This window comes from Rhinatrema bivittatum, chromosome 3 (assembly GCF_901001135.1).
Source record: "Rhinatrema bivittatum chromosome 3, aRhiBiv1.1, whole genome shotgun sequence".
NCBI lineage: Eukaryota > Metazoa > Chordata > Amphibia > Gymnophiona > Rhinatrematidae > Rhinatrema > Rhinatrema bivittatum.
The window spans coordinates 100,340,401-100,412,489 of NC_042617.1; the positions used below are offsets into that span (position 1 = coordinate 100,340,401).

The following is a 72,089-nucleotide window of genomic DNA, read 5'->3' on the forward strand; positions in this document are numbered from 1 at the left end:
ACTACACCTTGAATACTGTGTGTAATTCTGGTCGCCACATTTCAAAAAAAGAAAAAAAGTTATAGTTGCACTGGAGAAAATGCAGAGAAGGGCAACCAAAATAAGGGGCATGGAACGTCTGCCCTATGAGGAAAGGCTAAAGAAGTTAGGCTGTTCAGTTTGGAGAAGAGATTGAGGAGTGATATGATGTCTACAAAATCATGAAAGAACTTGAACAAGTTAATGTAAATCGGTTATTTACTCTCTCAGATAATAGGACTAGGCAGCGCTCCATGAAGTTAGCAAGTAGCTCATTTAAAACAAATCAAAGAAAATGCTCTCTCACTCAGCACATAGTTAAGCTCTGGAATTCATTGCCAGAGGATGTGGTTACAGCAGTTAGTGTAGCTAGGTTTAAAAAAGGTTTGGATAAATTCCTAGAGGAAAAATCCATAAACTGCTATTAATTAATAATAGCTTGAGATCTATTTAATGTTTGGGTATATGCCAGGTACTTGTGACTTGGATTGGCCACTGTTGGAAACAGGATAGTGGGCTTGTCTGACCCAGTATGGCAATCCTTATGTTCTGAATTCAAGATGCTTAACTTCATTATCCTTTCCTTTAAGTGGTCTTCATTAAACTTACTCATTAGTGAGGTAAGGCTAACTAGCTTCTAGTTTTCCACCGCCTTCCTTTTACCACTCTTATGAAGGACACCAGGATGTGAATGCTAGGTCCAAGGACGTCACTGATCACCACCATTCACACATGACCTAATAAAAAAAAAGCTTGCTTTATTAAAAAAAAAAAAAAAAAAAGTATCAGTATGTAGTGCTTATGCAGAGAGGAATCAGATGTCAGAAAAGGTTGCCTCAATATAGCAATGCTATTTTTGGCTTGAAAAGCACTATTGTGGTAATGCAAGACAGATCTAAATCAACACCATCATGCTAAACAGCATCCATTTCTAAAGAATACTAAAACAGCAAAATATTAAACCTAACCTCTGCTGACAATGCCAAACTGCTATTGTAATATTAAATTCCCAACACAATCCTCACGGTGAAGAGCTTATTAGCACCGATTCAGCTCAGAAAAACTCACCAACCCTCGTTTAAATAGGTTTCTCTCCTCCCCATCTTTATATTTAACTCCCTTATTTCCCCAGTTCAAACTGCACTTGTCAGTCTCTTGTTGACCATTCCTCTCTCAAGAGTCTTTTTTTCACAGATTGAAATATTGGTTTGTAATTCTCCTTTTGTTATATTTTTGCCTTTTTGTAATTTACATTTTGGCTGCAGCTCACAAGCTCCATAGTAAAACACACATAAATGGCAGGCAGCTACAAAAGCATGCTGGGGAGCCTTCTCAAAACGGCACCAAACGTTCATTAAAAGGCCAAAGTTTCAAACGGCCGCACACATAAAATAAAATCAGGACTTAAGCGCATGGCCGGGCCCTGCCCGCATTTTCAAAAAGGTACCGGTCACGCGCTAAGTCCCGATACGCGCACAAGTGCCGGGCCCAGAAAAAAGGGCAGTGCAGAATGGAGGCTGGTCAGAACAGCATCCATTAGCCTCTGTCCTGGGGAAGTGCACACAGAGGAGCAGTAAGAAGTAATAAAAAAAAAAAAAAGTTAAAAAGAGTTTAAGGTGTGGGGAGGAGAGGAGGAAGGGAGCAGGCCTGATTGCGTCACTGAATAAATTAATCGAAAATTCACCCCACCCCCAACACGGCCATCAGATTTTAACACATGTGTGGGCACTCTCCTTTTAAAATCTACCCCTCACTGAGCAAAGAAAGAAAAAAAAAAGAGATAGGACTCTGGGAGTGATGATAGACAAGCTATACCAGCAAAAGGTTGAATAGGGCACAAAGTTATGGGAGAGAAAACATTTCTAGGTATTTAATACTATAAGTCTGTAAGAACCCCCAAGGACCGTGTATAGATCTCACAAAATTCTTCACACGTTTCATGTTTTCATACAAAAAATTTAATAAATATTACTTTTCAAAATTTATTGCCAGGAATAACACATCAAGGACATTTTTCAGGGTCATAACACTACTGTCACTATACAAAAGTATCTTCATGATCTCAACACTTAACCAAGGAGATTACTATGTTCATAAGCCTGTAAGAAAAATTCCTTTTCCCCTGGTAATAGCACTTGGACCCTCGCTTAAGGCAGGCAGTGTAATTCATGGCAAATCAACACAGTGATCTCACTTTGGACAGTCTACTGTTCAAGTATTCCACAACTAGCTTATCAGAATACTCCCTAAATACAGTAGAATATAAAAAAAAATGAAATCTACAAGTGGTTCAATATTACATATCCATGGCGAAAATCTTTTTCCAGAAAAATCAGAATTTACAAGTTGTAATTGCTGGGGCTCCAGTTTCACATGCTAATTTGAAATTTGTATTACATGCAACCACTCGTGTTTCTCCTCTAAACTGCTTTGCAGCAGAATATCTGCCTGTCACTTGTTTCCTTGTCAAATCTAAAGCAGCAAAAAAAATTTGTTCTAGCCTAAGTCTATAACTTGCCTCAGTCAGTACTTACAAATAGTCTTAAAGTGATACTACAGAAGGTGTTCCAGAACATTTAACAATGTACAAAAAACAGCATCAAGGCATGAAAGCCTATCCTATTTGTTAAAAAATAAACTATTTTTTTTAAATTTTACAACACCTTGATTTTGGCATATAGGCAACATGTAACAAGAAAATAAACTCAAATAAAGAAGCCATGAGCTTACAAAGCTATCAAAAATGTCTCTAAACGTACATATAAATAAAAAAAGGAATATTTAAGGCTCTTGATTATTAAGTTAATAAATCAAATATACACAGTGATTAATAAAAAAAATATTTACATATCTATACAAAATGTCTAACAAAATTTTTCATTTTTAAATTCTTCATTTTACCAGCAACTGCTGACAGAGGTCCCCCCCCCTACACAAATACAATATAAAAAAAATAAATAATAATCTTAATTGATAGTTGCTGTGGTTCTCAGCTGCAAAGGCACTTTCAAATACAGAACTAGTTGTAGGTCACCATAAAACCAATATACAAAAAAAAAAAAAAATCAAATTCAATAAATATAAATAAAACGTATTATTCTAAGACTGTATAATTCAGGACACCTGGCAGAAGTTGAAGCAAAAAAAAAAAAAAAGAGGGAGCGCTAACGAAGCTATGCAATATTTTATGAAACATTTCCATGATGTATCAGCTGCAGCTGAATTTACACTGGGGCACTTTTGACTAGTTTTTGCATAGATGTGAAATGCAGCACTCTGTATTCCAGCCAACCACAGCAACTATCATTGCCAGTGTAAGCCAGCTTGTCAAAACTTAAATTAACACAGGGATTCTAAGTAAATAATAGCCTTAGACTCAGATATTACACAACAGTTTAAGAACTACAAACTCCAAAGCCTTTACTGATAACTAAAGGCCCTGCATGGGAGCATCGCTCATCTCTGTTATACAATATATTCCATTCGATTTAAGCTCTGTGCTGTTTCCAAGTCTCTGTTGTCTTGTTTATTTGTCCAGTTTGGGTGTTTTGTCGGCGTGCTGCTCTGGGGTGGCTTTTCATCTCGGTCTACTAGTGTGTATGCTGGCTGCTTCACAAATCTTGGCTTCTGCTGATGCTTGTCCATGTCATCTTCTTCGACTTCTGAATTGTGTGTCCTTATTTTGGCGATTTTGGAATTTTTGTTCTGGTAGTCTTTGATGGGTGCACTATTTGCACCATGTTTCTCTATAGGGTTTTTTATTTGGTTTAGCTGCTCCCTCACATTGTTGGTAGTATTGTCTTCTGCCACGCTATGAGAATGGCTGCTTTGCTTTCTCCGCTTCTGAATGCACCAGTAAAAGGCCGTTACCAGACAACAGATCCAAGCCACAGTTAATACGGAGCTCAGTAAAGGAACCAGGAAATCTGTAAGATAGATAAGCATCCAATTAAATTCTTCCTAAGTAAAACAGATTCAAGCTCTCTTTTAAAAAAAAAAAAAAGTTGAGAAGCATCATTCTATACATAGCATATCACATGGGTTTAATAAGCAATTGAAACCTTTAACATAAGTGTCTGTTAAATTAACAGTTATATGTAGTATACTTGTTAGAAATATCAGTACTGTTCTGAAGCTGAACTGGTGCCAAAGACCACCTTTGTCCAATCAGATGAATGGGTCATGACCAAAAACACCAACAGATATGGCCAAATTAAGAGCCTCATAAGGAGTTTAATCTTAAAAAAAAAACAAAAAAAACACAACCAAAAACAAAACATGATACTAATATATATGTTTAAGAAAGGATTGAAGACATAGCTTTTCAAATTAGCTTATGATACTGTTTAAGGCTTTTATACTGGCTGGTATGTGTTGGAAACTGGATTATTCTTAGAGGCATGTTTAAAATAAAATATGGTAAAACAACATTTAATTTTAAGTTTTTTATCCTAATCTGATTTATTTTATCTTTAATTTTCATAATGTTTTTTTTACCTTGATTGCTTGTTTTGATATTTATTTGTATCCCCCACGTGGTTCCCGGTGCGCACACATGGATGTGCCAATTTTATATCATATAAAATCCGTTGGCCGCACACACATGTGGGTGGTGAATTTTTGCAAATTTTGTGTGGCGACGCAATGGGGCCTTCCCCAGTTCCCTCCAATTAAGGAGCGGACTGGGAGGGAACTTCCCTAATCCCCTTCCTTCCCTACCCCCTAAACTTAACCTACCTTTCACCATTTTTTTTTTTTTAATTTTCTTACTTACTGCTCCTCAGGGAGCAGAAGTTATGTGCCGGCCAGCTGCCGGCACGTGATTCCCAGGGACAGCGGCTAATGGCCAGTGTCCCAGCCAGCCTCCGGCCCACCCCTTGTGCGCGTATTACCACTTACACTTATGGCCGGACCCTTTTGAAAATGCATGTGGCGTGTGCAGGGCCCAGTCACATGCATACGTGGCTATTTCTACGCGTGCCAGGATTTTAAAATCCAGCCTTTAATGATCAGCATTGCTGGCTTCTCAGCTCTCTCAAGATGTCCCATATACTATTCATATACAGACTAGCTAATCCACGGTTTCTCACGTGCCTTCTCACAATGGGCTGGAAACACCGCATATGTCTGTGTGTGACTAGTTTACGGGAGATCTTGAGAGAGCTGATAAGCCAGTAATGCTGAACATTAGGTGTATTTGGCGGTTTACATATGCGGCATTGTGTATGTCTAGCAGCACTCTAGACATGATTACTATTTATTTAATTTTTCTATACCGAAATTCCTGCATTAGATACAAATCATTCCGGTTTACAGAAAAACAGGAACTCGCATGGGGCTTGTCTGGCCGGGGCTTTTTACATTAAAACAGTTAAACATGGCTTATTTACAGTAAACAGATAACATGTAACAATTAAATAAATAGTTAGATAAACAGATCAAAGTAACTGGCTCCGATCAACATGAGCAGGAAACAGATAGGCCTTGAGACCCCAACTGTACAGATGATAGTTACAGTAGGGAGTCTTGAAGAGGATATGATTGTGATTGCCTTAATAGAATTAATATTATGGCTGGATATTGTCTTGAGCTGAGTAGTTAGTCAGCGGATTGGTTTAGGGCAATGAGCAATGGGTAGGGTGGGAGCGGAGGGTAAAGGAAGGAGGTCGGGAAGCCGAGTTACATTACGAGTTATTATTAGCCGTAAACCTAGTTCTTCCATGAAATCTACACAAACTCACTCAAAATATTGTTAGGTACACACACAGACAAGAAAAACAAACCTGGTTAAGGGTCCAGTATCAAGTTTAGGCAAACCTAATTTCAAGATCCCCATTCCAAGACCCCACTGACCCAAGCTTAAAGACTAAGAGGCGGATGACATGTTCAGAGTTAGTGACTAGATCAGTGGTTCCCAACCTTGTGTGTGTGTCGTGGCGCACACCTGCCATTGGCTCACTTCAGCACGGGACATCACCACCTTCCCTAGCACCCATCATTCTCTTTTCTTTCTTCTCTCTCACCCCCCAACCCTTGGCATCACTGTCCCTTTGCTCTTCCCTGGCCCCCTCCCCACATCACCTTTTCTCTTCTCTCTTCCCTCACATCACTGTCTTTTCCTCTTCTCTTTCCTCCACTGCAATCCCCTCATCTTCTCTCCACCACCCCTGGTATCACCTTCTTGTCCCATCCCCCAGCATCACAACCTTCTCTTCCCTTTTCTCACCCTTCCCCCCCCCCCCCACTCTATTACCACGTTCCCCTCCCTAATCCCCCATTGCATCACCACAAGCATCTTCCCCTCCCTGCTCTCCCCCCTCCACCCCCGACATCATCTCTCACCTTCTGTCTCCTACCCTCTCATTCCATCACCTTCCCTTTCCACTCCTTGGCATCAGCACTCTCCTTACCTCTCTTCACCCCTCTACCCCATCACCTTCCCTTCCCCCCTCCAACACCCCAGCTTCCTAGCAAATTCTGCTGCCCCTTCCAGAAGCACTTACCTGGCAATGCTTTTTTTTTTTTTTTTTTAAACTTTGCCCGTTTCCCTCTGTAAGGGGAATTGCATGGAACCAGCAGGACTAGTGAGACCACAGGGCCCAATGCAGTTTCAATTGTAGAGGAGAGCCAACAAAAGAGAAAGCAGAAGCAGCGGCAGATAAGCACTGCTCTGACATCCCCTGCTGGCAGGAGGATAACCTGCAGGCCAGCTGTGGGGAAAGAGAAACTGAAGACTGTCAGGGCACACCAGAGCTACAGCACACTGGTTGGGAAATGCTGTGCTCGACAGTGCATTTCAAAATAAAGACCCAACCATGACCACCAAGGAGCTGTCAACAGAATGCCAGGACAAAGTTGTGGAAAGGCACAGATATGAGATTGGTACAAAAAAATTTCAAAGTCCTTGAATTCTTCTCAGAGCAGTCAACATAATTAAATGAAAAGTACATTGGCACCACCAAGACCCTGCCATCCCTCCAAACTGGAGCAAGGAGCCTGATCATGGAGGCAACAGAAGCAACTCAAAGAACTACAGGCTTCCATGGCCAAGGCTGGCGTGTTTGGCAGATACGAGAAGCGGGCATTTTCAGTAGAACTCTGCCATATGAGCTGCAGCGGTTTCCTCTAAGACCTTTAAGAGCATGCTGAAACCTCCCATATTCAGGCTGGCTCTCTCATGAGATAGCAGCCCTTTGGTCATATTGAATTATATAGGCACATTTTATTGGGCTGAATAGTTTTGTTTTGTGATATTTTGTATTGAATTTTAGTGTGAGACAGCCTATAAATCTGCAAAATAAATGCACATGACAATATCCCAAGCATTCCACAGATTTGACCTGTATGGTAAAGTGGCAAGAAAGAATCCTACACCTTGAATACCATTTTAAACATTCCAAAGGAACACTTGGATGATTCTGTAGCCATGTGGCAAAATGTTTGGGGTCCTAATGAAACTAAAAACAGTACTTTTTGGCCCGAATCCAAAAGCATTATCCAGTAAATTTTAAATTGCCTACGTGCATAAATTTCAGGGTTTACAGGCATAAATCCCGCTACGTGCTGAAGTGCCGGGCCTCTCCAAAGGGGCGGCCCGGAACAGCACGCGGAGAATACTTCTGCTCCAGAGGAACAGTAAGTACAAAAATAAAAAATGTGGGGATAGTTAGATTAGGTTTAGGGGGCCGGGAAGAGAGGGGGAGGAGGAGGAAGGTTAGGTAGGGAAGTTCCCTCCCAGTCCCCTCCTTAATTGGGGTGGACTGGGAGGGAACTGGGGGAGGCCCAATTGTGTCGCCACATGTATTTTGGGAAAATCCGCCCCCCCGCAGCCATCGGATTCTACAACAGCCCTTTCTGGAACACAGAAGCTGTACATTTCACAGCCTGAGCAGGATTTAAAATTGCTAGGCATGCTAACATGGAAAAGCAAATCAAAATCTGTAGTTTCCTACCAAGGAGGCAGATGCATTTTTAAGACTCACCAGTCTTGCTTTTTGTGTGTCGTCTCTGTACCCGGACTTCTGCAACTGCAGCGATGAATGTATTGTTTCCTTCCCGCTTGCTGACGAGATCGATGATGCGATCTGCAATGTCCTTGATGGGGCTTCTGTCTTCTCTGGTGTCTTCAGTAGACTGAAGAACAAATATTAGATTCTTGAAATGTTCAGATGGGCACTAGTATACAAACTGAATCCCATATGGTTTCATGCACATGCACTGCACACAAAAATATGGCCACATGAGGTATGGCAGCGCAAACTGCACAGTGGTTTGTTTGCCCTCAATGTAGGACTGCCTTATTCAACCAGTTCTTCAGGGCCCTCAATAAGATTGCTTTGGCTTGTCCAGTGGCAAGTGCTGTTATCTGCCACAAGGAAGACTCATGGTTCAAACCAAGTCACACTTTCTTCTCTCTGGATCAGCTGGGGAAGCTGTGGAGGCAGAATTCACAGCCCCTTGGGGGCTGGGGGAGATTCATGGTCCTTGACCAAGGATGACCCCTAGTGGCCAGATTCAGATCCCACAATTGCAAGATCCTGGAAGGAGTCCTGGTGTGTGTGTGGCCAAGGGAGGATATATAATCTATCTATATATAAACAGTGGAAAAAAGTCAACAGGCATTTGCAAATAAAAAGGCTTAAAGCACCAGATGCCAGCTCTGGTTCTGACTGAGCTGAAGTATAAAGCAGAAGGAAACTGAAGGGTTAAAAAAAAAAAAAAAAAAAAGTGTCACATTTTGATAATTAGCCAAAAATAAAATTTTAATAGTAATTTTAGCTTGATGCTCTTTAAAAGACTACTTACTAAAGTTACTGTACATTCCATAGGATTATAGCATCGTTCTATAGTTTTATATTTAACACTTAGAAAACTGCAAGCAAAGCAGCTAAAATCTATCATTAAGCCACCTAGAATGCACTTACAATGGCGACATGGATTTCATTGTTTGCTAAGGGTGAAGGCTCACAGGTAACGTAGATAGAAAACTCTGCTGAAACATTCTTCAAAATGTTAAGATTCCTCAGCTCACTGCAAATCTGCTCCGTGGTAAGACCCTGAAAATGCAAGCAAACGTAGGCCATCGGCATTAGGAAGGAAGGAGGCATTAGTGACCACCCAAAATAAAAAGTACTTCCTCTTATACTTCTCTTACAGATTCTCACAGGCTTGTTTAGGTATGCATTAGGATTTTTTTTTTTTTGGGGGGGGGGGGGGGAGAGGGAGGGGGTCCAGAAGAGTTGCTGCAGAGTTATCTTCCATTTACTGCTTTTCACACTTGCATATCACATAATCCACCACTTCAAAAAAAAAAAAAAAATTCTCACGACTGGCGTACATCATGAACTACTGTGCAGAGTGTTCAATTCAAAAAAACATTCATGCTGCATTTCCCAAATGACTTACTGGTGACATCATCTCTTTGTTGAAGGTGAAAGTGATGTTAGCACAGCTACTGTCCTGGTAATCCGAGTTGGAGTTGCACTTTGTCTTGACGGGCGGAGGTTGACTTGAAGGCCAGCATTCACCCACTCCGGTACAGGGAGGCACAAAGCAGTGGCTGTCCTTAATGGGCACACAGGTTTGGCCAGTTGGGCACTCATGAGGTTTGCCATGGATTAAACAAGGTCGAGGGCCACACCATACCTAACAGGAGTCAAATCACGGTCAGTCAACAGGGGAGGGCGGGGAAAATATGCACCACCTCCTTCCTAATTTATGGACTGTTCTAAACTGGCACATTATGAGCTGTCAAAGAATAGCCAAGCACTTGTATTGCTTTTCTAGTTACCTTTTCATCTGCACTAGGTCTGCCCCAAGTATAGATTTTAGCTTTTGGCAATCTTTTCCCATTCATCGCTCTTACTTGCCTAAGCTTCCTCACCTTGGCTCTGTCCCTGTAATTCCTAGCCCTGCCCCAAACCAGGGATTCAAAGAAACACACTTGTAAACAGATTTCCACTAATCACTCTAGAGGGGAAAGGACAGAAAACAGAGCAGAGCTGAAAGATGGAATCACAACAGGATCCAATCAAGGGCATAGCAGAATTACAGATCAAAAGCCCATACAGTAAACTGCGCAGGAGAGCCAGCGCTCCAAGGTGAGCACCCGCTCTCCCATCACACGCCCAAGGCACCTCTTCCAGACGCGCGATTCACTATTTAAATTAGGGCCCGCGCTAATACGGAGGCGCTAGGGACACTAGCGCGTCCCTAGCGCCTCCTTATTGGCGGAAGCGGTGGCTGTCAGTGGGTCTGACAGCTGACGCTTAATTTTACCGGCGTCTGTTGTTGAACCCGCTGACAGCCATGGGTTCGGGAAAATGTACGCTGGCAAAATTGAGCGTCTGTTTTCCAACCCGCAGGCAGATTTATTATTATTTATTTTTTTAAACATTTTTTTTATTTTTGGGGCCTCTGACTTAATATTTAAATTCTTTTCTATACAGTCGCTAAGTTATATACCATCGCAACGGTTTACATGTAGGCACATAAATTAATGTAGGTGGATGCGTACTATAGTACATTCTAACAGGTGCCACAAAAGGTCCAGTTACAATAAGAAGTTTCAGTGAAGTAGGTCATGACCAAGTGTACCTGTAAGGTACGGTTCACGGGAAAAAATCATATTTATAGTGTATACAATTACGTTTATTGTGAGGTAGAGTTCATAGATTATTAAAATGCACATTCTTAGAATAGTGCTGTGTGTTGGTGTTCTTCTGCCTATTCCTGTATATTTTCATTCTCCAGTCTCTTTATAAAATGCTTGTTTAAAAAGCCATGTTTTTAAACTTTTCTTAAGGTTTTCAGATCTCTTTGCAATCTGATCACTATGATATTAAGTCAGTGGGTGAACAGAAAAGCAGTTTTTTCTGCTTTTCTGAACACTTGCCCAGTGCCAGCAGGAGTTAATTTCTGAAAGTAAAATGTGTGACTTGGCTGTTCACTTTGCTTTCTGTATTGCGGGTGAATACCTAATAGGCTCATCAACATGTATTTGCATGTGATGAGCGCTATTAGTTTCGGGGGTGGGGGGGGGTGGCCACGTGTTTTCCACGTGCTATTACCCCTTATATTACCCCTGTATAAAGGGGTAATAATAGCGCGGCAAAAACGCGCGTCCAAATGGGGGCTAACTGTGCGCTCGGCCGAGCGCACCCTTCTGTATTGGCCTGAAAGACAGCTAATTAGTAAGCTTGGGCTTGGCCCAAATACTGAACAGTTTTTCACAAGGCAAATCTGAGCAGCGAATCTCACAGGTTAAAAAAAAAAAGCACACAAAGCATTTGCTTTTACCGCCAGAGAGAAAAGCCAATACCTTTGAACATGCAGCTTTCCCATTCAGACACTGGCAGCTATTGCAGTCTTCCTCCCATTTAGCTCCATCTGGCATCACACGTCCATTTGTAATACAAGGCCTTCCTGTAACTATAAACAACGCAAGTGACTGGATTTTCCCCATCTTTTTTTTTTTTTTTTAATAAATAGAACAAGAATAGATTGAATCTGCGTTTCAAACTACATTGCCTGCAGTACCTTCCTGACATCTTGGACCGCTGCGACCCGGTGGGCAGATACAACGGTAGCCATTAATTTCATCCACGCACGTAGCTCCAAAAGCACAGGGGGAAGACTGACACTCATTGATATCTGTGGAGGGGAAAAAAAAAATAAAAAATCAATGTTCAGGATGTCAAGTTCCTTGAACCCTCTGATCACCAATCGCTAGTTTACTCGAATCATTGAAGCTGCTACTTCAATAAAACGCTTACTTGACTTCCTTTAAAAATAAACAAAACACCTTTTGCTTGCTTTTAATGGAATAAAAGATTAGACTCGTCTCAAAACAGTAATAACACTCTAATTTAAGGGTCAGTGACCAAACAAAGCCAACCTTTTTTTCCCCCCAAGTTTTCATAGTCACATTACAAAAAAAAAAGTTACTGCATCCCCTTGCCTACAGAGCACCTCATGGTCTCTGGGTGGATTATTGACATATACTTTAGCTGACATTCTTCCTCTTGAACAAAGAGAATACTGTGCTACCCATGGAGTGCATACTCTGGGACCATCATGCTGAAGAGTGATGCAGGATCACTGCTGAATTCAGACATCCTCTTGCCAGCATTAGCTCACTGTGTATAAGTCACTCTCGAAAAAGTTATGGGCAATTATATTCATATTTGTAAATTACTCTTTGATCATAAGCGATACAGAGTGCTGTGAAATCTCAAATAAGCGGAGCTCTTCCAGCACAATTTCTATTTGCAATTAGATATGAAAAATTATTGGCTTTTGGTTGACACCCAAACATAGGACTACTGCATCAACACCCAGCTCAGAGTATCTCTTAATTTGCCCATGGAGTTACATTAATGATCTGGAAAAGGGAGCAAGATGCAATGTCATCAAATCTACAGAGGACGCAAAAACATTCAAAATAGTCAAAACACGTTGAGGACCTGCAGAGGGATCTTGCCAGACTGGAGTTGGACATTTGAATGACAGCTAAATTTTAATATGGACAAGTGCAAAGTGATGCCATAGGGAAATATAAATTTAAGTACACGCACACGAAGCTGCATTCTGTATTAGGAATCGCTGCCCAGGAAAAGGATCTTGCTGTCTATGTGGACAATACATTGAAATCCTCAGCTCAGTTAAGCTGTGGCAGTTAACAGCAAATGGAATGTTAGGAATTATTCAGAAAGGAAAGGAGAACTGAGAATATCAGTGCCTCTGTGTATATGGTGCAACCGCATGTTTAGCACTGCATTCAGCTCCGGTCATCCCATCGCAAAAAACAGTACAGTGGCACTAGAAAGGGTACAGAGAAAGGGGAAAAAAATAAAATAAGATAAATGGTATGGAATGGCTTCCTTATGAAGAAAGGCACATCAGCTTGGAGAAGAGAACTTAGAGGGGATACTTTTTCACTTAACGCACAATAAACTTATGGAACTTGTTGGAGGATGTGGTCAAAGCAAATAACAGATGGGTTTAAAAGAAGTTTGGACAAGTTCCTAAAAGAAGAGTTCATAAACAAATTAGCCGGGTAGACTAAAGGAAAGCTGGCACTTATCCCTAGGAGTGGGTAAAAAGACTGGATCTACTCTTTCGGATCTGCCAGGTACTTCCCAGAAATCCAGATTGGACAAAACACAATGCCAGGCTTGACGGACCCTTGGTACAATCCAACATGGCACTTAATCAGGCTTAAGGATTCTGCTGCTGCTCCTTTTTCTGAGCTACAGTCAGACTATGTGACCTTCTGGAGTGGCTTAGTGCTTAAGCAATGAACTGGGAGCCAGGTAAATAAGATTCAAATCCAGCTTCTTCTATTTACATTACTCGTGACCTTGGACAAGCCACGTTATCTCCCACTGATTCAGGTACTTAAGATGGTAAGCCCCTTGGAGCAGGGAATTATTACTTTTTATATGTAGCATGATGCAAGTAGTGTTCTTCTGTAAATAGACTTACTGATCCTGCAGTCGGGCCCTGCAAAGCCTGCAGCACATTCACATCGGTACCAGTTGTCCCCATCGACGCAGGTTCCACTGTTATAACTAAGAGAAAGAAGAAAATAAGCCATCCTTTAGCTTATTAAAATTCCTTTTGCCAAATTTTTAAAAAGTGTATCAGAAGATTTTTAAATAGCTAGCACATAAAAAAAAAAAAAAAAAAAAAACCAAAAAACTGGGAAGAAAATTTGACCTCTTCTATGCTGCTGTTCCCCAAACTGATTTGTACGGAGCTATAAATATTTGCACGCAAGCCAGATCTTAATCAGAAGCTACTGCCTCTGTGCACCTAAGTCAGCTAGAGCCCTAATGTGGCCAAGAGGCAGAATGAAAAGTCAAACTCCCAAATTTGAACATTAGGAAAAACAGTCAGCTCTCCAAAATCCCAACATGATAAACTAAGATGTACAAAAAAGAAAGCACATCCCTGGTCACACTTACCAAGGATGAGGACTGCAGTCATTCGTATCTAATAGGGTGGGGGGGAAAAAAAAGCAGATGTTATGCAGATCTCCAAAAAAGCACAGCACTTCATCGCATTAAGTATGAAAAGTTATGGATTTCCAATGCCTAATATACAAGCAAATGCATGTAAAGGCTGCAAGACATCCTAGGCTTACACAACAACAAAAATTAAGCAAATTCTGAACACATGAATGCAGGAAGAGACGCTTATAAAGAGTCTGAACAGGAAGAAAGTGAGCGAAAGCAGACGGGCAGCTGGTACAACAAAGAATGCAGGGGAAAGCAAGACAACATCTGTATCCACTTATCTCATTTGCTACTTTCTCATGCCCAGGTCAGGACTGCATGGTATAATATATCATTACAACAAGAGGTTCAGGTGATAGCAGAGCCTACATCAAACACTCTCCCCTTCTGCTTTCAATTTCAAATCTCAGAAGGCGACAGGATGAGCCACCGCAGGCAACACTTGAAAGTTTAGAGGGGGGGGGGAGGGGAAGAGGGGATACTTACTCTGAGTGCAAGTAGGGCCTTCCCAGCCTTCTTTGCAGACGCAAGTAAACGAATCTCCACTCACTACACAGGTGCCACCATTGTGGCAGGGGTTGGGCAAACAGCTGCTGTTTCGGGCTGTGACAAAAGAATATCGCAAATGTATTACGCTACAAAACCTCAAAAGGAAGAGAAGAGAATGCAAGCAGCACAAGAGAATCTAAAATTGAAAAAAAAAAAACCACACAACTATTACAAGCATTACCTATATTACACGTGGCGCCTTCCCATCCTCCTGGACACATACATTTGAAGGTATCTCCCTCGTCGTAGCACGTCCCTCCATTGTTACACGTTGCTTCGTCACACTGGCTATCGCCTGAGAACAAGGCCCCCCCCCCACACAATTAATTCAATTGCTCCTCTGGCACAAAGTCTGAGCAGTTTACAGCAGATGCTGGGCATGGAGATTCTTTTTAAACTTACGGGAGTGGCAGGTTTTTCCTTTCCAGCCATTCTTGCAGTCACAGTAGAAATCATTGACCAGGTCTCGACATGTGCCTCCATTGTGGCAAGGACTTTTACCACAATCGTTAATGTCTAGAATTAGAAAGCAGGAAGGAGGTTAAGCAAGCATTTTGGCACTAGATCCCCATCCCATCTGCGTGCCCACTACCCCCCCCCCCTCCCCAATTATCTTGCCCTTACCCCACAAAATTTTCAACATGGCAGAACTGTAACGTGTCTAAAGGAGCTCCGTAAGTAAAAAAAAAATTAAACAATGGCAAAAAGATTTATCATCATCTGGATTTTATATAGTTAACGGTCACATGTTCTTGAATTTAAACTTCCCACTTTTACGAGCATGCACAGGAACAAGACAAAATTACCAAGCCTGTGCCATGGAAAAGCCTCGTTGCTAGCATGGAATTGTATCAACAGGAGCAAACACTCTCTTCAGTCAGCACATTACCGATCTATGGGGGTCACTTTCAAAGGGATTTCCACAGGTGCTCCCCTGTGGGGACAATCCCCCTCCCCCACAGTATATAAAGACAGAGGTAAGACACTGGGATGGGGGGGGGGGGGGGGTGTCTGTGGAAGTTTTAAATCCCCACATCTGCTTTACCCACTTACTTTGTGACTACAAAGCACATGGGGTAAAGACACCCCACAGAACCAACCAGCTGAGGCACTGTCAAAGGGAAACCCAATGGGGATTGTCCCTTGGAAAACCAGCTTGCACTGCTGTGAGTTATCATGGGGAGTTTAAAAACTGCCCTCAAAGAACTAGAAAAGCATGCTTTGAAGTGGTTTACTTTTAAGTGAAGGAAGTTACTCACCTATTTCACAGTAATTTCCTTCCCATCCATCACTACAAATACATTTGTAGGCATTCACACCGTCGATGCATGTGCCACCATTCCTACATGGGTTGCTTTCACAGTCATTGATATCTGCAATATGTGGAAAAAATACTATTGTAGTAGCCTGCATCATCTAAACTGGTTTGCGAAGCAATTAAAAGACTTAATATTGTCAAAGGCACTAAGTAGCCTGGTGTTCAGAGTCTGTTCTGTTATTTTTATGTTGTATGATTGATTTACAGTTTTATTTTTTACACTGTTTTTGTATGTTATGTTGATTCATCTAGACCAGGTGACTTTAAATTTAAGATATAATGGAGAAATTACTTACCTACTATTTTCTTTAACCTAGACAGATGGACTCAGGACCAGTGAGTTTATGCTCCCCTGGCCAGCAGATGGAGACAGAGCAAGCTGATATCACAGTATATATACTCCTGCAGTGACCCCAGCCTGCCAGTATTCTCTTCAAAAGCAATTGTGGACAGACTGGCAAAAAATGTGATTAAAAACTTGGTGAAAAACAGTCAACCATAACTGTACTCAACCAAAACCGAACTCATGTAAGAGACTGGATGAACACTTAACAGTAATCCCTTGGGACTCATAGCCTCACAGGAGGACCGTTGACACAAGCATTCAGCATCCGAGGGCGGTAAGCTGAGTCCATCTGTCTACACTAAGGAAAACAAAATTATCAGATAAGTAATTTCTTCATTTCCTAGCATGTAGACGGATGGACTCAGGACCAACGGGATATACCAAAGCTACTCCTGAACAGGGTGGGAGGCTGCCCGTGGTCCAGTCAACACCACACGTGCAAATGCTGCGTCCTCCCAGGCCTGCACATCCAGACGATAAAACCTGGAAAAGCTATGCAAGGAGAACCATGTCACAGCTTGGCAGATGGAGACAACAATCTAACCTCTGCCCATGATAATGCCTGAGCCCTAGTGGAATGATCTCTAACCCTGAGTAGGCACCAGCTTTTCAGCATCCACCTCCTTAATCCAGTGGGCTATCATAGCTCGCAAATCCAGAGCACCTTGATCACTCCCGCAATGGAGGACAGACATGCGATCCATCTTCCGGAAAGGTTCAGAGACCTCCAGATACTGCACAAGCAGCCTCTTAACATACAAGGAGCGCAAGAGGCGATACTTCTCTGCATCCCTGACTTTATTTAGGGATGGCAAGGAGATGGACTGATTTACATGAAAGTCCGAGACAACTCTGGGCAAAAAAGATGGAATAATATGTAGCTGTAATGCCCCTGGAGTCACCCGAAGGAATAGCTCCCAGCAAGATAAAGCTTGCAGCTCAGAAATCAGACACGCAGAACAGACAGCTACTAGGAACACTGTCTTCAAGGTCAACAACCACAAGGAAAGACCACCCAGCGGTCGGAACGTAGGACCCGCTAAGAAATCCAGCACCAAGTTAAGAATCCACAAGGGAACTGGTAACCTCAAGGGAGGCCTAAGATGTTTCACTCCCTTCAAAAAACAGACCACATCAGGATGAGAAGGAATCACCATTCACTGGGCCCCAGAAACAGGCAAGAGCCACTACCTGCAACTTCAAGGGATTAAGGGCCAAGCCTTTATTCAACCCATCCTGCAAAAAATCCAAAATAAGCAGGATCTTAACTGAGCGAGGAAGAACATGGCGCTTCTCGCACCACGCCTCAAACATTCTCCAACCCACAAATAGGCCAAGGAAGTGGAGAACTGTCAAGCGCGGAGTAAGATTGGCAGTCACCGCAGAAGAATATCCACATTTCAACCAGCGAGCCCTCTCAACGGCCAAACCGTAAGACAGAACAGAGTCGGATCCTCGTGAAGAGCTGGTCCCTGCTTCAATAGATCCACATGCAGTGGAAGATGAAGCGGAATCTCCACCAGGAGTCTTTGCAGATCTGCAGACCACGGACACCTGGGCAAATCCGGAGCCACCAGGAGTATTAGCCCCATGTAGCCTTGTGAATTGTCTTGATCAACAGCCACAAAGGAAAGGCATAAAGCAACTAGTCTTCTGGCCAGACCTGAATGAGAGCATCTATGCCTAGGGACCACGAATCTCTCCTGCGACTGAAGAATCAAGGAACCTTTGCACTGCAAGAAGTCATTATCAGGTCTAGGAACGGAAGGCCCCAGCAACCCATTTTCAGCTGAAACACCTTGGATGACAACACCCATTCTCCTGGGTCCAGATTCTCCCTGCTGAGAAAGTCTGCTCTTACTTTGAATTTTTCCTGCAATGTGAGAGGTCAAGATCTGTAGATGACCTTCCACCCAATTCAATAAGCTGGTCTATTTCCTGCGACACTTGCGGACTCTTTGTTCCTCCCTGGCGATTGATGTAGGCCACGATTGTCATGTTTTCCAACATCATGTGGACTGCCTGACCCTGCAGCCTGTGGCTGAACTGCAAGTATGCCAGCCACACTGCCCAGATTTCCAGGCGATTGATGTTCCAGCGGGACTCTTCAGCCTTCCAAATGCCCTTGGACTGTCAGCTCCTGACAGTGAGCCCCCCAACCTTTGAGACTATTATCTGTTATGAGTACCTCCCAGGTCGCGGAGGACAAGGAAACTCCCTTGCTCAGATGAACCTCCTCACCTCCAGTGATGGTTGTAGAACAGACATCCATCGGCAAGTGGTGCTGAACCAAGCTGTCCTGAGCCTGCGAGTTCCATTGAGAAAGTAGAGAACGCTGAAGAGGACACATTTGCGCCCTTGCCCATGGCACCACTTTCAGGTTAGTCACTATCAAGTCGAGCACCTGTAGATAGGACGACACTGTCGGGCGTATAGTGTGCACCAATTGACGCACTTGAGACCTCAATTTCTGAATCCATACTTCAAGAAGGAAAATTTTGTACAGTCTTGAGTCGAACCGAACCTCCAGATACCCCGACTGGGACAGCTGAAAACTGCTCTTGACCAGGCTCACCACCCAACTGTGCTCCTGCAATAAGGAGATCACCTTGTGTCACCAGGTGGCTCTCTTCCTGAGGCTTGACTCAAATCAACCAATTGTCCAAGTATGGGTGCACCAGGATCCCTTCTCAAGGCTGCCGCTACGACCACAACCTTGGAAAACGTTCTGTGGCAGTGACCAGACCAAGGGGCAGTGTCTGAAACTGATAATGGTGCCCCAACACTGCAAAATATAGAAAATGTTAGTGTTCCAAACGGATGGGAATATGCAGGTAGGTCTTGGACAGATCTAGGGAGATCAGAAATTCCCGACTGCCCTGCCATTAGCACAGAGCATAAGGTTTCCATGTAAAAATGAGTCACAGTCAAATGACAGCTAAACCTTTTGAGATTCAGGATGGGACGAAAGGAGTCCTTCTTTGGCACAACCAAATAAATGGAATATCGTCCCATACTTTGAGACGATGGCACCGGAACCACAGCCCTTAGCCTGAAAGGGGTGCTGTAATTGCTTCTTATCCTCCGGCAAGCAAAGAACCAGAGATTCACCCCACTTCCTAGCCATTTTCTCCAACTCGCTCCCAAATAAGAGTGAGCCCTTAAAGGGCACCTTTTTAAGATTAGCTTTGCAAGCTGCATCAGCATACTAATGCTGCAACCAGAGCTGATGCCTGGCCGTTATCACCGAAGCCACTCCTCTGGCCAAGGTCCAGACCAAATCGCAGCTGTCTGCCAAAAAGGTGGCAGCGGCCTTTAGTACCACACTGGAATTCCTTTCAGAATCAACCACCTGAGAGAGAAGCAGACAAGATTGTGCCATTAGGGCACAACAGGAAGTGATCTGTACAGTCATACCCACTGCCTCAAAGGCTTGCTTAAGAATAGCTTCAATCCTATCATGCACATCCTTTCAAGGACACTTCTCCCTCCACGGAAATAGTCATCCACTTAAGAAACTGCACATACCAGTGCATCCACCTTGGAAAAAATGCAAATGCTTGCGCATACCTGGATCCAGGGGGCAAAGGCCTTCCAATGTTCAACCCCCTTTAAAATTGGGCATTCAAGGTCAATCAATTCCTGAATGGCGTCCATTACAGGGGGGGGAAAAAAAAAAAAAAAAAAAGAGGCTGTGCGCAAGGAAGTCAAAATGAGATTCTATGGCTCAGAAAGAGAATCTGAACCAGGAACACCCAGCATCTTCATGGTCTGGGAAATCTGGGTCAGCAGTTCATCTCTAGAACCGCAACTCAGTTTGACACAATTCAAGGCCGAGAGGAATGTCCATCTTCCAGGGACTCAGGGTCCACCTCATCATCAGTGCCATCCCAATGCTCACTGGGAGCACCTGCAGAGAGCAGAGGAGAGCTCCGGTGCGTTAGCATAGGACTGGAAGAGGGAGGAGCCACCGGCTGAGGTTCCAACCTGACAGGAATGGGTAAAGCGGAGGACTGCGCTCAAAGAAAAGCTTATAAGCCATGAAAGAATTCCACCAAGGAAAGGCACTGAGCACAGAGACCAGAGGAAGTCCTGAAACCCCTCTGTGTCTGATTCAAGATAAAACATTTTTTTTTTTTTTTTTACCTTACTTGAGCTCAGCACTTATTGGCTGAGTACAGAAACAGTCTCTGGCTGCAGGGGTAGAGGGCATCTGCTGTCATTGCCGCACTCGATCTGCTGCACCCGCTGTCTTTCAGCTAAACTAGCAGCTAAGTTCATGCCAGGAAACCTAGCTATCGGACCAAGGTACACTAAGGGATCATGAAAATCACCTCAGGAATTCTCAGCTGGGATAGGGACCTTTTGGTATCACCATGGGAGAGTGTGACTTTCTTCTCCTTAATTTAGATTTCAAATTTCTCATTCCAAAAAAAAAATTAAAGCAATCATCATAGGGAGATGCATGTCCACCATCTGCTGGAGATGGAGAATACTGGCAGGCTGAAGTCACTGCAGGAGTATATATACTGTGATGTCAGCTTGCTCAGTCTCCATCTGCTGGCAGGGGAGCATAAACCCACTGGTCCCGAGTCCATCTGTCTACATGTTAGGAAAATATAAGTGAAAGCTTGTGCTCATAAATACCAGATGCCAACAATTCTGAAAAGCTTGACAAATCGGGGCCAGACTGCAGTGGCATGCATCTATAGGCAATTTGGGGGAGGGTGAAAGGACATCCCCTCTTTTTCCAAATTCTCTCCTTCTCCAACTTGCAGCACTAGCTCCATAGCAGCAGTAACTGAAAATTTTTAAAGTACAGCATGGGTCCTCCCCTACAGCCCTCAAGCACAGACATTAGCCCTGTGGCACATGAGTTTCCAAGGTTAACAATTCTTGTGGGGGGAGGAGGTGCTGGGACACTGCAGGGCCTATCAGCACGTGAAGGCTGCAGGAGGTCCTGGGCTGGGTTTTTTGTTTTTTTTTTTTTTTTGGGGGGGGGGGGGGGTTGTTTCCAATTGTTGTTCCTGCCACCGCTGATCTGATGTCACTAGAGGAGACAAAGCAGCACCATGACTGGCCTAAATAAAGGCACGGCAACGATGGTGACAATCCGGCATCTGTGAAAATTTGGCAGAGTTATCTACATTGCCTATGCCTCAATCTGGGCCTGCGTCAAGTGGCTATTTTCTTAAGTCTTGGTTTATCCATCCATAGCTAAGTGATACTACAGACTGCCAAAACTATAGAAGCTGCTACGTAAATCCCAGATTGCTATTACATTAACAAAATATGAGCAATGCTACTCTAAGCATACATGCCTTAAAAGTTGAAGGAATCTGTTGTAGAATACATGAAACCTCCACCATCTGCTGGAGACAGAGTAAGACTGAGTGACTGTGGGTGGCACCTTGGTATATATGCCAGGGTTGTTTAAAAAAAAAAAAACTTCTGTCGCCATCTGCTGGAGGGGAGGCAAAACCCAGGTGTCTGGACTGATCCAGGTACATATAGGGAATGTAGTTTTACTCTGCCTCTCTATAGGACAACTCCACATGCTGCGTTTGTTACTAAAAGCCTAATCACATATGCAAGAAATATGAGAACACCCCTTCCCAACAAATACAAATAGAAATCTGTACTGTAGCCTGACCCTCCCCTCATCCTTACTAGGGGGCTGGTACAGGCTAAAAGCCACGAGCATCCAAAAAAAAAAAAAAAAAAGTTATACACTACTTGTCAAACCTCCACACAGAAGAAAATGCCCCCTGCCCAGCCTCCCCACTCAGCTGAGGGTCTAAATACAGGCAGCCACAAATAGCATTAACAAGAGGGGAGAAAGATCAAGGCCCGTTAAAGGGACAACAGATAAGACAGCTGATCTACAACCATGTAGGGTACACACATGTGGCAGGGTTCAATGGCAAGTAAAGGCAGCCGAGCCGCAAATCTGGATACAGATGCTGGTGAACAGTGCCCGAGATGGTAGTGCACGTGCCGCTCTCCTCCAGAGCTTTGAAATAAAGCCATACCAAGGAAAGCCGAATTTGTAAGGGCCTAATAAACCAGCAGTCAAGCATCAAGAACTTAAAAAAAAAAAAAAAAGCGGCAGGAGCAACAATCAGCACTACACGTCAGCCATGCTTTAAGGCTTCCAGTACAATACAAATAAAGTTTTCAGGAAGCCATGGAGCCACAAAAGTCATACAGCACATTTCCCATCAGTGATAAGGGGGGGGGGGGGGGGGGGAGGGGAATAAGAAATAGCCAGCCACGTTTAAGATGCTAGGTAAATACTTTTCAGCAGGCTGCACGATTCATCTCTTTACTGGTCACCAAGGAAAATTTTGTTCAACATAGGGGTGGGGGAAAAAAAAAAAAAAAAATCTGTCTTCTTTTCCTCTTACTTTCATGACAGTAGGTCCCCGTGAAGCCCTTGTTGCATTCACAGGTGAACCTTCCTCCCGACTGGCTCTTGCATTTTCCATGTGGCCCACAAACATTGGAAGAAATGTAGCGAACCCCTTCCGGTGTGCTGTTCGAAGCCACTGCGACAGTACAGCTGTCAATGACTGGAGATGACAACACACAGTGAATGTACCACATCCCTCACTACACAGCAACTTTTTTTTTTTTTTTATATATAAAGTGTATCCTTCATATGCACAAACTTTATGGGTAAGAAACAAAGTTAAAATGTGACTTTATGGCTTCTGCACATGCTGTATGGCGGATTCATAAGGCAACTGTGATATTTTATTTTCCACCTTTCAGGGCACTTCCAAGTGGACTACATTCAGGTCCTGTAGGTATCCTCAGAGGCAACGGAGGGTGAAGTGACTTGCCCAAGGTCACAAGGAGCAGCAGGACTCTAACCCTGGCTTCCCTGGTTCACAGCCTGCTGTGCTCTTTACTACAGAACAAAACAGCGCAAGACAACTTCTCAGAAAATGCACCACTTCAGATTACATTGGCCTTTCCGAACCTTACACATCTGGGGCAGTCTGTATCTAGGGGAAAAGATTCTTAGTACCAGGACTGACGTCTGGAGACTGAAAGGCTCAGGAATACTGATGTGACTGGGCCCAGCTCAAAAGCTGACAGGAAATCATAGTTTTGGCAGGATGGGTCTACCATGGGGTTTGCAGGGAGCATTCACCCTCACCCCCCCCCCAAATTAAACCCCCCCTCCAAGGACAGCCCTGCTTAATACACAGGATCCTCGGCCACTATTCAGCACTGTGGTCGGTCTGACCTAGCGACAACTGCTCAAAAACACACTCCACAGAACTTCTTGAGCATAGATACGCACACAATGACTGTTTTTACAAAAAGAGAGAACATACTGGAACGCGTGTGGCGTACTTGAGAGCTTGCATTTGGAAGTGGTGGCTTCAACCTAAACAGGCCCACGTTTTCCCCTAAACTCCTGAATCCTCACCTTCACAGGGAGTAGTGCGGCAATGATCTTTCAAATGGGAGCAGTTCTTCCCCTCATAATCTTCAGGACAGTTGCAGAAGTAATCCATAGCAAGATTAAAGCACTGTGCGCCATTCTGGCAAGGGTTGGGTTCACAATAGTCTATGTCCAACTGAAAAAAAAAAAAAAGGAGGGGATGGGGAGGAAACACCCCCAAAGTGAGACAACGGTTTAGTGGCAGACGCATCTGATCTTTTTTTTAAATCAAACTGCCATTAACTGTACACAATGCACGATGCGCAACGTATCTGTAATGATTTCAGCTAAGATATTAAAGAGCCTTGGAAGATCAACAGTGAGCGTGCCACAAAGCTCACCATGTGCACATTTGAAATCCATTAAAACTAAAAAAGACCTTGCTCGCTGTGACTCCCGGCAAGGAGCTGAGAGGAGCAGGACTTTAGAGTATGCCTCACTGGGTGTAAGGTATTTGGTGTACAAATCATTACAGGGGAGGGGGAGGGGAACACCCCCCCACACACACAAATCCTCAGCTGCTAGGAAGCCAGTTATCTCGGGTTTGTATTTCACCAGTGCTCACCTGACAGAGGTTTCCTGAGAAACCAGCAGGACACAGACATTGGAATCCATTGACTTCGTCCTGGCAGTGACCTCCATTCAAGCAAGGGTTGCTCGCACATTCATTGATGTCTTTCTCACAGTGATCTCCTGCATAGCCGGATGCACAGATACAGCGATAACCATTAACCAAATCCTGGGGGAGGGAAAGAAGTGGAGAACGTTTTTTTTTTTTTTTATTTTCCCATAACTGTTTAACTACCAATACAAGTAAATTGGTCTTTCCCTATTTCGTTTGCATTATTAAATGCTTCTCTATAGCACAGTGCAAGGTGAAGATCAATTATTAAAAAGATTGCATGCATGAAGGTTTTCTTTCACAGTCAACTCTCAAAGCTGCCCAAGCCTGAAGGTATCAAGGGTTCAAGTGGTCCACTCCCCCGAAATGACAGTGTGTTCCAAGACCACACTCCGGCTTTATTACAGGGGAGGGGAGTCCCTTCCCCATTTTTACCCTGCTGGGGATTAAGGGAGGGGGCGTCTGGAGGTAGAAGATTCTACTATCCACTAAACCTTGACAAAGCCATTTCAGATGTATTCCTCAATGAAAAAAAACACACTTCTCCAAAGCCCAAGTACTATACAAATAAACACCACTGAATACCAAGCTCATTTAACCATTTAATTGATACTAAGTGATTAAAAATCCTACATACCCTACAAGTTCCTCCATTCTGACACTGGTCAACGCAGTCATTCACGTCTGTATAAAAAAAAAAAAGTGATAATTAGCAGACCTAAATATTAAAGGAGGAAGCGTACATTTCAAATATAACCCAAGGAATTGAGATGTCCCCATAGCCCTGGCTTGATAAAGCTTTTGTCAAGTTTCCTGCATGCTTTCCTTTAGATAAGGTTATTATAATGGGTGGGAACCCGAGGCAATTCTTTTAGCAGAGTCCACAAAACTTCACAGCATTGTTTCGGTTATGTTATCAGAATATGGCCAAGCTAAGGGTTAATGAGTTTGATAAAGTTGTATATTTTCATTCCAGACAGACTACTCCCTTTCTAAAAACATCAGCTGCTGAGATTTTTCCCTTCTTCACTCAACATGGGAGCCGAACTCAAAACGAGACAATGCTGCCGTGTTCCCGCTTGGTGCACAAGACCGCGAGCGACACACAAAAAATGCTTACTTTTATCACAGTTTTGACCAGACCAGCCGGGAATGCAATCACAATAGTAGCTGCCAATCAGGTTCCTGCAGGAGTTGGCGTTTATACAGGGTTTACCCTCGCATTCATTAGCATCTAAAGAAAAGAAAAGAAAAAAAAAAAAGGATTGAAAATATCCAAGATTTTAAGTGAACATCTAAAGTAAAATCAGTATCCTGTTTTTACCAAGTGAGGAGCTCTAGACCCTTTCATTATGTTCTAACACAGATACTGGATATTCTTTTTTTTTTTTCCTTTCTGCTTGAGAAGCTGGTCTGCATGCTAGTTTATTAACTACTGCCTAACCACTTGCTGAAACCTTGAAATACACGGAATGGCCGGGATCAGTCAAGCGTTTTTGAGAGCACTGCTCCGCTGGAGAAGCAGATTAATCGGTAGCATAAAGAATGCAGACAGCTCATTCTTCCCGAGATCATCCACATTTTGGAGCCCAGCTGTAAACTTCTTGGTCTGGAGGAGTTGACACGGCTGAATAGATATCACAGCTTTCCCACAGAGCCAAGCATGAGCTCGTGAAACCACTCTTACATCATCAGTTTAGATACAGGTTGAATTATTTTTGCTGTAAAACAGCTGCACTCCCCTCATACTGCTGGCTTTAAACAGTTTAGCCTGCTAAACTAGAAATAAAGGACAGTGCAAGAGCTCAGGAGTTTTCAAATGTGACCAGCACAAGGAAAAAAGTTAACATTAAGTAGAACCAAAAAAACATTACCTAGTTGACATGTTTTGCCAGTCCACTGACTAGGACAAATGCATTTAAAGCCATCAACTAAATCTTGACATGTTCCACCGTGGCCACAGGGATTTGGAGAACAATCATCAATATCTAGTTTTGAAAGAAAAAAAGTGTGAGAAAATGGATAAAATGCATTAATGAAGCCACTGTTGCAACACCACAGAGAAGTGAAAGTTAGCAGGCAGAACCACTTAGAAATGGTGACATCCATAACCCGGTCTAGCACATATCGCAGCCATTAACGCACAATGATGCAGAGGTTAACCTCGCCACTGTTCAAAAGCACACGTACCAAAAGTGCACGTTGGACCTGACCAGCCTCGGGCACACTGACAGTCAAACCCCAGAGAGGTTTCCAAGCAGCTCCCTCCGTTGTGACAGGGGTCGGAAAGGCATGCATGTTCCGCTAAGCGAAAACAAAAAAAAAACAAAAAAAAATTTTAGGAAGTTTGCGCCCAAATTTAAGATCTGTCAACTTTTCCTCCTAACAAGAAGTGTAGGTATGTCCCTCTACCTGTCTGAGATTTCCCCATTCTTTGCACCATCCACCTTGCCTTAAACACAGGGCCTTGTTTTCACATGATGTCAAATACGGGAAATCTTTCACGCTAACCTAACAATCACCATACTATATCTGCTCAAGGCCCTGCCAAGAGATCTTACATAGATTTTAGCCCTCTAAGGGTACCAATTACTAGAAAAATAGCTACTAAAAGGTGAATAAATAGTTTGATTCATGAGGGTCCCTCCACCCATGCACACAGTCTTTAAGAGCTGCAGCTACACTTCCCAGAATGCTCTGGCATGCTCCACTTTAGAGATCCAATCGACAAAAAAATAACCCCACGCTTGGGCAGCCTGTTTCCAGTGTTCCAAGATAACACAACAGCAAAAATAATAAATATTCAATGTCTTTGCTAACTGAGCCACAGCATTATGAAGACCAATTACAATGCATATTCTTGGAGAAAGGCAGCAATTAGCACGGATATCCGATCACTTACCAATTTCACAGTTCTGTCCGGAGTAGCCCTCAGGGCACGAGCACTGATACTTGTCGGGCCCAGTGTTGCTGCAGGTTCCGCCATTCAAACAGGGCTGACGTGTTCCACAGTAGTTAAGATCTGTTAAAATCGAGCATCCGTATCCAATGAAGCACGCTCCTTTTGTTTAAATACCCATCACTACGTCAAGAGCCAGGCATCAAGCATGTACAGGCAAGCAAACATCCACAAGACACAACAAGATGCATGCTTCAGACTAGGAGACAGCTCCAGCAAAATGGCCAATCACAATTTAAAACAAAACAAAAAAAAAACCCCTAGATAATTACATTACACACACAAATATATATGGATTTGAATACCTTTGTCACAGAGCTGACCGCCCCAGTTGGTTTCACAGAGGCACTGCCATGGTTCAACGCAAGTACCATGCACACATCCAGGGTGTGGAATGCACTTGTCACAGTACTGGCCCTGCCAACCATATTGGCACCTTTCAACAAAAAGCAACAATTACTTTACAAAATACATATATATATATATATATATATATATATATACATACATATACACACACACACGCATGCGCAACTGAGAAGCATCTGAATTTCTTAAAATTAAAATTATTACATCCAAGGGGGTTGACAGCTTTTTGTAAACAAACATCATAGAAGTTTTGCCAGGGTCTCCAAGCCAGCCCATCTCACAAAAGAATAACTGTTCTGGGAGACCCAGCGTGGTGCCACGGAGCACAATACTGCTCTATTCTCAGCCTTGCACAAAAGAGAGACAGGGAGGGTGGGTGTGCACTACAAATCAATCTCTACACTCTGTCAGAGTGAATGAGGAATTGGGAAGAGGTTGGGGGGGAAAAAAAAAAAGTCATTTTACACAATGGCTCCATGAAAAACCTCAGTGGAGTCAAAGATTTTTAACTCCTTTTAACCACTCTTTCCACAAAACAAATAAAATATTGGACACAGACCCGTAGTAAAGTGCTGACTGACTACATTATGACACCTACAGTAAAAAGGTCTTCTCGGCAGCCCAGCTGTTAAACAGTTCTGCATCTCAGTCTAGATTCCTATTGCCTGTACACTTAGGAACATTTAAATTACTATATTTGAAACCCTTTGAACATTTTAGTAGATTTTTTTTTTAAACTCCATACAAGAAATTCTGATCTAAGGGCAAGGGAAGCAACGCGATCCATTGGCAGCTTCTGGGTTTCTAGAGCCACATGCAGGTTGCTCCCTTCTTCTGCTATACAGAAGGACAGGGAGATTTTCTACAAAAAGGAAACAAAAATCCACGGGCATGGTGACTATCCATTCCACTCATGCTGGGAAAAACACACACAAATCTGCCCCCTCTCACAACAAAACCTCTGGTTACTGTCAAACTGAAATCACACCACAGAGTCAGTCATGGACAAATCTGTTACAGAAAGGCCAATTCTCCTATAACAAGCCCTCTTCTCTGTAAGATACACTGCCTGTTAAACCTTGTGTTATTGGGGGGAGGGGGGGGGGGGGGGAGACCTGTGTACACCAGGGACCTGCTGCATTTAAGGTCCATCAACAGTAATAATTACCCCCCCCCCAAGCAATCTGTGTGAATTGTAAGAACAAACCTTAACACATAAGGTGGCCCTTCCACATTCTCACAAAGCTGCTTCCTGCCCAGCAAATTCATGCCAGGGAGAGAAAGAAAAAAAAAAAAAAAGTCAAAAACCTAGCAGGCTCATGGATAAGCACCTGGAGCCAAGTTTAACCCTTTCAGCTGCAATCCCTCTGCTGCCAAAATATTGTGTATTAAACAAGGCGGGAAAGGAGGCAAGTTTCCATTCGCTTTATTTTTGTCTTCTGTATTCCTCAAAAAGGGCAAAGTTCAAGTCAGAGTTAAAAATAACATTTTTAAAGCCTGTTTTTTTTTGTTTTGTTTTTTTTTTTTAAAGTGCACCTTTTCAAATAATCTAGGCATCTTGCAGCCCTGTTACTACTCAAGTACAGTAAGTTCCTGCCCCAAAGAGCTTACAATCTAAGTGGGTACCCAAGGTATCAGGAGATAAAGCGGTTTGCCCAAGATCACAAGGAGCATGTGTGTGTGGGAAGAGATAGAAAGGGAAATCAAACCCAGGGGTTTCCATGATTCTCGGCAGATTGCTCTAGACCAGTAGGCCACTCTTCCTGCTTCGCCCAAACTGTAAAATCAGGCACTTCACACAGCTGCCAGCAAGGCCCCCCTTCCTCCCACTGACCCCTATCACCCAGCCAGAAGGGATGCACCTAGATGAGCAACAGTAACCTCTTCTCCCCTACAGCCAACTCCTACCGTCACCAGACCCAGCTAAAAGGCCTCATATCCATGTGCAATACAATGAGCGCAAACCCTAGAAATCCAACCATTTCTTTAACTGGGACATACCGAAGCAGGGTACGGGGTGACCTCAAAAGAAAACTGCAAATAAAAAATATTCACCCAATGGAGTGATGTCCTGGTTCAGTAACAATACACACGATCAAGTTTCTCATGAGAAATTAAAAAAGTCCTTTTGCTTAGGTAATGAATCATAAGTAAATTTGGTATTTTTGGCAGATGACAGTTGACAATGATAATCACTGGCACCAAGGGGAAAAAGGATATTTTAAGTATGCTTGTGACCAAGAACATCTGGGTCTTGTGATTCTTTTTTTTTTTTTTAATACAGAAATATAATCCAAACATTATTTAGACACAGGATACAAGACATAACTCTAATGAAGTGAACTAGGCCTGAAATGGTCGGTTTGCTTTTCTATCCCTGCCCCCCCCCCCTCACTTTTTCCAATTCCTATACTCGCGCTACAGGCATTTTTTGCTGTAGCTAAGTTTGACATCAGGACGATTCTGTTTAAAGACTTATGCAAATGAAGCGTGGGAAAGTTGCACCTTAAGTAAATAGGAGCCCCAGTGCATGTCTGGGCAACGAGTGGGAGGTAAGACTTAGACAGAGAAAGGCCTAGGAAAGAACCAAGCAGCTAAACAGAGCCTCTTGTTCTGGCTGGGACACAGCAAACCCCTACAAGGCACGTCTGTTTTGATGACAGAAGCACAAAATCATTATTGCTAGCCTCTGCTGAAGATCTAGCATCTGGACCACTTCAGCGCTGCTAATTATACTCCCAAATCTGACTGAATCCAGAAAGTGTTAGATTACAACAAAAAAAAAAAAAAAAGTGTAAGCAAGCAACTATAGCAGAGACCCGTGCAGTTAAAAAAACAAAAACAAAAAAAAAAAAACACATAACTAGCAAATCAGATTTTGGATGCCACGTTAACAGTGACAAGATAAAGCTCGATATTGCTTATATTTGGAAGTACTTTAGAAAATTCTTCCTTTTACACATGTGCATATAAAATAAAAAAAAAAAAAAAAGATGTACTAAAGCCTGCTATTTGTAGGGTACCACACCCCCTTCCCTGTTCAATTCCATGGCAGAGGGGGGAAGGAAGTCAAATTATTTTGCTTCCTTTAAAACAAGGGACTTCCTTGTACATGATCTTATAAAGAATGCAGCTTCGTGCACAGTTCCTTTAGATTTCACTGTAACTACAAGTGTAGTACATCCAGGCCCACTTTCCATAGAAGGGGGGGGGGGGCGGCCTTCCATATGAACCCCTGCAGGAGGCAGGGAGGAGCCCGGTCAAAATAGCCAGCTATGAACTCCTACTGCTCATTTCCCAGGAGAAATCTGGAAGCATGTCCATATCAAAACTTGTACATGTTAACTTATCCTTTCTATTAAAAATCCATGAACACAGCACCCCGTTTCTAAACGAGGCCCATTATAAAATTGCCAACTAAAATCATAAGAATCCAAAGAGCTCCGATAATTTAATTGTAAAATTGTTCGGGTATATCTGAGCTCCAGTTTTCATTGTTGCTTAGCCAGAATGGAACTGGCTTCAAAGCACAGCAGTGGAACTCTGCATTCAGCGGCATCTACTGACAAGATTCCAGCCCAGCTATTAACCTCTCAGCACTCAGGCCCTGGCTCCCAACAGCAAAGGAACCAAGAGATTTCACTAATCCCATTCTAAAGAAAGCTTGACTTTTGCCTATTGATAGAATAAGAAGGGGGGGGGAAGAAAAGTAATACTATATTGTGAATTGCCGGTGAAAGGTCTGTAATCAGCCCTGCATTTTAACCAAAATTAGCATGCACACAATCAATACTTTGAGAAAAAGTTAAGATTAAAAACATCTCTTGCTCAGTTTTATTTCTTCGGCTTCATGAGAAAGTGAGATGCACTTCAAACGCCCAAGATGACAAAATCAAGGGAAATTTTTTTTTTTTTTTTTTTTTACACTTAAGGATTTTAGGTGATTTTGAACAAAAAAAAAAAAGAGAACATAGTTGCTGGTTTTACCTGCACTCCCCTGGAAATTTACAAGTGCCATGTTTGGGGCTGCATCCCTGACGACATATAGCTGCAAAACCAGAGGGTGGAGGAAGGAAAAAAAAAAGTCAGCATGCTGCGTTTCCTATGGCCACACGCTCGTGGGAACGTTTTAATCTCCAACCACTATTGTAATCCTACCAAATCCAAGACTTAACAGGTCTCTTTTGTGCACTCTTCTGGAAAGAGACGAAGGTAGGTGGTGCCTTATGGCACTACATCTGCCCCCCCCCCCCCCCCCCCTGTAATTTTACCAACAGATCCTCTCCTAACTAAGCAAGTGGGGCCAAAAACCTACTATGTTAATGCAAAGTAAAGCTAGTCAACTCAAATCCTGTACACACTGCTCCCGTATCCTTCAGGAAGTAAACAGGAGCTGTCCTGCACGTGTTAAAAACTTACAATGAAAAAAAAAAAAAGAAGAAGAAAAGCAGCCATCTAAACTCAACCAACATTCGGAAAATTTTTTTGTATGCTGTATTTCTCAACAGGGGTCCAAAGTTTGTATCTATTGCATGCAACATGCTTGAAGCGACAAAAATTGAGTAGGGTGTGCATACCTTTGTTGCATTCCAGCCCCATCCAGCCTTCCAAGCAGGTTTTGTTGCCATTCTGATCACAAGTGTAGTGGCCAAAAAAGTCATCTCTTGGTCGGCAGAACTTGTTGCAGCCAAATCCATAGTAGTACTCGTCGCAAGTGACCCGAATCTGGTACTCAAAATGGGACATGCCTGCGTTTTGCTTCAGAGTTTGCCACTGACGGCTCGGGTTAATCATGCCAGAATGGGATGCCTTCTCTATGATATCATGAGCTATAATAAAGACAAGATTGATTTTTTTTTTTTTTTAAATGGTGAAGGGCGTACCAGCCTATGAAGCCTGCAACCTGGGCTTTGTGAAGTCACGCAGGTGCACACATCCCCGAAGATCTGAAATTTTACCTAGCACATGTTAAAATAAGCAAGCTAAGTGCAGACAGACTAAAAAAAAAAAAAAAAACCACAAAACAAAAACCCATAGATGCTGGACAATAGGTTAATTAAAAGCTGCTGCTTTTTTTTTCCCCCTTCACAACACAAATAGCTGCCATAAAATATATAGAAACCTAGGTATAAACACCATTTCAAATCTTCTGTGGATGGCAAAGCAGTGATGAAATCAAGCTAGCAAAACAAAAAAAAAAAAAAAAAAAAGCTTTTTGTTCAGTTTTGCTCAGGAAGTTGGGTTTAGGACTAGCGATCACTTGACAGGTCAGGCTTCAATCCTTAATGGATCTTTTGGGATGGTGAGCTAGGGGACTTATGTAAGCCACAGCATTAAGGATTTTCTCTCTCTCCATGAAAGTGTTTCACAAGTCATTTAGAAAGTGTACTTAACATTAGCTCCAGTCGACAACTGGAGAGGTAAAAAAATTCTCCAGCATGTAAAGCCCCGTGACTGTTTAAATTATGACCCAAAATAATATTTCACATTGGCCCGGAACGTTGTAGGTATCTGTGGTATTTCACTCTGTCGTCCAGGCCTCGTGACTTAAATGATCTGACACTGCCTTACGACCTGCTGCTGGGAATACTTTTAACTGTAGAGTGAAGATTTATCATAAAACAGCCAAAAAGGTCCTTGCACAAAATTTGAAAGGCCAAGGACAGCCTGTTCCAGATGTTAGACACAGCCTTGGAAACACAGCAATTATTATAACTAGGATAAATAAATTCCATCAGGTGTTTTGTTTTTTTTTTTTTTTTAATAAACCTTTCCTTAGAGAAAGAATCTAAAACTGAAGCCATTTACAACATGAATCAATTACAAAGACTAGCGCGATCTCAGATCATTAAAACTTGGGTGTGTTTAGAAGTCTGAGTCCTACTTAGCAATTCCTACCATTATGAATCTAAATAAAATCTGGGGGCTGTGCCGATGATCCCTTGACATAAAGTAGAATACAGCAAACTCGCTGAAAATGTACTCCGATGAGATTTTTATTTAAAAAAAAAAGTTGGGGGAGGGAGGGAAGGAAGGCACACAAGAACTATTAAAGATTTGGATGCTATTCCAACTGAATGGAGAAATTACAAAATAAGGTTCAAATCCAAAGAAACTACAAGCAAAAGTAGAAAATGGGGCACGTAGCTAGTACTGCTGACTTAAGGTGATCAGGCAATTGCTTGTTTTTTTCCAGGGCACCCACATACTATATTGGTGCCTTAAATACAATGGCAGGACCAGATTCTACGGCACCAAATATCAAGGCCAGAGAGGATCCTGCTTCTGCATGCTTTACGGCTATGTGCTGAAACTGCCACTAAGGTACTCTGCTCATGAGCACCAAAAACCTTAAATTTGACCCTGCACAGTGGCACTTTCTAGTCTATGCTCAAAACACACACAAATACATTAAAATTGAAAACTCCATTCCTAATATTACTTACAAAATATATTCTGCTTTGAGACTTTTTGTAAAGATTCAAAATAATTTTCTGCATGTGCTGCATTAAAAAAAAAAAAAGAAAGAAGTATATAAACTCTTGTAGATTTTTAAACCTGTGGGACAGAAGGCACAATGGGACCAAGAAAGGTAAGGCCAGGCAGCCTCTAATTAATATTTCTAGACCATTAGTGTAGTGAGTGCTGTCAAAACTCAGGATGCTAAATTTGCAAAGGCTTTTGTCCCATCAGCGACCAGGAGACAAACTGTGCTACTGCACTGTGCCATGAACTCTGCTGAGGAGCTGCAAGACACAGAAACGTATCCTAAAGCAACGGTACTAGCCAGAGTCTACAAAACATCAACTGGTGGATTTTATGGCTTTCTTCCTGCTCTTGATCTAATCCCATATTGCTTCCTTTGTTCTAATATATTTCTTATTTTTGTGTCTTTAGAAAATAAAAGAAACCCCAAAACAGAGGTATACACCTTTTAATAAGGCCATTCACTCTTCAGCTGAAGGGTGTTCTATTCCTAGTGTACAGGCATCCATGTAATGCTGTGAGTGGGGGTGGTGGTGGTGCTGGGGGGAGGAATTGGGCTCCCTGATTTAGTTAGATTCATAACCAATGACTAAATAGGAGGAGTTTACAAAAATGAACACTCTGCCTTTGAAATTAAGTGTAAAAAAAAAAAAAAAAGATTCAGAAAAAAAAAAAAGAAGAGGGTTCTAAACTTTTTTTTACTTCAAGTTTGATTTGGTTTAAACATTTCCTGGTTGAGTAACAAGTCTGCAACCTTGTCACTGTAGAACTTTAGGTGGCAGCATCCAATGCTCTAGAAAGAATATCCTCTCCAATGAGAGAAAACAATAGAAAGACAAAGCCTCAATCCTTACAGAAGTAACAAAAACCTATCATCTTTACAAACATAGCACAATCTGTCACCCAGCTACTCTAGCCTGTCTTTAAAAGACAACAGAGAAAGGCTCATTATTCTGCAAAATGTTTTTCTACAATATAAGGCCTATTGCCAATAATGATTTTGCCCAAAAATAAAACTGAGCAGGATCTTCAACTCAAGACATTACCCAGTTTCAGGATTGTGTTAGGCATCCTTTGGTCAAAAATCAGACAGCCTTTATTAGACAGATGGGTCATGATCTACCATCTTTATTGGTAAATGGGTCCATTACGTTGTGCACAGTTCTGCCACATCTGATCGTCCCATGTAGACGATTAGTATCTGCTTTTATCTACACTGAAGAGGGCAAGCACTGGTGACCAGAGTCCCCTCTAAGCTGAGTGCGTAAGCGACTGCGCCTACATTTTGGAGCAATGCTCACAGGTTTTACATGGTCACTCAAATTCTTCTTTGTGCTATATTCAGAAATGCAATGCTAATACTGGCGCTCAAAATTTCTTTGTTTAAAAAAAAAAAAAAATTGTTGCTCACACGGAAAAAAAAAAATTTGCACACCTAATCACTCCTTGGAGGGATCATGGCTGGTGACCAAGGTTTCAGTGGAGTCATTGCCGTTCCCTGTACAGGATTTAGTGTTGCTATTATGGTGAATTGTGCATAAAATACTATTTATATTGCCAAATAAGGGGAGTAGAGGGAAGGTCATCTTAACTTTGTTTTTAAGCGAGTCCTTTATTGAAATACAGGTTGCAGTAGTACAGCTGCACTCCTGGTAGAGGCCATGCAGACGTGCATGGAGTGCAGCTGTCTACCTGCCCATTAACCTTACACAAATGTTTTTATTACCAAGGCAGACAGTTCGCCTTACAAGTTATTTGCTAACCAGCCTACCCCAGTCCCACCTGTCAGCACCATCTCTAGCAAGGGGAAAAACAGTCCAGCTTTCAGAAAAGGAAAGCAAATAACCCTCCCCTGATGGCCTATGCAGGGCCCTCTGCAAGCTGGGAGGGTGTTAAAATGAAGAGAAAATCCACCCAAATTTACAGAAACAATCTTCATAATTCCCTTCATAGCCAAGACCTGAAACCTTTAGGAGGAAAAAAAAAAAAAGTTACAGGAAACAGTAACCGTGCAGAAGCAATGAAGACAATTAACTCCCAGAGCTGTAAACAGTTCTAGACTTTGGCAGGTTACCTACATAGTGTTCACATAAGAGACTGCTTTACCAACACAGTGACCACTCTGATCTATTACCACGATGACCACAATGTGGTAAAAGCCAAACCATATGCAGATGCAGTCTTCCACACGAAAAAAAAGAAAAAGTTGTAAAACCAGGCAACATGCTTTTGAGTGTATTATGCTCCAGTTAAATGACATTTCTAGATACTTACTGTTGGTGTCATTATTGTAATCCCAAGCCTCCACAAGCAAGGTGTAAGATCTCTGCAAAATACAAGAAAGAGTACAGCTCAGTGAAACTAAAACAAGCCACTCTTACAGGTGAGAAAGCTTGCCTCTAGCACGTATCTGGTCAGAGGAGGGCCTGCTAGGCTCACAAAATTCCTCCTCGCTCACTTAAGATTTTAAATTAGCAACAGATTACACCCCTTTTAAGCTACCTTATTCCAGTCCGATGGAAGAGACCTTTCACCTTCAGCCGGTCATTGTCACCACTAATGCATCTCACGTACTTAACCAGGATTACAATACTTACAATTATATTTAAGCTTTGTGGTATATTGGCCAGTTAAAAAAAAAAAAACAAAAAACCCCCCATTGTATCCCTCCCCCAAATTTGGACACATGCAGAATACTCCATGTTTTATTTGCTGCACTGCAGGTTGACATGAGAAAATGATGGTTTTGTTTCTGCGAGGAGGAAGAAGCAGCAGCACTGGCTAGGCTTTCCCCCTGCCGAGCGGCAGCAGTGCAGTCCCTGGAGACGCTCCTCCTTTCAGCACCTCTTTGAAAGCCTTTGTCTGCACTAGACCATCACTGCTCCCACCAGTATCGGGTAACGAAGGAAAAGAACTCCTGAATCTTAGTGCGCTCAGGGAGGGTGGGCACAGGCACTTTCTATATATATTATATACACACACACAAAAAAAAAAAAAAAAAAAAATCAAAAGGCTGTGCACCCACGATGCTGGAAGACCAAAATGCACATCGACGTGTCACAATTACAGACGTGCTAATCTGCCAATGAGATCTCTTAACATTCCAGTAATAACCAGAAGCATCCACTGCATGGCTCCTTCACGCTGGAAAGCTGCCAGCCATTCTGTCTCGCCACCTTTCATCTCCAGTGCCAGCCTAAGAACAAAAAAAAAAAAAAGGCACTACGGGGCTCCCACCTTCATCTTGGTCCCATTTACCCTCGCTTGCATCGTCTCGGCCTCTTTTGGCTAACTGGCCATCTTGCCGTACAGTAGTCTAAATATTAAAAAAAACCCCCACTTAAAACCCGCACCAAGGTGGCTTGGATTCACACCAACAAAGGGAGGATCCCTCCCCCTAAGGGCAGATAAGTTCTAGTCCTGTGATAATGTAACACGGAATCAGGAGATTTGCTTTCTCACACACACACACACACACACACTTGCACTGCCAAATCTAGATAGCACGCCATTTGTATGAAATGCATGCAAGTGATCAAACATTGTGCTACCAGAAACAAAACAGCTGAAGAGTAAACACCTGCAAGGTGTAGGCAGAAAGCCCATTTCAAGAAGCTAAAGCAAACTGGCTTCTCACGACTTGACACAGCATGCAGCCTTTGAATGAAAACCGAGCCCGTGACAGACGCTGTCTTGGAATATAGCCTAAATATGTTTCATAGTCAAAGAGCAGGATTCCATTTTGTTCACTGATAACTGTGGGAAAATACTTAGAAGAGCAAGCAAGGCTGGACAAGCTCAGACCTGTACCTAACCCTTCTTATACCGAGGCCAGCAGCCAAGACCCATTTACTGCTTTATTTTTCATTCAGACAGCCTCACTGGGCTGTAAGCAGGATAAAACGCCCTACATAGCCACGGAGGGGGCTTGTCCCCTAGCGGTGGTGAAGGCCGCATTCCTGCCATGAGGGCTTCCCCCAAACCAGCCAGGAAGTGGCAGGATCCTCCGACACAGCCTCCTTCCCCCCCCCCCCCCCCCCCATTCCTCCCCCGCATACGCGCTCCCATCCCAGCGCCACTAGGCTCACGATCAGCTCCAGAGAGGGAAAAAAAAAAAAAAAGCTATGACAAGCCACATCAGGTCTGAAGAAAGTGTTGTGACCGGCGTAACAAGCAGCAAGTTTCGGTTCTAATAAAAGCTGCACAGGGATGTTTTGCTTTTGGCAGGATTTTTTTTTTTTTTTTATTATTTTGTTCAGACCACAAGGGAGGAACAGCTACTGATAAACAATCCAATCCTCTTCGAATAGAAACGGAAGAATTTCAGACTCTCACTCACCTGTCTTTAGCGTAGGTTTTATTAAAACCTACTCCAGTTGAGAATTTTTAACAAAATATTTGTACAGAACCCTCATCCCCCATATCTGATTTTATGGACCACACTCCATCACAGCATGCCCAGGGGAACACAATATTCAGCTGGCCAAGGCCAAGGCAAAAGCCTCTCTCCCCACCCCCCGGACTTCAGTGTATTATATACATGAGCTTTACCCGTCTTGGATGAGATTCAAACCCAAGTCCATTGCAGTTCTGCACTATGATCTAGTCAGGGGTGTCCGCCTTTACAGAACTCAACGCACCTTTTCATGTCAAATTTCCCTGGAGAATTAGTCATCTAAAAAACATGTCTTCCCAAACCATGGGTCGGGACCCCAAATGGGGTCCCTCTCCCCTCCCCGTCAATGGCCTTGCACGAGTTTCTGTGCCAACAGGAAGCTCTGCATGAGGAATTGGGGCCGTTGCAGGGCCCATGAGCTTGCACTAGCCCACAGGCCCCATACTGACTTTCAGTAGTGATGCTGCTGCTTGCAAAAAAAAAAAAAAAACACAGCCAGGTTTGGGATCAGTCAGGAGGCAAAGGGCTGCTGGGCTGAGCAAGGGTTAGTGGAGAATGCCACTGCATCTTCTTCCTCACACCCACCACTGAACCTACCCAAGAAGAAGAAAAAAAAAAAATGTTGCCCCCGTCAGCAGCCTTTGGCTCAGGGCTCAAAGGAAATGTTCACCTTGGCCAGGAGGATTACTGAAGAGGAGAATATCTGAAGGGAGGGGTGAGATGCAGGAGGTGTTTGAGGGTTAGATAAGGTGGAGGGACATTGGCTTTAGAAGGTGAAAGGAAGGAACAGAAGATCCACCAGGGGGATGTAAGAAGGGAGGATCAACTGGAAGTTATAAGAAGGGCTTAGGGTGAGAGATCAGAGGTTGAGAGTGAGGTCTTCTGGAAGGGAGGAGGTTAATTGAGGAAGGCATCAGCTGGAGTACGGTGAGAGTGAGTGGAGTGATTGTTGGAGGGGGACCCACATCCTCTGGATTTTCAAGTGCTAAAATGGGGTCAACATTGGCAAAGAGTTTAGGAAGCACCGATATAGAGCATACAGACAAGTTTAATGCTGAAGGTGTTAACAATACTCTAGACCCTGTTCTGTAAGCTTCCCCATGCATCTGTGTCAGCAGCACATCCGAACGTCCCTGTGGATGTGGAAGATCGGGTACAATGCGCAGGTAAGGCTCAAATAACTCATGACCTGCAAAGAATCCGCTATTAGCAGCATACAAACCTTTCAAGGAATGGAAACTGTGCTGCTCTCCTGTCATCCCCCCAGCCGCTTTTACAGATCTATGACAAAGATCTTTTATCTAAAGAATGAAGACTTGCACTGCAGGTTTAATTTTTCCCATGCCCAGAACTGACCTCTGAACATCTTTAAATTCATCAGCAGCCACAAAAAAAAAAAAAAAAAAAAAAAAAATCCAGACCATGCACCTTATTCCATCAAAGCAAGGTCCAATGCCACAGATCAGTAATGAGCTATGATGAAGTCATACCCAATTAACCACTGTAAATCTGATCTGAAGCAGAAAGTTAAGATCCTAAGACGAAACGGTCTGGCTAGGAATGAGTTTTAAATATGTGACAAACCAAGATGGCTAGAAGTCTCTGCTCTTGGCAGACACTCACTTGGCATGTGTAGTTTTTGGTTAAGAGGGCTTATTGGTACTCGGCTTTACTAGAGTTGGGTGTGAAGGTGGTACCATCAAGCCTGGTACCAACCCAAGGAGGAAAGCTTTACAGAGCCACTTCACTTTGCAAACTCTTGTTTCCTCCCACACAGCAGTATTCACTGCCATATCCAAATTGAAGTTTCCCTAAAAGCTATGCCTATAGGATTCAATTGTAAAAAAGTGAGAATGCACTGAAAGAATCCAACATGCTCAAGAATTAGCACCGCGAGATGTGCTGAACTGCATAAAAGGGAAGATTATCTAGGGCTACTTCTGCCCCTAGCAAATCCCCTGACGTCCCCCCCCACCCCCCATGTTGTAAAATATTTGGGCCAGCACCATAAATATTAGTCTCTGCAGACAACTAGTTCATGAATTTGTTTTGTTGTTTGTTTATTTGTTTTTGTTTTTTAATTACACCTCTGGATTTTGCAGATTTTTGCCATGCACATGTCAACTCGCTACAAACACAAATTCATTGTGACCACCATACCATAGTAGGGCGACCATTGATGCAACCCCAGAATACCTGGGAAAAGGTCATACCTTTTATGTTTAAAAGGCCAGCCTCCCCCCCCCCCCTCCCTCATGGCAGGCAGGATTAGGTAAGCAACAGCAGCATAGGGACACACTCCCAAGTCTGTGCCCACTCACTCAACACCACCCCCCAAATGTTTCTGGATGACAAAGGGAAGCAGAGTTTTTGAGGAAGGCAGCCAAGAGCACAGGGAGCACCATTTCCCCACCCTGCTATGACTCTGCCCATATTATGCCTCAACAGAAATCTGAAGGAGAGGGGGATATGGAGAGAAACTGGGAGGGGAGGGGGACAGAAGAAACGAGAGAAGAAAGAGCATGCACTACTACTGATTTATATAGTCCTACTAGATATAGCACTAGAGTTAGTACTAGATGAGAGGAACCTGGTAAGATTGGGGCAGGGAGGGGGATAATAACAGTTCTTATAGTGCTACTGGGCATACGCAGTGCTGTTCAGATCAACATAACAGTCCCTGCTTCATGGAGCTTACAACCTAATTGAGACTCAAACAAGACAAATATCTAGTAATCTGAGTATTAAAAGTAAAACATAAGAGGGTCAAGATCAAGACGAGTCAGGATTTTTAGAAAGGAGGGGGGGGAAATGAAAAAACCACACATAGGTCAATGATGAAGAGGAATCTGAGGGAGAAACATGGAAAGAGCAGCCAAAAAAAAAGGGGGGGGGGAGCAATGGGATGAAGCATCACCCCATCTCCACCCCACTTTCCAAAACCCTATATCTACCCCACAGCTCGTGGATGAAATGCAGTCTTATTTTTCCCCACATATGGCCAGACTGAAAGACAGGATGACCATGTCCTGTTCTTGCTTAAAGCAGGACCCAGGACAAACTGCTTAAAAACAGAAATGCCTTGTATAGTAACGCCCTAATCCACAAACTGACCAGCTTTCCAGGTAAAAACCTGCCTGCCCCCCCCCCCCCCATCTTTGAATGCTTTCTGCATAAACAGGGTAGAGAGAGGTCAGAAAAATGTTGGTTACATGAAAAGCAACCAAGCAGTTGGCTAGAGATAATGCCTTTGTAAGGCAAATGAATGTTTACAGAGGGAAGCTTTCAGACTGTCAGTGCGCACTGCTTTAGATCTTAACCCTCCCAATAGTTTGCATCTTTAAACATTCATTAGCTGAATTAAAAATGTACATTTCAAACGTTTAACAATAGATAGGGTGGGGGTATAGGAGACAGTTAGTTGATTATAACTGTGATAACTTCTCTTACATATGGTGCGTATCAGAGATACATATGTGCCATATGTATTCTTCTTGATTCCTTTAAAATAAAAATATATTTAAACATTAAAAAAAAGGTACATTTCTAACTTTTTCTTTTGAGAAAGTCACAGCAAACCTAAAATGATGAATTAGCTTTTCACGCCAAGCAGCACAGTAGCTTGAGTTCTCTATCTCCCCCTCCCCCCCAAAACGAATGAAGTCCAGTAATCTCAACATTTTACGAACCAATTGGCAATTTCCTTAAACATGCCGCACACGTGACAGCGCGGCATCCGACATTCCTTTGCTTTTGACCAGCGCAAGTAAATTAGCTTTTTTGGCACAGAGGCAAGTGATCAACATTCCAACACATTAAAGGATGGGGATGGAAGAACAAAATGTAATTATATCAGCAGCTGCCAGGAACCTTTTCCTCTTCACGGCAGAAGCCAAACCAGTAAATGAAGTCAAAAACTGCTCTACAATACAGAACCTCTCTCCCTCCTGCTTCCCCTCTCTTGCCAAAAACACACAGAACGACTGCTATCCAAACTATGTGGCTACCACATCCAATACACAGGGCTGATTTCTGCTGGAAGAGGGAGCATCTCGTGAAGCACAGAATGTGCTGAAGTGGCCATTGTGTGCAGCCAGTCCAGAGCTGGCCTGGGAGCCAGGCTACGCAGAGTCTACCGCCGCTTCCTGTTCCTTGTCCTGCCTTTGCATTATTTTTGGACGGACCCCATTATGTTCCGTAATCCACACTGCTGCCAGAAAGGCCACACTATTGTTCTTGGTTAATATTAGCAGTCTCTGCCTCTGTATGGGTGGCCAGACTACAATGTACTCTCTAACCACATATTAAACAATGCATTTAGAAACTTTTTTTTTTTAAGCCTATGGGGCCATCCCCATAGCTCGGTGGCAGTACCACGTGCTGGCCTCTGGGTTCTACTGCCAGGCCTGAACCGTTTCTCAGCGCGCTCAGATGGATAGGATTCAGTGTCCTCCCCTCCCCCCAAAACTGCAATAAATGGCCTACATGAAATGGAGGGAGGAGGTTAGATTATGGAGGAAGATACCTGCCGGTAATTCACGATGCCACAGCAAAGGCAGATTCCGACCGAGTCAGAAGCTGCCACTGTTTCCCCATGGCATCTCAGTTTTTAAAGAGTTCCCAACAGCATTTGACTGAAATAAGTTCTAATCCCGTTAGCAGTGTTTAAGGTCCTCACAAAACCTCACTTAGCCGAAGAAGCGGAACCAAAACGTCAATGTTCAACCAAAAAAATTCTCAAGACTCTCTCTCCATTTATTACCTTACCTGTTTAAAGCATCTCGCTGATCATTAAATGCACCAGTTACAAGAGGGTGGCAAGGTTAATAGAGAATACCGAGCAGCCAGCCAAGCACAACAGTCAGGTTCACCCAGAGCAAGCCTGAACAAGAGGCCTTTCTACTTATTTACCTAAAGTGCACAAAAACTGGGGCAATCTGGTTGGACTATTCACAAAGGCACGAACCCTGTTTGCACTTCACTATTTTGTCCTCTCTACACCACTAAAATCTGTGCAGCTGACAAGTGCACAGCCTTTGCACCATAAAGCTCAAAATTCATCATAAGAGCGGTTTGGTAAATGGATGGCCAGCAGCATCTCTGCTCTGATAACTTACAGCAAAAAATCCATAAACTGCTATTAATAAGCAATAGTAGCTTGAGATGTATGATGTTGGAGTACTTGCCAGATACTTGTGACTTGGATTGGCCACTGTTGGAAACAGGATCCTGAGCTAGATGGACCCTTGGTTGACCCAATATGGCATGTCTTATATAAAGTATTTTTAAGCTATATACTTTATATAAAGTCTCTCTGATCGCCATACAAATCCATGAACCAATACCAGTTACGAATGTACTTTCCTCAACTAGTTACTTCGCAATCTTGACTGGCTTGGAAAGCCAGACATGTTACAGATCTACTTTCTAAACAGATTAGGGCACTTACAGCAATGGGGTAGGTGCTGCTTCCAAACAGCTCTAACACCACAGACTCTAAGAAACGAGCCGTGTATATATATTTACCTAGGGCTTGAAATGGCAGACCCACCCGCGCTAGCCAAAAATCATAAAACCACAATCAAACCTACTGCTGCTCCTCACACCAGATTCTTTAATTTGGGCCACAACAGGCAGCAGGCACAGTAGGCCAGCGGGGAGGAAGACGTAGCAGCAGCTGTTCTCCCCTCCCGTGTGCTTCCTTCTTTAAAGAAAAAAAAAAAATGAAGCCTGCCAGGGAAGAGAAAGGAGCAGAGACAGGAACAGGGGGGGGGGGGGGCATGTACTCGCTGGGGGCCGGCACTGCCTAATCTGTTGCCACTACTCTTACTGTGATGATCATAGAGGGCACTTTTTTCCTCAGCAGGTGGCACCTGCTTCTCTCCCCCGCAGGCAAGGAAAAGTGCCAGGTCCGATGTACTGGCATGTGCAGTGCCTGCTTCCAGCCTTGCCACAAACCCCCCAGGCGCCACAGTGTCAGAACCTGTCTAGAGCACAGTATTGTGGCTGCCGAGCTGGTCTACGTGAGCGTGTAGAGAGAGGGCAACACCTTTGAACTCGTCTAAAGGTCAGCGTCTAGGTTTTGAACGCTAAGCTCCCTTCGTCGGGTCAGTGAAGGCCCAGCACAGCAGCACAGGGCTTGAGTAGCAGAGAGCTAAAGCTGTCCTCCCACAATGTGGTGGAGCTACCCGGCCTCACAGCCACAGTCCTACGCAGGTCATCTGAGCCAGAGTCCCTCCACTCCCACCACCACTGCCCTGGCTCAGACAGGGAATTCATGCCGTTACTAACTGGAGGGTTTGGAGGCAGGGGGATCGAATTGGTTGTTTTAGTTTGTTGATGTGATCAGATTCCCTCCTTAGGGAAAGTAAGGGGTGGGAGAAGTCTGTATTTGGGCTTAACTGATCTTTAGCGTATCACTGTGTTATATTTTAACTGATGTCAGACTGCTTTGCATCTCTTTTTGTGGAAAAGGGCAGCTCAGAAACATGAAAGAGGGGGGGGCTGCTTGCGTATGCCCACATCTGGGAACTCTCCAGTTCAGATCCAGACACACACTGGGAAAGCTGCAGGGAGCTGCTGCTGAAGTGGCCCCATGACCAATCTCCGGTGCTGGGTCTGCTCGCATGGCCAGGAGGAGCCATCGGCCCCGGGTCTGCCAGCATGACCCAAATAGGAACAGTAGCAAAGTTGGCCCATGCAGCCGGAAGGAGTCGCCCTCATCCCATCAGCCGTGCAGGGCTCAAAAGGAGGCAGCTGCCACTGGTGAGCTGAGCCGTGGGGGTGGGAGACACACACAGGAGAGAGTACATTAACCGTGCGACTATGGGACAGCATGCAAGAGGATAGGGAGAAGTGTGCACGCGCACCCCCAAGCTAATCCACAACAATCTCAAGGTGACCAGAAAAAAAAAAAAAAAGGTTTCCAGGTATGCTTACATTATTAAAGCTCTAGAAGGGGATTAGGGGAGGGAGGATTGATAGATAATATCTGGATATATAGAAGGAATAACAGTTCTAAGGAGATATACAGCAGGACTTCCCAAACTCAGCCAATGTTGACTCCATTTTAGCACCTGAAAATCCACATGACCCCAGAGACAACCAATACAAATTGGCATGGGTGTGGTTTCCCCCCTCCAACAATCATTCCACTCTCACCTTCATCACACTCCAGCAGACCCCCCCCCCCCCCCACCCTCTGATCCTCACACCTCCCCAGACCATCCCAGCCGATTCATTCTCTCCAGGCCCTTCTTGTAACTGCCGATTGATCCTGTCACCTTCCCCCCCAATCTACTCTTCTCTCATATTCCCCCCAGCTAATCCTCTTTCCTCTTACATCCCCTAGTTGATCTTCTGTTGTTTCTCCCTCTCTCACCCTCTGAAGCCAATGTCTCTCCACCTTATCCAATTCTCAAACACCTCCTACATCTCATCCTCCCTACAAATAGTCCCTTCTCCAAGCATCCTCCTGGCCAAAGGTGGTAAGAGGACAGGCTGACGACGGGGTAACTTTTTTCTTGGGTAGGTTCAGTAATGGGCGAGGAAGAGGAGTGGTGGCATTCTCCACCAACCCATGCTCAGCCCAAGCCTCCCCTTGCCTCCTGACTGGTCCCAAGCCTGGCTGCGCTCTGCAAGCAGCATCACTAATGAAAGTCAACATGGGGCCTCTGGGCTAGGGCAAGCTCATGGGACCTACAGCAGCCCCCCAATCCCTCCTCATGCCAAGATTCCCTGTTAGCACATAAACTCATGCAAGGGCATAGACACTGCAGGGCCTGTGAGCATGAGCTGATTCACAGGCTCCATTGCTGACTTCCACTACTAAGCTGCTGGCACCTGAAGATCACTGCCATTTGAGGCACTTGTGACCCCCAGCTGAAGGTTGTGTTACCCCATTTGTGGTCCCAACCCATAGTTTGGGAAGCCACAATATAAAGTATAGATTAGCAATTCAGTGATAAACATCTCATTATGGTTTACTTTTATCAGTGTAATTTTTGTGTACGTTTTTCCTAGGACCTTTCCATAGCATAAGCTTGAATAGTTAGAGCAGAAAACTTGAATGCATTTATACCTTAAGGCATTTGGGCTTTTACTGGCTAATATTTCCAATTTAAGGCAATTTTCTCATATAAAAAAAATATATTTCATGTACTGTTCAACTTCACATATCTGAACCCACAACAAAATTATACAGAAGGGCCATTAGGCGAATCAGACCCCAATCTGCAAATCATAAAATACAAATCTGCTGTATATAGTTAGCAGCTCTCATCTACTGCTTTTTTTTTCCTGACATAACTTTCAAAGAAAGCAAACTTTTGTGGGAAGGGTCATTTAAATTAAATTCCTTCAAATCTAAGAGATGGCAGCATGGTTCTGTGGAACTGAGGACCTAGGCTCTTCCAATCCCCAGGTCAGCCTGAGAAAGAGGCAGACCCCGGAAAGGTCAACAACCCAATTATCATCAACTGCAAAGCCTAGGGCCTGGATTTAAGGCCCATGGTTGCAGGATTCCAGGAGGAGCCTTGGTGTATGGCCTCTGGCCAAAGACTGAACTGGGAGGAGATATTTTAAAGCAGAAAGAAAATCCCCAAGTAACTGCAAACAAAAGCTCAAGGTGTTAGATGCCAGCCATGGTTGCAACTGAGTTCGTAGGCCAAAGAAGCCGAGGGGACACAGTCAGGACCCAATCCCACCACAAAAAAAGAATGGGAAATGCTTAACTTGCAAACTGAAGACTGGGAAGAGAATTGCCAAAACTGGAAGACAAGTTACTCAATGCTCCGAATTTGTAAAAACAAAGAGTCTACTTCTATATACTCAAGACTGTTCTAAGCAGTCATGAAACAATAGTTTTTATTACATAAGTTTTCAACTAAAGTACAAAACCGAACAGGTGAGCTCCAATGTGGATCTGTCTGGGCTGAGATCAAACCATTTCCTCTCCATTCCATGGCATGCCCAAGATTTGAATGCAACTTGACTTTTCTGGGAACTTGGCCAGCAGAGTGGGTTTGAAATAGTAAAAAAAAAAAAAAAAAAAAAATTTAAATGCAAACTGCAAGGGAGGAAACCGCTGATAGCTCTGGTGATAACGTCTGGTGAATAAGTATGATGTTGACTGAATGCGTGTATTGAATTTTTCCCCCATGGGGGTAAAAGGCCATGTACACAAGGTTTCAAAACATTTTTGAGAGCATGTTCTATTTAAAAGACCACTAAGAGAAATCCTTGCACTGTACATGTAAAGATGCTGCAAGGGAGCCATGAGAAATAAAAACCTATAAAATGCCCTTTACCATAGTACTCTATCCACATCTACTGCTTTGTTATCCTGAGTGCAATGAACACAAGAAAAGTTTTGTTTGTTTTTTTTAAAAAGCTTGATTGCTGCAAAACCGAGAATTTCATCATAATCATCAATTGCTCAGGCACATTGATAAAGTACTTAAAAAATGTTACCCCACCCCCCTCCCCTTTCATTTTCCAGGATAAACTACCTGAAACTTGAGCTGGCCAGAACAGAAAGTCTGACCTTGTGCCAGGATTATAGGCCCTAGGACCCCCCCACTGGCCCAAACCTCAGAGAAACACTCAGGAGCAGTCAATAAAAGGTGAACAATCTGTGCAGCAAATGGATGCAACATGCCTGCAGTCACAATTAATTGCACAAAACTAGGGGCCTGGGTTCAATCAGCATCCCCCATAAAGGCAGAATGGGAGTGAATCAGGTCCTAAACATCTTATAAACTGCCACATTTTACAATTTTCCACCAATGGAAGAACCTTAGGGTTGTTGGGATTTAAAAAAAAGTTTTAGACAAGTTCCTGGAGGAAGAGTCCATAAACCATTATAAAAGGTGGACTTGGGGAAACCCACTGCTTATCCCTAGGATAAGCAGCATTGAATCTTATCGACCTGTCTTGGATCCTGCCAGGCACTTGTGACTTGGACTGGCCACTGTTGGAAGTAGGATATTGGGCTTGACGGATCTTTGGTCTTACCCAGTATGGAAAAAGCCGTATGTTCATAAAGGTCTTCTGCAAAAATCTAAGTAGATCAATATAAGAACATATGTAAAAAAAATAAAAAAATAAAGTTGGATGTCCTGTTAACTTATCACTGGCTTACCAACATTTTGACTGACATTAAAAATCCAGTCAAGAATGAAAATAACTTGTTTAAAAAAAAACCCACTACCACACTAAGTTTACATTAGACATGGAGATAGGGGGAAGCATAGGTAAACCAAAAGGTGCTATGTTTGATATGAACTGTATAGTTTTCTGTATTTTTTCACTATGGCAGGAGCATCTTTCTGGTAAATGCCCCTCCGTCCCCATGTTGGCAATGCACCCAAACCTTCAATTGTATTTACAGCCCACCAGCTCCACCAAAGCCTACACAGCACTAAATTGTGCACATTACTCATAATAAAAGTTTGAAGTATATCCAACAGACTAACTTCCAGATTTAAAATAAAAAAAAATTGCCAACTTCTAAACGAAATCCTGGATACAAAATAAGTGTTATTTAAACTCATTTTCTTTGAATGGAAAGCACATGGAAGCAGTTTGGCATGGAAAGAGATGTCAAAGGTAGCCAAGGCAACAAAGTTTATTAAAGCCACTGCATCTGAAAAGGAAGACTGTCCCAGAAAGGCTCTCAGACAGGATGAGAGAAGTGATGCATATTCATCCATCATGAATGGTCAAGTTGTGCTGCACATTGGCATTTGCTTCAAACTTCAATGAAATTCCTAGGGTTTTTTTTTTTTTGGGGGGGGGGGGAGGGGGGAGGAGTGGAAGTGTTTTATATATATTAAAAAAAAAAACAAACCCAAGCCAAAAAGTGTTACTTATTCTGTAGGACAAACTTTGAAGGCAATGGTCTTCTCAGAAAATATTAGCTACTCCGCAAAAACAAGTACTTCCACCCTTCACTTTGATTCTTTAAGGTTCATGCTTGGGTACTAGTCTGTCACCAGTCACTGCTCAAAAATCAGTAAAGTTTGCTATCACTGGCTTGCAGTCACTAAAACCCCCCTATTTTACCCTCAGCATCTTCCTGAGCCTGTCTCCTGGCAAACAGAGCAGGAAATGTTTCCATTAGTGGATTTTTTTTTTTTTTGTTTTGTAAGTTTGCTGTGAAGAATGCTGGATAACTTTACTTCCCCATGCATTTAAGACTCAAAAATAAAAGTACTCAAAAGGCATATCAGGAACCTTTTCTGAGTCTGGTACCAGGAAGCAGCCATCCCAAGTTTCTTCAGTGAAATGGGTCGGCAGAGGAACACAACCTTTTCTGCTATGGCATCCTGCCACTTTTGCACTTTTACATTTCAAGATGTAAATAGATATTTATACATGTTTGCAGGCCTCCCTCTACTGAGCTGCACAACAAGGTAAAATCTCTAACAATCCTGCATGCAATTTTCCAGACAGACTGAATACAAACCTTTTAAGAAAGGTCTTAAAACAAGCCAAATTACTTGTTAGTGAAAAAAAAAGGGAGCAGAATATTTCAAAATCTAAACATTTACTTTAATGGAGGGAAAGAACATCCTGGACGAGCCTACCCTTGATAAAAGTCAAATGCCACAACAGAGGCACTAAAGGCCTTGGCAGCACTTCAGATTCCACAGAATTAAATAAAAAAAATAAAGGCCCTTCTTTCCTTTGATGGCATATTTGATAACCGTTTTATCTATTTTCAAACAAAACGCAGACTCTTATGCTTCCAGCACAGAATACTTTTGTGAAATGCACTACTGTACTCCGTACTGTCTTCCTAAAATGAAACTACTCATCTGCAAGTCAGGAAATCAGCCTGACGCACAAGAGATGCTCTAGCTCCTCAGCACACTGCTTTCTCTAGTCTTAAGGGATCTCATCCGAGCGGATCACTTAAACCGCAAACTTATGGATGAGCACTGCGTTCACCTGTTCCGACTAGCCCATAGCCACCTGCGATGACTTACTACCAAGGGAGGGTGGGGGGAAATGACTGGCAACTTTAATTTAGCAATAATCAACTTAAAGTATGAAACTATTAGTTAATAATGCACAGCCCCCCCTTACCAAAGTTTTGCTACAGACTCAAAATGAGAGCAAGCCACAATCAGTAGATCCTCGTGATACACGAATTCCCTCTTTCCCCAGCTGATAGCCGTTTCTATGTATTAGTCTAATTTATCACTTATGTGGCGATCATCAAGAGGAGAAAAAAAAAAAAACCAAACCCAAGGTTTAACCTTCTGACCTTAGTTCTTCCAAAGGGTCATCAAGGCCCCGCTAACGATCAATAAAATCCCAACTGTTGGCGGAAGCTCCAAGCCCCTCCCTGCCTGGCACTCACACCACGAGATGGGAGGGGGGCGAATAGGGCCTCTGGCTTTCCTCCCAGCCCTTTGCAAGCACATGGCCGGTGCGAGCCGGGCCCGGAGCTTGGTCGCACGCAATGGCCGGGGCTGGGAAATCAATGGGGGGGGGGCGGCAAACAACTCGGAGGAAAACATCATCCCAGCTGCCTCCTCTCTCTTGGCCAGAAACGCCTCCGAGGAGCGCATCGATTGGCGGCCGGTAGCCTCCCCACCCTCCCGAGCGGCCCCAGCTACTCCCCCCTCCCCCGCCAACCAGCAGCATCATCCCACTCAGGAAGCGGGAAGAGAGCCCGCCGGGCACCAATGCACTACGTGCATCTTCCCTCCGCACAAGTTGTAGAAAAAGAACCGAATCCTTTGGGTAAAGTGCACGATTTCATACTTTGATCTTCCTCTAAATCAGTCCTAGAACACATGCTAGGAAACAAGGGAATTGGAACCCGTGTGAATTAATTGCAGATGTGCACGAAAAAAAAAAAAATCGCCTCCGGCATTCCCTTTTCTTAGGTTGCAGGATTAAGTTAACGTTTACGGCTCTGCCCCCCACAGTAAGGCGCTGCAGAGCTAGCCCAAGCCCTGCCCACATTTAACAAACACCAACTCAGCCTAGAAACGCTAGGAAGTCTGCGGCGGCTCCGTAACTCACCGGCCAGGCGAAGTTGAAATGGAGTACAATCCGGTTCTTTTCGCTATTCCGGTTGTGCTTTAAAGTGAAGGTATTTCCTCCGATGACGGGGGTCGAGCCCGCGCCGAAACTGCAGGGCCCGCCCGCAGACACCCGGGACTGATACTCCTTCAGACAGACTTTGAAATAAGTGTCACACTCGTCTCTGGTGCATCGTCGATCCACTGGATTTCGGGGGCCATCGCAGCAATTCCCATTCTGCAATTCACCGTTCGGGTTTTGCATCGATAAGATCTCTAACTCGAACTGTCCCGATGCTAAGGACACCTGTCGTAAAGCCAAAAAAAAAAAAACACACCACCAAAAGTTACTAAACGCTTGCAAAATCAGGGTGACAATATAAAGAGAACGTAAGCAGCTAGGCTTATCATAAGGTACAAGAGCGATACGAAACAGTTAACATTATAGGGCTAAAGCCACCATAAACATTTCTTCCAATACTGTGCAGAATGCAAAAGGCTGCACAGCAAGTTAAGAGACTACTTTAGAAGCTAGAAATTTACAGGGCGAACTAAGCCTAGATCCTAGGCAGTTTAGCGCATCTACAACACAGGGCTGGAAATCAAAAGATTCGCACAAGGCAGCATGAAAAGAGGCACCACCGCGCGCGCAATAGCCAGGCAATGCGGTGAGAAAGCAAATCACGCTGCTCGCACTTGTCTTTGAAAGCAAGAGTAAAAAAAACAAACAAACAAAAAAAAAGCTTTAAAAAGCTTAAACGCTGTTTCTTCCAAAGTACAAAAAAAAGTCTTTTTTTTTTTTTTTTTTTTTGCAGACGCGATCTGCTACAGCAACAAATGGCAACGTACCTTCGCCCGCAAACATAGCAAAACTGCGATAAGTCTTAAAGAAAACCCAGTACAGAGTGGTCCCCTTCGTAAACGCATGCCTTCTTCCTGCAGTCGCCGCTCAGACACAAACTAAAAGCTGCGGCCGCTCCACGGCTCTAATATACTCCGCCGATTTGAGCATGCACGAGTGGAAAACAACACACTTTTCAAAGCTTTTCTATAGCGCGCCGATCCTGAATGCAGAACAGCCGGCCTCCTTTTATTGTTTAGTATTCTTCTGGGTTTTTTATTATTATGATTATTATTCCGATCCTTTTATTTTTTGCAAATCGGCCGCAACCGCTCGATCAAACACACAATCAAGACAGTGGACCTGAAAGCCCGTCTGCGAGACCTAAGGAGTGACTACTTCATCTATGCTCGCCAACAGTAGGAGCGGCGGCTGGCGCATGCGCCTTTTTAATATTCATGAGATAGGGCGGGCGGAGGGCGCTAGCCGCGCCCCTCTCCTTGAGCGAGGGGAGGGGCTGCGGCTGTGCGCGTGTGGTTTGGAAGGGTGACAGGGAACAGGCTGGGTGGAGGTAAGCGGCGCAGGTAGCAAAGGATTAGTAGGCAGAAAGGCAAAATCCTCTCCTTAGTCATAACAAGACAGAGCGCAGCTTTGGCTCTATGGATCGCATGCTTAAAGAGGAAGCCCTGGGAAAAAAAAAGAGCCTCAGGCAGAAATACTTGGCACTCAGATCAGGAGCGGATCGGAACTGAGTTTTTGGGTGGACGTTAACCCTTTCGAGACCATGTCAAAAGATTCAGAATGATGTTTTTCGATTTCCGGACTTGTGTTTTTATTTTGGTACTTTACCAAATAAAATCGGAATGCATGAATTGCATCAAAAATGTCATCGACGATTTTGTCAAAAGACCATTATTTCCATAGCAGACTTGATTAAACCAGGGTTGTTGTTTTTAATAGCATCGGTGGGGGGTTGGACCAGTGTATAAGGATCTAAAAAGTCAATATTCGCCATGAAATGAATGCGAAGAATTCATTAGAAAATACTTTTAAGCTTCGTAAAGCTTAGGGCAGTCTTTTTCTTTCTTTCTTTTTTTTGGAACATCTTCACATTTTGTATTAATTGTTAAAAGTTATGTAGAAAATCCACGCTTATAAAAATAAGGCACTTGTGTGCTAGACGCTCGTATTTTAAAATCCAGCCTAAGTAAACTCCCCTGCAACATGAAAACAGAAAATACAAAGCAACCGAACACAGCTTTTTCTCATGGTATTTTCAAAGAGCATTATGTGTGCAAATAAGATACTTAGAAAAATACCAGCCCTTCTGAAAGGCGAAATGAAGTATGTGGAATTTGCTCTATGACACCCAATAAAGTAATCTTGAAGGAAAACCGATTAAGTGCGGTGTATGTTTAACTTCAGCTGTTACATTTACATTCCAGCAAAGTTATCCTTTTTTCTTTAAACCTGAAATACTCTGGGCACCTCGTGGGAACCTAAAAAAAAAAAAAAGTAGGATTTAAACTCGACAATTGCTCATCAAAAGGGCACACACATCCCTCCTCCGGCCAGATGTTTTAAGAGTTAAGAGCCTGAAAACCATAGCAAGGTCTAATCGGATGAATTAACTTTCAGAGAATCAGATAAGAGTGTGGCTGGGCTATGTAACCGCGACAGTCGCATACTACCAACAGCCCTGAGCTGAAGCCCCTCGGACAGCAGCCTGCCCGCAGGGGAGCTCAGTGGGGAAGTGCACCCCTAGGTGTCACCTTCAGCCAGCTGGGTGGCATATCCAAGATCAAAGCCTGCGCTAGGTTCCTTGCCGGCAAGGCCATATGAAAAGCATTCACACCAAATTGTAATTCTGTTAACTCTGCTCACCTAATGCTAATAGGGTGTCTGCGGCTTTAATTGACTGCTCTTGCTCTTTTTTTTTTTTATACGAGAAGGGATATGTCATGCTTCTTGAGAAATACTTTTTTTTCCCAAGGTAAAATGGCAAATGAAAAATTAAATATTTGACTGAAAATAATGTTCACCTGGGGAGAAGGAAGATATGTCAGTCTTGTATTTGTAAATATTTTTAGACACGTATCTTTTTTTAAGTTGTGTCCATTTTCTTGGCAAGATAGGTCTTTTGTTGCTTTCTTTCTGTTTGTTTGCCTCAGTCCCATGCAATGTTGTGTTATTCTACAGTTTCTTCATCAAAAACATTTTCTTACTTTGATGTATTTCAGTAGCAAGTTAAGGCACATCTCCCTGGCCACTTCCCAACCTTCTTTAAAAGTCTTCAAGTGCTGGCAGCTATGGCCACATTGGAAATACAAAGTGAATTAAATGATGGCATCCAATGCATGATATTTTGTCATGTTAAAAAGTATAGGTAGATCTGGGGAGGGGGGTGTTCCACCTGCTTATTAATACAGTACTAGGCCATTATTCATTATTCTGGGACTTACTCTGATAACACAATGTTATGTCCACTCACAATCAGAGAAATAAAAAAGGGGAACGTTTTGTGTATGCTTATAAAGACAACTGTTCAAAAGATACTGAAATGTTGTTTGCCTCTGTTCTTCAAGACTTCTCTACCACTGTCTTCCTATGAAAATGCATCTTTACCATCTAGGTACAATAATGATGTGGTGGAGAAATGATAATGTTTAATTATCTTTGTTCACTGGATGAGCAGTGTCACATACATCCAAGAGAGCAGTTGGATAGAGATGATGATACCTATATAAATTCTAAGGTTTAAAGATGCAACTTTTCCTTACTAATAACTAGAGGACAATGCTGAAAGATAAGATCCACAGAACCCAGAGAACTTGTCCTTTTTTTTTTTTTTTTACATTCATTAGACTTACAAAAGTATCTTCTCTACCCAACTTTGTTTTGTTGGCTTCATTTTACAAACAGTTATTCATAATTAAACTAGGTCCAGTATTAGGAAAATGGGGCTTTAAAACTGGGAAGAAATGATGCACCCAGTGTACACTTAACACATTTTTTCCCCTTGTTACCTGCAAGGTCTGTTTAAAGGTCTTATCTACTCTGCAGCTGGGCACACAAGGTCTATATAAGAGTTTCCACTTTCCAGTACCTTGTAGTCAGAGACATAAGGAGTTTGGAATGGAAGTGTTTATCCAGCAGTCCACTAAGTGCAGCCCTCTATATTACTCCAAAGCTGAAGGAGTGAAGCCCCTCTCAGTTCAGTTCAATACCCAGCAGCTGGGCAAATAATCACCTTTGGTGTACCTTGGTATCTGGTATTTGGTGAATGAAATTCTTCAACCTATTATTGCATACTCAGCTGCCAGGCAAAGAAGAGTCGAGGAAATATTGTACATCTACCTAGCTAATGGGTGAATAGGAATTTAAAAAGCCCTTTGTTTCGTAATTAAGAAATAGAGATCATGGCATGATGAAGATGGTGCTTGCCATCTTATCATTCATCTCTGTTATTGTGAACTGCCTGTATAGTTGGAGCATCATTTCTCTCTTGCTTGCTTAGTAAGATCGGGATGAACATAGTGGCTGTGACAAGTTGACTGTACCGGAAGTTTGGAAGCCCAGTAGAGTAGTGAGCAGATAGTCCGTTCACCCCTGAGATCTTCAGGGGTGAACTGAACTTTTGAGGCTAGCATCTTGAGAGGGATTGATTCATTTTACCATGTGTCTGCTTTATACACTTCTGAATCCAGTCCCAGATGCACACTTCAGTGAAGATGAGCTTTCAGTGCTTTGAAAAGATCATCATGCCTAGACTATTTTGGGGCTACTAAATATATACTTTGAAGCAGGGCATGCATTCTATCCATTGGCCTTATTTGTCCAGCTTAGGAGTGATCTAAATGCAGAATGCTAGATTTTAGCCACAAAAGCAGAATGGAACTCTTGAAAGACCTTTTATCACCTAAGTGCAAATTACCCTTCTAACCTCATTTACCATTTTGGATAGCAAGACAAAAATGTCTAAGCAAGGAAACTCTAAATTAACTTGTAGGTTGAAAGTTCCATAGAAAAAAAATCTCTGTGAAAAGCCACTGTGTGGAGGACTGATTCTTTTCCCATCAAGATAGTCTTCCACTTTCAGAACACTGGTGTTAAAATTTATATCAAAAAAGAAAGTTATTTGCAGATAATTGTGCTCCCCTGTAACCTGTTGTGCTAAAAAGCTCAAGTTATTACTACAAACTGGCATTTTCTTTATTACCTTGCAATCAAAAGTATTTAGCCAGGCTGTGGAGGATTTGCATATAGAATGTCCCTTTATCAGAGTACAGGGAGAATGTCATTGTGCAATTTGCTGATAACAGGAAGCTCTCCCTGAAAAGGACTTGCTTCTAGGTGGCCAGAATCTAAATTCCTGCTTCTGCCATTTGAAAATCTGAGCCTGAAAACAGGTTTTCAAACAGTAGAAAAAGAAAAAGTAAACTTTGCAATAAAATGAGGCAAAATATCTTAGTGGAAAACTATTCCATAGCCAAAGCAAAGATCAGGCAGAATTAAAGTTCATGACTTATGATCAATGACAAGCCTCGTATGGACTTACAATGTTTCCCCACTGTGGGATAGTATTCTCCCAATGCTTAATATGAAGAAATTAAGTGATGTGAATTTTATGTTCTAGAACTAGCACTTTTATCCCAAAGAGCATGAAGCTTTAAACAAAGTTGGGGGTGCTGCTGACATTTTCAGTATAAATAAATGTTTTATTGGACCTCCCCTCTCTTCCTCCACTGAGGCTGTGTTGCATTTTGAGTGTGGCAATGTTAATGGGGCTTTTTTTTTTGCTTCTGAGCATTTTCTTGCCCTGCATCACTATACTGCAGTCTCCTTGTGGAGACCTTTTTCATTTGTTTAGTGTAAGGCTGGGCAGGAGATGGTCTCTGTTCCTCCCCATGTTACATTTTCTAAAGTATCTTCAGTGCATCCTGGCACAGTGCATCATCTCCTCTGGGATAAAGACACATGTGAAAAATAATTGTAAGCCCAGGCTCTTTGACCTTCTAGCAGTGAGTGCCAGATTCAGCTGGAGAACGCTTAACCCGCTGAAACCATCCTAGTGGTCTAACACATTGGTTCTCAACCACCGGGCCCTAGCAGCATTTCTGATGATCTGCACCCTGCATCACAGCCAGCAGAGACTTTCCCAGAGCGCCCGCCCTGGGAACCTTTTTGAGACCCCTATGTCTGTGAGAGGAGCAGCTGAAGCTGAATGTTAATGAGCTGCATGAGACTGAGTCAGTGTCTGGCCCCACTTCACACACAGAAGCCAGGAGGGGGCAGGGCTACCCCGGGACCTGAGAGTGGAGCAGACGCTGACTCAAGTCTCATGCTGGCTCATTGATATTCAGCTGCAGTCACTTTCCTCCTAGGGATCAGGCCTTGGGACCAGCCCCAACTGGAAAAAATAGTGGGGCAGGAGGAAATAGAGAAGGAGGATTTCTTTCACTTAGGTTTGTGTTTTGTTTTTTTTTAAGATGAGCTGGTGGCTGACTGAAGGAGGAGGGAAAGAGAGAGAAAGGGATTTTTTTTCTTTTTAAGAAAACCATTTTCTTAAACTGGCTAGTTATCTTCTTAAAATGACACATACCAGCCGCAGGGTTGACCCATGAGATTAAACACCAGGGAGTATATCACTCCCCCTTTAATTTTCTGGGGGACCCCTTCTCACCCCCCCCCCCCTTCCATTCATCAGTGCTGCAACAGGTCTATGTAATTTAAGGAAGGTAGCTAGCCAGTCCCTTCCCTACAAAAGGTGGAGAGGCATCTTTAAAAGAAGCAAAGCAAGTAAAGCATGAAGCAGTGGTACTAGCAAAATAGGTTTATTATTGAAATGACATTTTAAATCATTAAATCCCCTATTTTCTTTACAATTTCTATTTAACTCTGCAGAAGTATTAGCGCTGGGTTGATTCTTTCCAGCACCTCAGGCAAAAATCACAGTGAGATATGGAAAGTATGAATGTGGTGGGAACGGCCATAGAGCAGGCTTAACGAAGATATTTAAGAACAGGGAACATGGATATAAGCAAACAAGACACTCCTTTAATCTTTAAAAAGTGTGAAACTCTAAGAAATAAAATGTATTAGATAAGAAAAAAGCAACTTGGAATAAGACCAAAAGAGGAAGCGACAGAGTGAAGGAGCAAGCAATCTGCAAAGTCTGTAGAATTTGTTTAGTACTATTGCTTTATGATACAACAATTTGCTATTCCAGATGTTGTTTTAGGTGGCGGAATTATGGATTTTCTGCTTTCTATGCCCCTCCCCCTCCCCCCACACCTTTGACACGAGGCTCACAATGCCATGAAGAAATTAGGACACAGCTCTCCAGTCCCAAGAACTGTCAGCTTGTTCCAAACTTTCGGGCCGATACAGTAAAGTCTGGGGGAGAGCGGACGAACGCCCGCTCTCCCGGCGTGCGCACTGGCCCTTCGCCGGTGCGTGCGATTCTCTATTTAAATTAGGTGACGTGGTAGATCCGGGTAAAAGGAGGTGCTAGGGACACTAGCGCGTCCCTAGCACCTCCTTTTTGACAGGAGCGGCGGCTGTCAGCGGGTTTGACAGCCGACGCTCAATTTTGCCGGCTTCAGTTCTCGAGCCCGCTGACAGCCACGGGCTCGGAAACTGGACGCCGGCAAAATTGAGTGTCCGGTTTTTGGCCCGACAGCCGTGGGCCGAATTCAAATTTTTTTTTTTTTTTTACTTTTTTTTACTTTTCGGGACCTCTGACTTAATATCGCTATGATATTAAGTCGGAGGGTGCACAGAAAAGCAGTTTTTACTGCTTTTCTGTGCACTTTCCCGGCGCCGGAAGAAATTAGCGCCGACCTTTGGGTCGGCGCTAATTTCTGAAAGTAAAATGTGCGGCTTGGCTGCACATTTTACTTTCTGTATCCCGCGCGCATACCTAATAGGGCCATCAACATGCATTTGCATGTGGAGGGCGCTATTAGGTGCCGCGGGTTGGACGCGCGGTTTCCTGCCCTTACTGAATAAGGGGTAAGGGAAACGCACGTCCAAGAGCAGGCTGACAGTGCGCTCCGTCGGAGCGCACTGTACTGTATCGGCCTGTTTGGAAGGAAGGCATTCCTGCTGCCTGACTGGCAGGCGTCAGCCCCAGTGACAGGATCCCACCATGCTCTCAGATCGAGGGAATTCTTGTTGTTTGCCTCCTGGTCAGCAGGTGGCACAGCACTAGCAGCATAGATGAGGAATTTGCCCCTCTCTCCCCCCCACACACACACACACTTTGGACTTCCATTGAGCTGTCAAACTTGAAAATTCTCTGAAATAAACTCTATTTTGAAAAATAAAAATAACTTAAGTAAACATAATGATACGATACCATGCTCAAAGTTCACATATGCTGGTTCAGTACATGCATGAGGTCATAGTAGATAGGTAGGAGCAATTCACAAGAATATTCTGGAAATGCTAAGATCATTATTATTAGATGTGCATAAAAAGTGGCATTTGCAAAGTAGATGTGGAAACCTGTGCTTGTTTTCACCCAGTTCATTTAAAAGTGTCCAACATGCGTAGAACCCGGAACCATCTGATCACCCTACTTCAGTAGAGAATTTTATGTCTCTGGTCGGTCATTAGCTAAATGTCAGCTTTGTCTGCATATCAAGTAACCATCTTAATGGTTTTTAAATATTATGATGACTATAGATCCTTAGCAAGAACCTGCACAAAAATCCTTTTCTCAGCTAGGAGTTCTCCTTCCCTTTCTTGAGGCTGGATCTTCCTTTACCCAGTGTCCATTCCTCCATTCCTCAGGCTCTACCTTTTCATTTCTTCCAGGGCCTTACTACCTCTCTCTTGCTCAGTCTCTGTCCTCCCTTTCTTGCCCATTCTTCCATTTTCCAGGCTCTCTCTCAGGGCCTTGCCCCCTCTCTCTCTTACTCAGACTCTATCCTTCCCTTTGTTCCCTCTCTCAGGAGATGCCCGTGTTGCTAGGGCAGGCTGCATCTGGCATGGGTCTGTTCTGATACTTTGTCCTCCCAGCAACTTTATTACCTGTAAGTAGGAGCCACTTTCAAGCCTAAGGTATTGACAGAAACATTTTATACATGCTAGACATAGACAATGAATAAGTGCATTCGTGTTCTTGAGGCATGGATCCATTGTCTTTCTAAACTTTCTTGGGGCCATTTATGACATCATTATACCGCTTCTTTGTGAATGTTCCCCTAACCCATTACACACCCTTTCAAAACACGTGTTGTGGAATCCCTGAGCCCTTGGTATTCCAATGTGCATGAGCCTGTGGGTATCACAAAAGCCAGAGGAGGCACAGCAAGACATCAGCAGACCTGGTGATGGTCATGAGACCCATCTGTTGGGCCTCAGGCCTACAATGGCTTTCCCTGCAACAGGTAGCAGGAGAAAGGGCTTGAGGCAGCGGTCCTGAAGGAGCGCAGTCCTCCTCCATACAGCTTGTGGAAGGCCAGCCTGTGCAGCTAATGTGGCTCTGAAAAGAACCAAAGGCGGATTGAAAGTGGTTCAGATCAATAGCAGATAGAGACCCCGTAACAAAGGCCGCATTCTTTTATTCTCAAATTAGAGCAGCTGCAGTGTCGTCGCTCATTGCAGACCTATTAGCCTTTGAAAGAATTAATCCAGTTGAAAATTCTAGTGTTCTAAATCCTTCACGCCCCATGTAAAGGGGAGGATGGTAACGCTAAGATGGGTAAAGGGTCGATTATACACGAGGTCGGTTTATTCTTTCCAGAAGTCAGGCTTCCTCAAGGCAGAGCAGCCGGTGGTGGAAAATTGCTTTTATAAGCAACTCTGTTTTGGCCATCCTGATTAAAAATAGGTACTCCAGGCAAGCAGAGTTTCAAAATAAGCAAAATGTCAAACAAAACAGTTTTCCTTTTGGTGGCTGAAAAGGAAACCACACATCCAGGAGGAATGCAGATCAAAGCAAATGCTGCAAATGATGCAGAAACACATAAAATAACAAACAAGTCCGGTGGGAAGAGAGGGCTTTTGTAAATGGATAGGTTTCTTCATATTTCACAGAGGGAGAATGCAAGAGTGCCTGAAAACGCACATAGAACCTGAGTAGTCAAGTCCACAACTTTGTTTTGCAAACATACTTTAGAGCTTCTTGTCATAATTATGGGAAACAAACTGCATATATCCTGTTCATTTTATTTATGTTGTCCTTTATCCCCTTCGGTTTTCAGAAATAACTTTAATTTTTTTTTATACGGCACTGCATCAGCATTTTATATTTTCTCTTGCTAATTTGGCCTGAAACGTATGACTTCAAAATAAGTTCAGACAAAATGTGTGAATAAGGAAATCCTAAACAAACACTGCATGTTTTCTTTTGTTTTGCTTTTAGCACTTGTGTGACATTAAGCCCCATCTCTGTGATGGTATTAAATCTCTTCTAAATGGAGCTGAGCTTATGGTGCTCTTATGGGGCATAGGGAATAAGGCCAAGATTCTCTGTCAAATTCTGAAAACACATAGGTGGACGAATACCAGGAAACTTTAGAGTCCATACGGTCTTTCCTATTTTTATTTATTTATTTATTTATTTATTTGTGGTTTTTATATACCGGACTTCGTAGGATAACATCAGTTCAGTTTACATTATAACTTCAAAGTCAGCAAAACAGAGGCTTTACATAGAACTTATAGGAAAACAGTGAATAAAATAAAATTAAATAAACTATATATTTTGCAGGATTTCCCCAATATTCGCTCCAGAGATGCTTTCTATAAACCCCATGTCTGCTTCAACTGAGAATTTCAGAGTTGCCTGCTAAATTCTCAGCAGATGTAACTGCCTCTCTGGTGAATATATCTACTTGTGCCTGGGGCTGCTAGCGGCAGCTATACCGATCCATGCAGTTTTACAGGAGCTGCTTTTCCTTCTTTAAAATCAAAATTCTTTCTTCTATATTAACTCCTGGAATTGGATTGCCTCTTGAATCTGATTTGCCATCTCTATAATTGTTGGATCTCTGTAACTGTTGATCTGTGTGGCTGCACTCATAATATACATGTGCGCAAACTATCCACGGCCATTGACCACCTCTGCAACCATGCCCACATCTGTCACATCCATGATCCTTCTATTGCTGAAATATGTAGACATGCTTTTGTGCCCCTTTGTCTGTTTGCTGCAACTCTTTATAATATTCCAAAATTCCACATGTGCTTTCTGCTGGGAAAAATTGTGGAAACTATTCTAAAGAATAAATCACACAAGATATAGAAAGACATGGTTTAATGGGACACAGCTAGCATGGATTTAACCAAGGGAAATCTTGCCTCACCAATCTGCTACAGTTTTTTGAAGGGGTTAATAAACATATGGATAATGGTGAGCTAGTGGATGTAGTGTATTTGAATTTTCAGAAGGTGTTTGATGAACTGCCCCATGAGAGACTCCTGAGAAAATTAGAAAAGTCACGGGATAGGACGCAATGGCCTATTGTCAATTGCAAACTTGTTAAGAGATAGGAAACAAAGAGTAGGACTAAATGATCAGTTTTCTCAGTGGAGAAGGGTAAACAGTGGAGTGCCTCAAGGATCTGTACTTAGACTGATTGGTTTTAATACATTTATAAATGATCTGGAAAGGGGAAGGAATGTGATCAAATTTGCAAATTACACAAAATTATTCCGAGTTGTTAAATCTCAATTGGATTGTGAAAAATTGCAGGAGGATCTTGTGAGACTAGAAGACTAGGCATTCAGTTGGCAAATGAAATTTAATGTGGAAAAGTGCAAAGTGATGCATATGAGGAAAAGTAACCCACACTTCAGTTACATGATATTTGGTTCCATTTTAGAAGTTACCACCCAGGAAAATGATCTGGACATCACAGTGGACAATATTTTCAAATTCTCGGTTCAGTATGCGGCAACAGTCAAAAAAGTAAACAGAATGTTAGGAATTATTAGGAAAGGAATGGAAAATAAAACGGAGAATCTCATAATGCCTCTGTATTGCTCCATGGTGAGACTGCACCTTGAATACTGTGTGCAGTTCTGATTGTCACATCTCAAAAAAAATATAGTTGCATGGGAAAAGGTACGGGGGAGGGGGGGGGGCAACCAAAATGATAAAGGGGATGGAACGGCTAAAGAAGTTAGGGATATTGAGCTTGGAGAAAAAAATGACAGAGGGGGAATATGATAGAGATCCATAAACTCATGAATGGAATAGAACAGTTAAATGTAAATTGGTTATTTATGCTTTTAAAATATACAAAAACTAGGGGACGCTCCATGAAGTTAGTAAGTAGTACATTCAAAACAAATCAAAGAAAATTATTTTTCACTCAATGCACAATTAAGCACTGGAATTCAAGAAGTCCATAAGCTGTTATTAACCAAGTAGACATAGGGAATAACCACTACTTTTCAGTGCACGATAGCAGCATGGGATCTATTTACTGTTTGAGATCCTGACAGGTACTTGTGACTTGGAGTGGCCACTGTTGGAGACAGGATACTGGGCTTGATGGACCCTTATCTGACCCACTATGGCAAATTCTTATGCCTTTTTCTTTACAACCACCCAGAAATGCGATCATGTTTCCATTGTTCTTGGAGTTCTTCCTTGGCTCCTGAGAAAAAAAATGACCTCACAGGGCTGTAAGATTTTTCATGGGACTTCCCTGGAATACCTCTCTGACCTTATCACACTTTTCTTGTCCTGCCACCTCTCAAGCTCCTGCCTCTTCATGCTTTCATCCCCTCACCTTGCAACGCTTGGTGGAAAAATGTTTTGTTTGTGTACACACAGAGAGAGTAATTTTCAAAGCCACTTCTGCAGGTAAAACAGGGCCCGACCAACGGAAATGGCTTTTTACATAATCCCCTGCCCTGTATACAGGTAGAAGTATGTGCATAGGGCCTTTATTCATGCGCTATTACCTGCAGCGTGAAGAGGGTTGCGGTGGGGTTTGAATTTTCAAAAGTGGGAGCAATCATTTTCTTGGAAAACTACATGCACCGATTAGCAGGTAAAAAAAAGTGTGCAGATAGGTTTTTCTGGGGTCATTTTGAAAAGGAAAGCACTTTCCTTTTTAAAAATTAGTATACAGTCTGAGGTCAAAAGCATTCTTTGTCTGCCAACTTTGCGCAGATGCAGGCAGTTATAAAATCCCGCCCCCCCCCCCATTATGTGGAATAACTTCACCCTCTTGGTTTGAGTGGCCAGTGCCTATTCCCTTCCCTTGTCAAATGCAAGCTGAAAGCTCATATTGCTCGATATTCATTCCTTTATGCTACCCAGGAGTTTGGCAGAATAGAGCCTATAGTGAATGGCTTGATTCAAATGAACTTGGTCTGTGGCAAAAGGCTCAGGAATAGCTTGCACAAAACAATCAACGTTTGTTGACTAGCTGGAGCTGTAAAAAAAACTGAAAGATAAAAGAGAACAAGAAGTCAAAAACTAGGGATGTTTAAAATAACCGAAAGAAATGCTCCAAAGTGCTTAGTTCATCCGGGAGGCCTTATATGCTGAAGAAAATCATTCTGTCCTTTGGAAAAGCATTCCGGGAGGTGTGGTCAGTTTTAAAAATGTGAAGATCCGAAGAAGCTGTGATTCTATTCTGCACTTCTACTTTAAAACACTTTAAGGTGAATTTTAAAATCTGTACACGTGCCAAAGCCAGGACCAGCGCGCACTGCACGGATTTTAAAAGGCACCCATGCACGCACCCATCTCCTGGTACGCGCACAAATCAAAAAATCAGAAAAAGGGGCGGGGTGTGGGCATGGTCTGGGTGGTGCATGAGCGTGTCGGGGAAAGGCCATGAGATGCGCGGGTAAATACTTACATGCACAGGCGCGCACTGGAGTCCTCTTCCGCATACATTTACTACTGCTTTGGATGGAGTGTAAGTACAAAACCAAATAAAAAATCTAAGCTAGTCAGTGGGGTTTTAAGGATTGGGGCTAACAGGGGAAAGAGAGGCTAATACATTAGGGGGGGGGGGTTTGGAAATGCAATCCCTAAACTGGGAAAACTGGGAAAACACAGAATGGCGTTGGCACACGTCCCTTATAAAATTCCCCCCACTTACCTGATAGAGGTGGCATTTATGTGCACATGTGCGCGTCCATATAAAATAGCTCGCACATGTATGTGCAGTAGGCCTATTTTATAACATGCGTGCATGTTATAAAATGGCCGCGTCTCTGGACGCGAGCCAGCATTTGTGGGTACATGTGCATCTGCGCGGCTGTTTAAAACTTGCCGTCTTTATGCAGGGACCTTCGTTTTCAGTTTTTATTTTAATTTGCCTGGGAATTTCACTAGTATAACAAAAGATGCTGGTGGAAAATGACTTTGATATAACACACAGGAGAAAAATCAGTAGAAAAGTCATATTTCCACTGATTTCATTTTTGTTCTAACATAGAAATTCCTAGGCAAAATAAAATGAAAACTGAAAAGGACGGTCCCTAACTATCAGGCCGATGTAATATCACACACCCATCCATCTCTCCCGGGCGCGCGATGCAGTAGGCAAATGAGCCGCTGCTTTAAAAAGGAGGTGCTAGGGGAAACTGTGCTTCCCTAGTGCCTCCTCGGCATCGGGCACTCAGGAGACGTGACTGTGCGCGGGTTAGGAAAACAGACGCTCAATTTACAAGAATCCATTTTCCTAACCCGTGGCTATGAACAGGTTAGGGAAAGGGACGCTGGTAAAATTGAGTGTCCGTTTTCCTAACCTGTCCGCTGTCAAGACATTTTTATTTTTAATTTTTTTTTTTTCACGTTGCTGCTTTCTGTGGTTCATCTGACTTAATATTGCCACGATATTAAATCAGAGGAACCACAGGAAAGCAGTATTTTCTACTTTTTAGTTCAACTTTTGGGGCTCCTCAAAACTTAGCACCAGCTCTGGGGCTGGTGTTAATTTTTGAGGGTTAAACTGTGTGTGCATTGGGTGCACGGTTATTTTTTACATTAGGGGGGGTAATAGCTAATAGTCACATCAACATGGCATTTACATGTGATGAGTGCTATTAACTATGCCTTGGTTTGGATGTGCGTTTTGGACATGCTGATCCCCTTATTGCATCAGGGGTTATGGACGTGAGTGGGTTAACCTGTGCACTAGCCTGAGCGCACGGTATTGCATCGGCCTGTTTATTATAGTGCTAAAGTAGAGGAGGGCTGGTTAAACACCATACCACTAACTCCAAGTCAGGTCAGTTTTTGTTTACTTTTAATATTTTAAAAGGTATTAGCTGAAAATGTTGTATCATTATAGAAAATGGCTCTTTTAAAGTTCTAAATATATTCTGGCAAACTACATGATTATTGCACATATCTATTTTCTCCTTTACTTTGCCACAGAAACCACTAAATGCACCAAGAGACTGTGAATGTGTAAGCAGTGCCTCCGATGCTTGTAGGCAATTGTTATTCACAACAGAGCTCCAGTGTTTTATAGGTCTTGCCACCGTCGGACGTTTCCAAAAAGAAAGCAACTGTCGGTCACAGCTTGAAATAATTACTGACAAAATGCAAAATTCATAAGAGCAGGTGCCCGTGCCTCAGGTGGTAAAATCTGATGAGTGCGGCGTGGTTAGAAGGAAGGAAGGGAATGAGAGAAAAGTGCAGTAATGTGATTATGGTAATGATCAACAAGTCATAGTCTGCTGCTTTTGTTCATTGTAATTAACTTCTTGGAATGGTACAGTCGCTTTCTCCGTGCTCATCATCAGATGGCCTTCCTTTTGTGCCCTCAGCAACCACAGGCCTCCAAGTGCATGACTAAATGAATTCATTGCGAGAATAAAGATTCAGTGGTAGAAGAGAGATTGATATCTTTTGTTGTCAGACATTCAATAGCATATAGCAATCCAATTACTTAAGCTGTTTCTATCAGTCTTATTGCTCCTCACTGTTGAAGCATACTCTAATGCTGGATCACTCTGTCCGGCAAGAATGTAGTGGAACAGATTAGGGCTTTCATGAGAAGGCTCTCTGTGGGCTAGGACCTCATCCATGCGATTTACTGGGATAGGAATCGTGTGTGTGTGTGTGTGTGTATACCTAGGCAAAGAGCCTGGAATCATTCTTGCATAGACTGATCAGAGAGATCCACAAAATTTACACAATTGCTCGGAAAATTTTATGACATATAAGAAAGGAAAATTGGCAAGTGTTTTTGCCTTTTATTGCCATTCTGATGAGAACCGACAGTGGACTGCAAAAGGATACTGTTTATTGGCCTGTTCACTCTACGATGGATGTCTGTGCTTGAACTTTACTATGTTACAGGGTAGGTTCTGTGCTTGAATGTAACGTTGCAGGAATGCTGGTGATGCAAATGAGGAATTAGTTATAAACATACATCAGGCTCATTTCACCCATTAAAGTGATCGGACAAGAGGCTGTGATAGTTATTCAGAAGGGAGACCGAAAAGTGGCATTATAGGTCAATAACAAGGGTACAATTAATTAATTTTATTTATATATTACAAGTTCTTATCTACTGCTTATAATAGAAAAAAAACATGCTAAGTGGTTTACATAAAAACATGAACAGCAGAAAGCATAATATGAAACTATGGCCTTTGACACCACTGATCATATATCCTTATTCAGCGGCTAAATGAGATTGGCAATTCGGGCACTGTTCTCAGTCGGTTCAAGTCATATCTTTCCAATCATTCCCTCCACATTTTCTGTGGTAATAAAACTTCATCCTGGTACCCATTGTCAACTGGCGTCCCTTAGGGATCATTACTTTCAGCTTCCCTATTTAACATATATCTCCGTTCCATTTCCAGTTTGTTGCCTGTGCTTGATCTGCACTATTCCTTATATGTTAATGACATAGTTGGGGTTTTTTTTTCAGGCCAACTCAGACACAAATACTATTTTGGACATTGTTTTCCTTTATCATGGAATTGTAAAACAATGGTTTTTTCACAATCAACTAAATCTTAACATATCCAAAACAGAAATCATTAGATTTCGTCTGTGGTCACCTTTTCCAGCTGGAATTCAGTTCGATGGCATTACATCACAGATAACATTAGAAATCTAGGAGTGATTACAGACCCTGAACTCTCCTTCATATCTCATGTCAAATCAGTTGTTAAAAAGGTCCTTTTTTAAGCTCCGAATTTGAGAAAGATCAAACCCTATCTAGACAGATCAGATTATCAATCAGTACGTCAGGCTCTCATTCTATCATGCCTCGATTACTGTAACTCCATTTATCTAGGCTTACCTTATTATTCCATGAAAGGACCGCAAGTCGTACAGAAATCTGACAGGCACATTGCAGTATGATCACATCACTCCGGTGCCTTATGCATTTCATTGGCTTCCAGTGGCATGGAGAATTCATTTTAAAATCCTATTGTCAGTTCATAAAGCTCAGAGCAATGATGTTCTTCTCTGCATTAGCTCTCTCTTGAAGATCTACCGGCCTTCGAGAGCTTTAAGTGCCGCTGATAAGTGCTTTCTCGATATTTCTAATCCCAGACTCACAAGGTTGCATGAGAGTTCCGAGTGGATGTTTACTACCATGTCACCTGCTTTGAGGAACACATTGCCAGAACCACTTAGGGAAGAAAGCTGATGGCTTTTTTTGTTTTCTAAAGTCTAGTTTCCCCCCTGAACTAACAGCAACAGCACACTAGTCTTCAAGGACTTAGTAGTATCCTTTTTAGTAAGTAATGCGATTGTTTTATGCTCTTTTGTTTTATTTGGGGGGTTTTTTTGTATTTCTGTTTTATGCTTATGTTTTACTCTAGTTTTATGTCCTTTTTACTATGAATGTTACAATGTAAGCCATTATGGATTTTAGGTTCAGCAGGCTACAAAACTTTTAAATAAATAAACTAGTAAAAAAACAATGCAATGAAAACAAAACATAATTCAATAAAATATATAACACAATAAAACCTTTGAGTTGGTTCCAAGGCACAAACTAATTTTTTGGCCTCCTTGAAATATGCATGAAACTTATCATCACTTTATGGACATATAACATTGCTTTGGTGACACTGGTCTTCTCTAGTAAAAGGCAGATCAAATGGATGGAGCATGGTTGGTCTGTGAGATCACCATGAACTAAGGGCATGAAACCAAAACCAATTACTAGACTGGAAGATTGGGTTTCCAAATGGCAGATGAAATTTAACGTGGATGAGTGCAAAATGATGCATATAGGGAAAAATAACCCTTGCTGTAGTTACACAATGTTACATTCTATCCTAGGAATTACCACCCAGGAAAGAGATCTAGGCTTTATAGTGGATAATACATTGAAATCGTTGGCTCAGTGTGCTGTGGTGATCAAAAAAGCAAACAGAATGTTAGGAATTATTAGGAAGGGAATGGCAAATAAAAGAATGGATGTCATAATCCTCTGAATCGCTCCATGGTGAGACTGCATCTTGAGTACTGTGTGCAATTTTGGTCGCCGCATCTAAAAAAAGATATAGTTGCATTGGAGAAAGTGCAGAGAAGGGCAACCAAAATGATAAGGGACATGGAACAGCTCCCCTATGAGGAAAGGCTAAAGAAGTTAAGGCTGTTCAGTTTAGAGAAGAGACGACTGAGAGGGGATATGATAGAGGTCTACAAAATCATGAAAGGGCTTGAACAAGTTAATGTAAATCGGTTATTTACTCTCTCAGATAATAGGACTAGGAAGCGCTCCATAATGCTAGCAAGTAGCTCATTTAAAACAAATCGAAGAAAATGCTCTCTCACTCAGTGCATAGTTAAGTTCTGGAATTCATTGCCAGAGGATGTGGTTACAGCAGTTAGTGTAACTGGGTTTAAAAAAGGTTTGATATGGTCCTAGAGGAAAAATCCATAAACTGTTATTAATTAATAAGCCATAGTAGCTTGTGATTTATTTAATGTTTGGGTACTTGCCAGGTACTTGAAGCCTGGATTGGCCACTGTTGGAAACAGGATCCTGGGCTAGATGGACCCTTGATCTGCCCCAATTCTTATGTTCTTATGTTCTTAGGCCTGGAATCCTTCTCTGTTCGGAAATTCCCATCCTCATCACATGGGTGCAGGGATTTTTATTAACTCCAATGGCTCCCCCTCCCAGTGGGGAGTGCCACACCTCTCTAAACACGTCTACTGCTTGAATATTGCCTTAGGGGCTAGGTCTGGTTGAGATCTCAGACACAAACTGAGGGCACTCAGACCAGCTGAGGCCATATCAGTAAAGGGCAACACTGCTAGGAAGGGGGGAACTGCCTTACAGATACATTTATTTATTTTTTTTTAGGAACTTTTATATACCGACATTCAAATGAATATCACATCGGTTTACAAATAACTGGGGGTGTATAACCTTAAAAGAAAGAGAGGAAAAATAAAGTTACACATGTACCTGATACAGTCTCAGAATCACTTGCTACCACTCAGCAAGGGAGAAAGCCCTCAAAAACTGGAGTCTTGATTTGTAATCATGCTACCAACCTCTGAAAATGGTTTCTGTATTTGCACTCTACCCTAGCCAGGTTTTAATTCTGCTCATAGTTGCCTCTAGGCGCAGGAGTGGGACGTCAGAATGGGTTTTTATAAAATTGCCTGCCCTCTATACAGGTAGAAGTCCGCATGAAGAGCTGCTATGCATGGGGTGGGGGAGGGGGGGGAGTCTTCCCGGGGTTTGTACTTATGGCATACTTTTTACATTTTCTAAAGTCTGTGTGGATTTTCTCTCTGAAAAATTTCCCTCACAAATTAGCAGATGCAAATGTGTGTGTGGGTAGTTTCTCTGGGCTAATTTTCAAGGGAACAATATGTGCCTATTTTCCCTTTGAAAATTAGTGTAAAGTCCGCGGGGAATTGACTTTCTTTCAGTGCAGCAGTCGCAAAATTCCTCCCAAAATGTGTAGCGCATTTTTAGCCAGGGCCTGATTTACCCTTCCAGCGAGAGTGGGACCCTGCAAGGGGCTTTCCCCCTTAAAGAAAGAGGCTCGAGGCCATGAAGCGGAGAGGTCTCCTCTTCCTCCCGAGGAGCTGGCCGAAGCCGGGTGAACATGGCCAGGAGAGGAGGAGTCTGGGGTGAGTCTGAAATGAGGAGTTCACCAAGTGGTCCGTGATGTGGGGGATGTCAGGGAAAGCACACCTGCCATGGGACCGGAGAGGCATGGGAGGTCATAGACCAAGAAGTTGTGAGAAGGTCTGAGATTGGAAATTGCTTTCCCCTTTGGATGTGAATTTTAATAGGATAAGTCTGAGGTAGTTCAACTGACTGAACCTTACTCCTGGGCAGCAGTGCTTGGGGAATGAGGGAACATAGCCAATATGTTCCAAAGTGGTAACCGGTGGGGGAAGGGTTCCAAAACAGTTCCCGTAAAGGATGGGAGGCTTCCCCCTATAAGCCTCATAAGTGCTGTCTATGTGTGGCTAAGATGTGCTTCTGACTGTTTGATTCCCAGGAAGTCTGATGCATTCAGCAAGGTAATATTTACCCTATGCCAGTCCTTGTACATACTTGCTGGCTGGATTACCCAGAAATAAAGTTAAGAGATGAAGTTGAACGTGGTACCTGCGATGCTTTATTTTAGCCAGCATAGATGGGCCTTAGGGGCCAGAGTTCACGGAGGGGAGAGGAGGTGTGCTCTCCCTTTCCAATCAGAGAAGAAAGCATGCTTAATTGCTACCCCCGGCTACCT

The 72,089-nt window shown here is 43.0% G+C and overlaps 1 protein-coding gene across 2 annotated transcripts; it reads right to left on the reverse strand.

Annotated features, from left to right (window-relative positions):
• Nucleotides 1–1,959: 1,959 nt before the first annotated feature.
• On the reverse strand, nt 1,960–52,812 carry JAG1 (jagged canonical Notch ligand 1). Of its 2 annotated transcripts, none has more exons than XM_029593542.1 (26): nt 52,609–52,812; nt 51,576–51,881; nt 36,416–36,467; nt 32,233–32,484; nt 31,643–31,703; nt 27,592–27,722; nt 27,230–27,349; nt 26,518–26,631; nt 26,202–26,315; nt 25,448–25,561; nt 24,965–25,011; nt 24,271–24,444; nt 23,691–23,841; nt 22,657–22,821; nt 15,845–15,958; nt 14,988–15,101; nt 14,767–14,880; nt 14,523–14,639; nt 13,986–14,013; nt 13,504–13,589; nt 11,557–11,670; nt 11,339–11,448; nt 9,424–9,663; nt 8,943–9,074; nt 8,001–8,151; nt 1,960–3,944 (listed from the first exon to the last, which is right to left on the reverse strand). In XM_029593542.1, exons 2-26 carry the CDS (start codon nt 51,837–51,839, stop codon nt 3,484–3,486), a joined length of 3,540 nt encoding a protein of 1,179 aa, XP_029449402.1. In that variant the 5' UTR covers nt 51,840–51,881; nt 52,609–52,812; the 3' UTR covers nt 1,960–3,483. The 2 variants fall into 2 exon arrangements, with proteins under 2 accessions (XP_029449402.1, XP_029449401.1); XM_029593541.1 differs by having other exon boundaries at nt 52,424–52,812.
• Nucleotides 52,813–72,089: the final 19,277 nt, after the last annotated feature.

Excerpts from the sequence above, each read along its gene's own strand:
- JAG1 (XM_029593541.1), bottom strand. The coding sequence starts at position 52,501 with ATGCGTTTACGAAGGGGACCACTCTGTACTGGGTTTTCTTTAAGACTT. Across the intron at positions 36,468-51,575 it reads ATTTCAACTTCGCCTGGCCG|AGATCTTACACCTTGCTTGT; the intron begins GTGAGTTACGGA and ends TGTATTTTGCAG. Across the intron at positions 13,590-13,985 it reads GACTGCAGTCCTCATCCTTG|TTATAACAGTGGAACCTGCG; the intron begins GTAAGTGTGACC and ends TCTTTCTCTTAG.